The sequence below is a fragment of the Carcharodon carcharias genome, chromosome 9, assembly GCF_017639515.1.
Source record: "Carcharodon carcharias isolate sCarCar2 chromosome 9, sCarCar2.pri, whole genome shotgun sequence".
NCBI lineage: Eukaryota > Metazoa > Chordata > Chondrichthyes > Lamniformes > Lamnidae > Carcharodon > Carcharodon carcharias.
Window position 1 is genome coordinate 70,839,982 of NC_054475.1, and position 72,089 is coordinate 70,912,070.

A 72,089-nucleotide genomic window follows, 5' to 3' on the forward strand; every position below is an offset into this window, starting at 1 on the left:
TTCTAATGTCGGTCTGAATTAATTCATCTATAACCAACAATCTACACGGTTCCAACTGTTGATTGCTCAGCTAGTACTTCTAGTTCCTAGTTTTTTAACTTTGCATCAAATCTGGTTGTCTATATCCAGAAATTTGTCGCTTTCTTGCAATTAATCAAATTCTGCACATTTCCAGCTTCTCTGCATTTGGTATCAGCTTCAATTTCTCTTTATCCATGAATTTAAGTAAACTCTCTATCTAGGAAAGCATCAAGTACTCGTGTATGATAGAATTCTAGTATTTTGTATATCAGCAGATATTTCTGCTATCCAATATTCGTAAAAAACTGTTATTTCCATGAAATTTGTTGCTTATACCATCTGCTCCTTCTCATCAACATTTCCAGTAACCTCGCTATCTCTATTAATTTCTAATCTCAAACTACCTTCATGTCTGTATTTGTATCAATCTCTTCATTTCCAGCTACCCCTCATTCACCTCAAACTACAATTTGTTTAACAGCAAAACTAGTTCTCTGATTCTATGAAATTCTCAATTCCCAGTTATGTGTTAGATTGAGCACATTTGCAGGTTCTCCGCACACATTGGTACTTCAAGTGCTCTGTAGCATCTAATACCAGCTCTAAATATCTATCAAACTTTCAATTGGTAGCAAACGAGCAAACCCACGCATTTTGTCAATCTCTTGACATATCCCATTCTGAATATTTGTAAAATCTACCATTTCCATGACATTTGCTGCTTCTATCATTTGCCTCTTCACAGACTGCAAAATTCTCCATTTGCATTAACTTCTGCTATTTCTACGAATTTCAACAGTGCAACTGAATTCATCTCTCTATTTATCATTATATCCATGTTCCCAACAACTCGTCATTCATCTCAAACTTAAAGTCCTCTTTATCAGCAAATTTATTTCTCTACATCTTTGAAATTATCATTTCTTAGCAGCATATCATACTGAGCAACTTAGCAGCTTCTCGGCATTCAGTACAACTTCTCCTTCTCGGTATTCTTCAATTTCTCAAAAGCTGGCTCCAATCTAGCGAAATTTGTTTTAGAAACAATTGATCAACGACTTGCATTTTGTCTATCTGCAGATATTTCTCTTTACCATATTTGTAAAATCTCCTATTATGATGAAATCCGCTGTTTGTATCATCTGCTCGTTGACGGATTGTACATGATTGAACACTTCAATGAATTTCTCCAACCTACAATAATTTCCACTGTCGGTCTGATTTAATTGATCCATAACCAACAATCTACACGGTTCCAAATGTTCATTGCTCAGCTCGACCTTCTTGTTCCTTTTCTGTACCTTTTGCAACAAATCTGGATCTCTCTCTTTCCAGAAATTACACTTTCTTACAAATAATCAAATCCTGCATATTGCTAGCTTGTCTGCATTTGATATCAGCTTCATTTTCTGTTAATCCTTGAATTTAAGCAAACCTGGCACTCCCTATCTAGGAAACCATCAAATACTCGTGTATGATAAAAATCTAGTATTTTGTATATCTGCAGATATTTCTCCTTCCCAATATTTGTAAAATCTACCATTTCCATGAAATTTGTTGCTTATACCATCTGCTCCTTCTCTGAATGTACAGGCTTCTCCGATTCCAGCAAACTCGCTAATCCCTACTAATTTCTAATCTCTAACGACCTTAATGTCTGTATTTGTATCAATCTCTTCACTTCCAGCTACCCCTCATTCACCTCAAACTCCAATTTCTCAATATCTCCCTTTACCAGCAAATCTAGTTCTCTGATTCTATGAAATTCCCAGTTCTCAGTTATTTGTTTGATTGAGCACATTTGGAGGTTCTCCGCACTCATTGGTACTTCAAGTTCTCTATACCCTATAATACCAGCTCTCACTATCTATCAAAATGTCAACTGGTAGCAACTGGGCAAACCCACGTATTTTCCCAATCTCCAGACATATCCCATTCTGAATATTTGTAAAATCTACCATTTCCATGAAATTTGCGGTTCTATGATCTGCCTCTTCACCGAATGCAAAATTCTCCATTGCCATATACACTTCTGCATATCTACGAATTTCAACTGTGCAACTGAATTCATCTCTCTATTTATCACTCTATCCATGTTCCCAACGACTCCTCATTCAACTCAAACTTAGAGTCCTAAAGTTCTCTCTTTATCAGCAAATGTAGTTCTCTACATCTGTGAAATTATCAATTCTCAGCAGCATGTCAAATTGAGAACTTTAGCAGCGTCTCTGCAAGCAGTAACACTTCTCCTTCAATTTCTCAAAAGCTGGATCCAATCAAGAGAAATTTGTATTTGAAACAATTGCTCAACTAGTTGCATGTTCTCTACCTGCAGATATTACTCTTTCTCGATATTTGTAAAATCTCCTATTATGATGAAATCCGGTGTTTGCATCATCTTCTCGTTGACAGACTGTACATGTTTAGACATTTGAATGAATTTATCCAACCCCAATAATTTCTAATGTCGGTCTGAATTAATTCATCTATAACCAACAATCTACACGGTTCCAACTGTTGATTGCTCAGCTAGTACTTCTAGTTCCTAGTTTTTTAACTTTGCATCAAATCTGGTTGTCTATATCCAGAAATTTGTCGCTTTCTTGCAATTAATCAAATTCTGCACATTTCCAGCTTCTCTGCATTTGGTATCAGCTTCAATTTCTCTTTATCCATGAATTTAAGTAAACTCTCTATCTAGGAAAGCATCAAGTACTCGTGTATGATAGAATTCTAGTATTTTGTATATCAGCAGATATTTCTGCTATCCAATATTCGTAAAAAACTGTTATTTCCATGAAATTTGTTGCTTATACCATCTGCTCCTTCTCATCAACATTTCCAGTAACCTCGCTATCTCTATTAATTTCTAATCTCAAACTACCTTCATGTCTGTATTTGTATCAATCTCTTCATTTCCAGCTACCCCTCATTCACCTCAAACTACAATTTGTTTAACAGCAAAACTAGTTCTCTGATTCTATGAAATTCTCAATTCCCAGTTATGTGTTAGATTGAGCACATTTGCAGGTTCTCCGCACACATTGGTACTTCAAGTGCTCTGTAGCATCTAATACCAGCTCTAAATATCTATCAAACTTTCAATTGGTAGCAAACGAGCAAACCCACGCATTTTGTCAATCTCTTGACATATCCCATTCTGAATATTTGTAAAATCTACCATTTCCATGACATTTGCTGCTTCTATCATTTGCCTCTTCACAGACTGCAAAATTCTCCATTTGCATTAACTTCTGCTATTTCTACGAATTTCAACAGTGCAACTGAATTCATCTCTCTATTTATCATTATATCCATGTTCCCAACAACTCGTCATTCATCTCAAACTTAAAGTCCTCTTTATCAGCAAATTTATTTCTCTACATCTTTGAAATTATCATTTCTTAGCAGCATATCATACTGAGCAACTTAGCAGCTTCTCGGCATTCAGTACAACTTCTCCTTCTCGGTATTCTTCAATTTCTCAAAAGCTGGCTCCAATCTAGCGAAATTTGTTTTAGAAACAATTGATCAACGACTTGCATTTTGTCTATCTGCAGATATTTCTCTTTACCATATTTGTAAAATCTCCTATTATGATGAAATCCGCTGTTTGTATCATCTGCTCGTTGACGGATTGTACATGATTGAACACTTCAATGAATTTCTCCAACCTACAATAATTTCCACTGTCGGTCTGATTTAATTGATCCATAACCAACAATCTACACGGTTCCAAATGTTCATTGCTCAGCTCGACCTTCTTGTTCCTTTTCTGTACCTTTTGCAACAAATCTGGATCTCTCTCTTTCCAGAAATTACACTTTCTTACAAATAATCAAATCCTGCATATTGCTAGCTTGTCTGCATTTGATATCAGCTTCATTTTCTGTTAATCCTTGAATTTAAGCAAACCTGGCACTCCCTATCTAGGAAACCATCAAATACTCGTGTATGATAAAAATCTAGTATTTTGTATATCTGCAGATATTTCTCCTTCCCAATATTTGTAAAATCTACCATTTCCATGAAATTTGTTGCTTATACCATCTGCTCCTTCTCTGAATGTACAGGCTTCTCCGATTCCAGCAAACTCGCTAATCCCTACTAATTTCTAATCTCTAACGACCTTAATGTCTGTATTTGTATCAATCTCTTCACTTCCAGCTACCCCTCATTCACCTCAAACTCCAATTTCTCAATATCTCCCTTTACCAGCAAATCTAGTTCTCTGATTCTATGAAATTCCCAGTTCTCAGTTATTTGTTTGATTGAGCACATTTGGAGGTTCTCCGCACTCATTGGTACTTCAAGTTCTCTATACCCTATAATACCAGCTCTCACTATCTATCAAAATGTCAACTGGTAGCAACTGGGCAAACCCACGTATTTTCCCAATCTCCAGACATATCCCATTCTGAATATTTGTAAAATCTACCATTTCCATGAAATTTGCGGTTCTATGATCTGCCTCTTCACCGAATGCAAAATTCTCCATTGCCATATACACTTCTGCATATCTACGAATTTCAACTGTGCAACTGAATTCATCTCTCTATTTATCACTCTATCCATGTTCCCAACGACTCCTCATTCAACTCAAACTTAGAGTCCTAAAGTTCTCTCTTTATCAGCAAATGTAGTTCTCTACATCTGTGAAATTATCAATTCTCAGCAGCATGTCAAATTGAGAACTTTAGCAGCGTCTCTGCAAGCAGTAACACTTCTCCTTCAATTTCTCAAAAGCTGGATCCAATCAAGAGAAATTTGTATTTGAAACAATTGCTCAACTAGTTGCATGTTCTCTACCTGCAGATATTACTCTTTCTCGATATTTGTAAAATCTCCTATTATGATGAAATCCGGTGTTTGCATCATCTTCTCGTTGACAGACTGTACATGTTTAGACATTTGAATGAATTTATCCAACCCCAATAATTTCTAATGTCGGTCTGAATTAATTCATCTATAACCAACAATCTACACGGTTCCAACTGTTGATTGCTCAGCTAGTACTTCTAGTTCCTAGTTTTTTAACTTTGCATCAAATCTGGTTGTCTATATCCAGAAATTTGTCGCTTTCTTGCAATTAATCAAATTCTGCACATTTCCAGCTTCTCTGCATTTGGTATCAGCTTCAATTTCTCTTTATCCATGAATTTAAGTAAACTCTCTATCTAGGAAAGCATCAAGTACTCGTGTATGATAGAATTCTAGTATTTTGTATATCAGCAGATATTTCTGCTATCCAATATTCGTAAAAAACTGTTATTTCCATGAAATTTGTTGCTTATACCATCTGCTCCTTCTCATCAACATTTCCAGTAACCTCGCTATCTCTATTAATTTCTAATCTCAAACTACCTTAATGTCTGTATTTGTATCAATCTCTTCATTTCCAGCTACCCCTCATTCACCTCAAACTACAATTTGTTTAACAGCAAAACTAGTTCTCTGATTCTATGAAATTCTCAATTCCCAGTTATGTGTTAGATTGAGCACATTTGCAGGTTCTCCGCACACATTGGTACTTCAAGTGCTCTGTAGCATCTAATACCAGCTCTAAATATCTATCAAACTTTCAATTGGTAGCAAACGAGCAAACCCACGCATTTTGTCAATCTCTTGACATATCCCATTCTGAATATTTGTAAAATCTACCATTTCCATGACATTTGCTGCTTCTATCATTTGCCTCTTCACAGACTGCAAAATTCTCCATTTGCATTAACTTCTGCTATTTCTACGAATTTCAACAGTGCAACTGAATTCATCTCTCTATTTATCATTATATCCATGTTCCCAACAACTCGTCATTCATCTCAAACTTAAAGTCCTCTTTATCAGCAAATTTATTTCTCTACATCTTTGAAATTATCATTTCTTAGCAGCATATCATACTGAGCAACTTAGCAGCTTCTCGGCATTCAGTACAACTTCTCCTTCTCGGTATTCTTCAATTTCTCAAAAGCTGGCTCCAATCTAGCGAAATTTGTTTTAGAAACAATTGATCAACGACTTGCATTTTGTCTATCTGCAGATATTTCTCTTTACCATATTTGTAAAATCTCCTATTATGATGAAATCCGCTGTTTGTATCATCTGCTCGTTGACGGATTGTACATGATTGAACACTTCAATGAATTTCTCCAACCTACAATAATTTCCACTGTCGGTCTGATTTAATTGATCCATAACCAACAATCTACACGGTTCCAAATGTTCATTGCTCAGCTCGACCTTCTTGTTCCTTTTCTGTACCTTTTGCAACAAATCTGGATCTCTCTCTTTCCAGAAATTACACTTTCTTACAAATAATCAAATCCTGCATATTGCTAGCTTGTCTGCATTTGATATCAGCTTCATTTTCTGTTAATCCTTGAATTTAAGCAAACCTGGCACTCCCTATCTAGGAAACCATCAAATACTCGTGTATGATAAAAATCTAGTATTTTGTATATCTGCAGATATTTCTCCTTCCCAATATTTGTAAAATCTACCATTTCCATGAAATTTGTTGCTTATACCATCTGCTCCTTCTCTGAATGTACAGGCTTCTCCGATTCCAGCAAACTCGCTAATCCCTACTAATTTCTAATCTCTAACGACCTTAATGTCTGTATTTGTATCAATCTCTTCACTTCCAGCTACCCCTCATTCACCTCAAACTCCAATTTCTCAATATCTCCCTTTACCAGCAAATCTAGTTCTCTGATTCTATGAAATTCCCAGTTCTCAGTTATTTGTTTGATTGAGCACATTTGGAGGTTCTCCGCACTCATTGGTACTTCAAGTTCTCTATACCCTATAATACCAGCTCTCACTATCTATCAAAATGTCAACTGGTAGCAACTGGGCAAACCCACGTATTTTCCCAATCTCCAGACATATCCCATTCTGAATATTTGTAAAATCTACCATTTCCATGAAATTTGCGGTTCTATGATCTTCCTCTTCACCGAATGCAAAATTCTCCATTGCCATATACACTTCTGCATATCTACGAATTTCAACTGTGCAACTGAATTCATCTCTCTATTTATCACTCTATCCATGTTCCCAAAGACTCCTCATTCAACTCAAACTTAGAGTCCTAAAGTTCTCTCTTTATCAGCAAATGTAGTTCTCTACATCTGTGAAATTATCAATTCTCAGCAGCATGTCAAATTGAGAACTTTAGCAGCGTCTCGGCAAGCAGTAACACTTCTCCTTCAATTTCTCAAAAGCTGGATCCAATCAAGAGAAATTTGTATTTGAAACAATTGATCAACTAGTTGCATGTTCTCTACCTGCAGATATTATTCTTTCTCGATATTTGTAAAATCTCCTATTATGATGAAATCCGGTGTTTGCATCATCTTCTCGTTGACGGACTGTACATGTTTAGACATTTGAATGAATTTATCCAACCCCAATAATTTCTAATGTCGGTCTGAATTAATTCATCTATAACCAACAATCTACACGGTTCCAACTGTTGATTGCTCAGCTAGTACTTCTAGTTCCTATTTTTTTAACTTTGCATCAAATCTGGTTGTCTATATCCAGAAATTTGTCGCTTTCTTGCAATTAATCAAATTCTGCACATTTCCAGCTTCTCTGCATTTGGTATCAGCTTCAATTTCTCTTTATCCATGAATTTAAGTAAACTCTCTATCTAGGAAAGCATCAAGTACTCGTGTATGATAAAATTCTAGTATTTTGTATATCAGCAAATATTTCTGCTATCCAATATTCGTAAAAACTGTTATTTCCATGAAATTTGTTGCTTATACCATCTGCTCCTTCTCATCAACATTTCCAGTAACCTCGCTATCTCTAATAATTTCTAATCTCAAACTACCTTAATGTCTGTATTTGTATCAATCTCTTCATTTCCAGCTACCCCTCATTCACCTCAAACTACAATTTGTTTAACAGCAAAACTAGTTCTCTGATTCTATGAAATTCTCAATTCCCAGTTATGTGTTAGATTGAGCACATTTGCAGGTTCTCCGCACTCATTGGTACTTCAAGTGCTCTGTAGCATCTAATACCAGCTCTAAATATCTATCAAACTTTCAATTGGTAGCAAACGAGCAAACCCACGCATTTTGTCAATCTCTTGACATATCCCATTCTGAATATTTGTAAAATCTACCATTTCCATGACATTTGCTGCTTCTATCATTTGCCTCTTCACAGACTGCAAAATTCTCCATTTGCATTAACTTCTGCTATTTCTACGAATTTCAACAGTGCAACTGAATTCATCTCTCTATTTATCATTATATCCATGTTCCCAACAACTCGTCATTCATCTCAAACTTAAAGTCCTCTTTATCAGCAAATTTATTTCTCTACATCTTTGAAATTATCATTTCTTAGCAGCATATCATACTGAGCAACTTAGCAGCTTCTCGGCATTCAGTACAACTTCTCCTTCTCGGTATTCTTCAATTTCTCAAAAGCTGGCTCCAATCTAGCGAAATTTGTTTTAGAAACAATTGATCAACGACTTGCATTTTGTCTATCTGCAGATATTTCTCTTTACCATATTTGTAAAATCTCCTATTATGATGAAATCCGCTGTTTGTATCATCTGCTCGTTGACGGATTGTACATGATTGAACACTTCAATGAATTTCTCCAACCTACAATAATTTCCACTGTCGGTCTGATTTAATTGATCCATAACCAACAATCTACACGGTTCCAAATGTTCATTGCTCAGCTCGACCTTCTTGTTCCTTTTCTGTACCTTTTGCAACAAATCTGGATCTCTCTCTTTCCAGAAATTACACTTTCTTACAAATAATCAAATCCTGCATATTGCTAGCTTGTCTGCATTTGATATCAGCTTCATTTTCTGTTAATCCTTGAATTTAAGCAAACCTGGCACTCCCTATCTAGGAAACCATCAAATACTCGTGTATGATAAAAATCTAGTATTTTGTATATCTGCAGATATTTCTCCTTCCCAATATTTGTAAAATCTACCATTTCCATGAAATTTGTTGCTTATACCATCTGCTCCTTCTCTGAATGTACAGGCTTCTCCGATTCCAGCAAACTCGCTAATCCCTACTAATTTCTAATCTCTAACGACCTTAATGTCTGTATTTGTATCAATCTCTTCACTTCCAGCTACCCCTCATTCACCTCAAACTCCAATTTCTCAATATCTCCCTTTACCAGCAAATCTAGTTCTCTGATTCTATGAAATTCCCAGTTCTCAGTTATTTGTTTGATTGAGCACATTTGGAGGTTCTCCGCACTCATTGGTACTTCAAGTTCTCTATACCCTATAATACCAGCTCTCACTATCTATCAAAATGTCAACTGGTAGCAACTGGGCAAACCCACGTATTTTCCCAATCTCCAGACATATCCCATTCTGAATATTTGTAAAATCTACCATTTCCATGAAATTTGCGGTTCTATGATCTGCCTCTTCACCGAATGCAAAATTCTCCATTGCCATATACACTTCTGCATATCTACGAATTTCAACTGTGCAACTGAATTCATCTCTCTATTTATCACTCTATCCATGTTCCCAACGACTCCTCATTCAACTCAAACTTAGAGTCCTAAAGTTCTCTCTTTATCAGCAAATGTAGTTCTCTACATCTGTGAAATTATCAATTCTCAGCAGCATGTCAAATTGAGAACTTTAGCAGCGTCTCTGCAAGCAGTAACACTTCTCCTTCAATTTCTCAAAAGCTGGATCCAATCAAGAGAAATTTGTATTTGAAACAATTGATCAACTAGTTGCATGTTCTCTACCTGCAGATATTACTCTTTCTCGATATTTGTAAAATCTCCTATTATGATGAAATCCGGTGTTTGCATCATCTTCTCGTTGACAGACTGTACATGTTTAGACATTTGAATGAATTTATCCAACCCCAATAATTTCTAATGTCGGTCTGAATTAATTCATCTATAACCAACAATCTACACGGTTCCAACTGTTGATTGCTCAGCTAGTACTTCTAGTTCCTAGTTTTTTAACTTTGCATCAAATCTGGTTGTCTATATCCAGAAATTTGTCGCTTTCTTGCAATTAATCAAATTCTGCACATTTCCAGCTTCTCTGCATTTGGTATCAGCTTCAATTTCTCTTTATCCATGAATTTAAGTAAACTCTCTATCTAGGAAAGCATCAAGTACTCGTGTATGATAGAATTCTAGTATTTTGTATATCAGCAGATATTTCTGCTATCCAATATTCGTAAAAAACTGTTATTTCCATGAAATTTGTTGCTTATACCATCTGCTCCTTCTCATCAACATTTCCAGTAACCTCGCTATCTCTATTAATTTCTAATCTCAAACTACCTTAATGTCTGTATTTGTATCAATCTCTTCATTTCCAGCTACCCCTCATTCACCTCAAACTACAATTTGTTTAACAGCAAAACTAGTTCTCTGATTCTATGAAATTCTCAATTCCCAGTTATGTGTTAGATTGAGCACATTTGCAGGTTCTCCGCACACATTGGTACTTCAAGTGCTCTGTAGCATCTAATACCAGCTCTAAATATCTATCAAACTTTCAATTGGTAGCAAACGAGCAAACCCACGCATTTTGTCAATCTCTTGACATATCCCATTCTGAATATTTGTAAAATCTACCATTTCCATGACATTTGCTGCTTCTATCATTTGCCTCTTCACAGACTGCAAAATTCTCCATTTGCATTAACTTCTGCTATTTCTACGAATTTCAACAGTGCAACTGAATTCATCTCTCTATTTATCATTATATCCATGTTCCCAACAACTCGTCATTCATCTCAAACTTAAAGTCCTCTTTATCAGCAAATTTATTTCTCTACATCTTTGAAATTATCATTTCTTAGCAGCATATCATACTGAGCAACTTAGCAGCTTCTCGGCATTCAGTACAACTTCTCCTTCTCGGTATTCTTCAATTTCTCAAAAGCTGGCTCCAATCTAGCGAAATTTGTTTTAGAAACAATTGATCAACGACTTGCATTTTGTCTATCTGCAGATATTTCTCTTTACCATATTTGTAAAATCTCCTATTATGATGAAATCCGCTGTTTGTATCATCTGCTCGTTGACGGATTGTACATGATTGAACACTTCAATGAATTTCTCCAACCTACAATAATTTCCACTGTCGGTCTGATTTAATTGATCCATAACCAACAATCTACACGGTTCCAAATGTTCATTGCTCAGCTCGACCTTCTTGTTCCTTTTCTGTACCTTTTGCAACAAATCTGGATCTCTCTCTTTCCAGAAATTACACTTTCTTACAAATAATCAAATCCTGCATATTGCTAGCTTGTCTGCATTTGATATCAGCTTCATTTTCTGTTAATCCTTGAATTTAAGCAAACCTGGCACTCCCTATCTAGGAAACCATCAAATACTCGTGTATGATAAAAATCTAGTATTTTGTATATCTGCAGATATTTCTCCTTCCCAATATTTGTAAAATCTACCATTTCCATGAAATTTGTTGCTTATACCATCTGCTCCTTCTCTGAATGTACAGGCTTCTCCGATTCCAGCAAACTCGCTAATCCCTACTAATTTCTAATCTCTAACGACCTTAATGTCTGTATTTGTATCAATCTCTTCACTTCCAGCTACCCCTCATTCACCTCAAACTCCAATTTCTCAATATCTCCCTTTACCAGCAAATCTAGTTCTCTGATTCTATGAAATTCCCAGTTCTCAGTTATTTGTTTGATTGAGCACATTTGGAGGTTCTCCGCACTCATTGGTACTTCAAGTTCTCTATACCCTATAATACCAGCTCTCACTATCTATCAAAATGTCAACTGGTAGCAACTGGGCAAACCCACGTATTTTCCCAATCTCCAGACATATCCCATTCTGAATATTTGTAAAATCTACCATTTCCATGAAATTTGCGGTTCTATGATCTGCCTCTTCACCGAATGCAAAATTCTCCATTGCCATATACACTTCTGCATATCTACGAATTTCAACTGTGCAACTGAATTCATCTCTCTATTTATCACTCTATCCATGTTCCCAACGACTCCTCATTCAACTCAAACTTAGAGTCCTAAAGTTCTCTCTTTATCAGCAAATGTAGTTCTCTACATCTGTGAAATTATCAATTCTCAGCAGCATGTCAAATTGAGAACTTTAGCAGCGTCTCTGCAAGCAGTAACACTTCTCCTTCAATTTCTCAAAAGCTGGATCCAATCAAGAGAAATTTGTATTTGAAACAATTGATCAACTAGTTGCATGTTCTCTACCTGCAGATATTACTCTTTCTCGATATTTGTAAAATCTCCTATTATGATGAAATCCGGTGTTTGCATCATCTTCTCGTTGACAGGACTGTACATGTTTAGACATTTGAATGAATTTATCCAACCCCAATAATTTCTAATGTCGGTCTGAATTAATTCATCTATAACCAACAATCTACACGGTTCCAACTGTTGATTGCTCAGCTAGTACTTCTAGTTCCTAGTTTTTTAACTTTGCATCAAATCTGGTTGTCTATATCCAGAAATTTGTCGCTTTCTTGCAATTAATCAAATTCTGCACATTTCCAGCTTCTCTGCATTTGGTATCAGCTTCAATTTCTCTTTATCCATGAATTTAAGTAAACTCTCTATCTAGGAAAGCATCAAGTACTCGTGTATGATAGAATTCTAGTATTTTGTATATCAGCAGATATTTCTGCTATCCAATATTCGTAAAAAACTGTTATTTCCATGAAATTTGTTGCTTATACCATCTGCTCCTTCTCATCAACATTTCCAGTAACCTCGCTATCTCTATTAATTTCTAATCTCAAACTACCTTAATGTCTGTATTTGTATCAATCTCTTCATTTCCAGCTACCCCTCATTCACCTCAAACTACAATTTGTTTAACAGCAAAACTAGTTCTCTGATTCTATGAAATTCTCAATTCCCAGTTATGTGTTAGATTGAGCACATTTGCAGGTTCTCCGCACACATTGGTACTTCAAGTGCTCTGTAGCATCTAATACCAGCTCTAAATATCTATCAAACTTTCAATTGGTAGCAAACGAGCAAACCCACGCATTTTGTCAATCTCTTGACATATCCCATTCTGAATATTTGTAAAATCTACCATTTCCATGACATTTGCTGCTTCTATCATTTGCCTCTTCACAGACTGCAAAATTCTCCATTTGCATTAACTTCTGCTATTTCTACGAATTTCAACAGTGCAACTGAATTCATCTCTCTATTTATCATTATATCCATGTTCCCAACAACTCGTCATTCATCTCAAACTTAAAGTCCTCTTTATCAGCAAATTTATTTCTCTACATCTTTGAAATTATCATTTCTTAGCAGCATATCATACTGAGCAACTTAGCAGCTTCTCGGCATTCAGTACAACTTCTCCTTCTCGGTATTCTTCAATTTCTCAAAAGCTGGCTCCAATCTAGCGAAATTTGTTTTAGAAACAATTGATCAACGACTTGCATTTTGTCTATCTGCAGATATTTCTCTTTACCATATTTGTAAAATCTCCTATTATGATGAAATCCGCTGTTTGTATCATCTGCTCGTTGACGGATTGTACATGATTGAACACTTCAATGAATTTCTCCAACCTACAATAATTTCCACTGTCGGTCTGATTTAATTGATCCATAACCAACAATCTACACGGTTCCAAATGTTCATTGCTCAGCTCGACCTTCTTGTTCCTTTTCTGTACCTTTTGCAACAAATCTGGATCTCTCTCTTTCCAGAAATTACACTTTCTTACAAATAATCAAATCCTGCATATTGCTAGCTTGTCTGCATTTGATATCAGCTTCATTTTCTGTTAATCCTTGAATTTAAGCAAACCTGGCACTCCCTATCTAGGAAACCATCAAATACTCGTGTATGATAAAAATCTAGTATTTTGTATATCTGCAGATATTTCTCCTTCCCAATATTTGTAAAATCTACCATTTCCATGAAATTTGTTGCTTATACCATCTGCTCCTTCTCTGAATGTACAGGCTTCTCCGATTCCAGCAAACTCGCTAATCCCTACTAATTTCTAATCTCTAACGACCTTAATGTCTGTATTTGTATCAATCTCTTCACTTCCAGCTACCCCTCATTCACCTCAAACTCCAATTTCTCAATATCTCCCTTTACCAGCAAATCTAGTTCTCTGATTCTATGAAATTCCCAGTTCTCAGTTATTTGTTTGATTGAGCACATTTGGAGGTTCTCCGCACTCATTGGTACTTCAAGTTCTCTATACCCTATAATACCAGCTCTCACTATCTATCAAAATGTCAACTGGTAGCAACTGGGCAAACCCACGTATTTTCCCAATCTCCAGACATATCCCATTCTGAATATTTGTAAAATCTACCATTTCCATGAAATTTGCGGTTCTATGATCTGCCTCTTCACCGAATGCAAAATTCTCCATTGCCATATACACTTCTGCATATCTACGAATTTCAACTGTGCAACTGAATTCATCTCTCTATTTATCACTCTATCCATGTTCCCAACGACTCCTCATTCAACTCAAACTTAGAGTCCTAAAGTTCTCTCTTTATCAGCAAATGTAGTTCTCTACATCTGTGAAATTATCAATTCTCAGCAGCATGTCAAATTGAGAACTTTAGCAGCGTCTCTGCAAGCAGTAACACTTCTCCTTCAATTTCTCAAAAGCTGGATCCAATCAAGAGAAATTTGTATTTGAAACAATTGATCAACTAGTTGCATGTTCTCTACCTGCAGATATTACTCTTTCTCGATATTTGTAAAATCTCCTATTATGATGAAATCCGGTGTTTGCATCATCTTCTCGTTGACAGGACTGTACATGTTTAGACATTTGAATGAATTTATCCAACCCCAATAATTTCTAATGTCGGTCTGAATTAATTCATCTATAACCAACAATCTACACGGTTCCAACTGTTGATTGCTCAGCTAGTACTTCTAGTTCCTAGTTTTTTAACTTTGCATCAAATCTGGTTGTCTATATCCAGAAATTTGTCGCTTTCTTGCAATTAATCAAATTCTGCACATTTCCAGCTTCTCTGCATTTGGTATCAGCTTCAATTTCTCTTTATCCATGAATTTAAGTAAACTCTCTATCTAGGAAAGCATCAAGTACTCGTGTATGATAGAATTCTAGTATTTTGTATATCAGCAGATATTTCTGCTATCCAATATTCGTAAAAAACTGTTATTTCCATGAAATTTGTTGCTTATACCATCTGCTCCTTCTCATCAACATTTCCAGTAACCTCGCTATCTCTATTAATTTCTAATCTCAAACTACCTTAATGTCTGTATTTGTATCAATCTCTTCATTTCCAGCTACCCCTCATTCACCTCAAACTACAATTTGTTTAACAGCAAAACTAGTTCTCTGATTCTATGAAATTCTCAATTCCCAGTTATGTGTTAGATTGAGCACATTTGCAGGTTCTCCGCACACATTGGTACTTCAAGTGCTCTGTAGCATCTAATACCAGCTCTAAATATCTATCAAACTTTCAATTGGTAGCAAACGAGCAAACCCACGCATTTTGTCAATCTCTTGACATATCCCATTCTGAATATTTGTAAAATCTACCATTTCCATGACATTTGCTGCTTCTATCATTTGCCTCTTCACAGACTGCAAAATTCTCCATTTGCATTAACTTCTGCTATTTCTACGAATTTCAACAGTGCAACTGAATTCATCTCTCTATTTATCATTATATCCATGTTCCCAACAACTCGTCATTCATCTCAAACTTAAAGTCCTCTTTATCAGCAAATTTATTTCTCTACATCTTTGAAATTATCATTTCTTAGCAGCATATCATACTGAGCAACTTAGCAGCTTCTCGGCATTCAGTACAACTTCTCCTTCTCGGTATTCTTCAATTTCTCAAAAGCTGGCTCCAATCTAGCGAAATTTGTTTTAGAAACAATTGATCAACGACTTGCATTTTGTCTATCTGCAGATATTTCTCTTTACCATATTTGTAAAATCTCCTATTATGATGAAATCCGCTGTTTGTATCATCTGCTCGTTGACGGATTGTACATGATTGAACACTTCAATGAATTTCTCCAACCTACAATAATTTCCACTGTCGGTCTGATTTAATTGATCCATAACCAACAATCTACACGGTTCCAAATGTTCATTGCTCAGCTCGACCTTCTTGTTCCTTTTCTGTACCTTTTGCAACAAATCTGGATCTCTCTCTTTCCAGAAATTACACTTTCTTACAAATAATCAAATCCTGCATATTGCTAGCTTGTCTGCATTTGATATCAGCTTCATTTTCTGTTAATCCTTGAATTTAAGCAAACCTGGCACTCCCTATCTAGGAAACCATCAAATACTCGTGTATGATAAAAATCTAGTATTTTGTATATCTGCAGATATTTCTCCTTCCCAATATTTGTAAAATCTACCATTTCCATGAAATTTGTTGCTTATACCATCTGCTCCTTCTCTGAATGTACAGGCTTCTCCGATTCCAGCAAACTCGCTAATCCCTACTAATTTCTAATCTCTAACGACCTTAATGTCTGTATTTGTATCAATCTCTTCACTTCCAGCTACCCCTCATTCACCTCAAACTCCAATTTCTCAATATCTCCCTTTACCAGCAAATCTAGTTCTCTGATTCTATGAAATTCCCAGTTCTCAGTTATTTGTTTGATTGAGCACATTTGGAGGTTCTCCGCACTCATTGGTACTTCAAGTTCTCTATACCCTATAATACCAGCTCTCACTATCTATCAAAATGTCAACTGGTAGCAACTGGGCAAACCCACGTATTTTCCCAATCTCCAGACATATCCCATTCTGAATATTTGTAAAATCTACCATTTCCATGAAATTTGCGGTTCTATGATCTGCCTCTTCACCGAATGCAAAATTCTCCATTGCCATATACACTTCTGCATATCTACGAATTTCAACTGTGCAACTGAATTCATCTCTCTATTTATCACTCTATCCATGTTCCCAACGACTCCTCATTCAACTCAAACTTAGAGTCCTAAAGTTCTCTCTTTATCAGCAAATGTAGTTCTCTACATCTGTGAAATTATCAATTCTCAGCAGCATGTCAAATTGAGAACTTTAGCAGCGTCTCTGCAAGCAGTAACACTTCTCCTTCAATTTCTCAAAAGCTGGATCCAATCAAGAGAAATTTGTATTTGAAACAATTGATCAACTAGTTGCATGTTCTCTACCTGCAGATATTACTCTTTCTCGATATTTGTAAAATCTCCTATTATGATGAAATCCGGTGTTTGCATCATCTTCTCGTTGACGGACTGTACATGTTTAGACATTTGAATGAATTTATCCAACCCCAATAATTTCTAATGTCGGTCTGAATTAATTCATCTATAACCAACAATCTACACGGTTCCAACTGTTGATTGCTCAGCTAGTACTTCTAGTTCCTAGTTTTTTAACTTTGCATCAAATCTGGTTGTCTATATCCAGAAATTTGTCGCTTTCTTGCAATTAATCAAATTCTGCACATTTCCAGCTTCTCTGCATTTGGTATCAGCTTCAATTTCTCTTTATCCATGAATTTAAGTAAACTCTCTATCTAGGAAAGCATCAAGTACTCGTGTATGATAGAATTCTAGTATTTTGTATATCAGCAGATATTTCTGCTATCCAATATTCGTAAAAAACTGTTATTTCCATGAAATTTGTTGCTTATACCATCTGCTCCTTCTCATCAACATTTCCAGTAACCTCGCTATCTCTATTAATTTCTAATCTCAAACTACCTTAATGTCTGTATTTGTATCAATCTCTTCATTTCCAGCTACCCCTCATTCACCTCAAACTACAATTTGTTTAACAGCAAAACTAGTTCTCTGATTCTATGAAATTCTCAATTCCCAGTTATGTGTTAGATTGAGCACATTTGCAGGTTCTCCGCACACATTGGTACTTCAAGTGCTCTGTAGCATCTAATACCAGCTCTAAATATCTATCAAACTTTCAATTGGTAGCAAACGAGCAAACCCACGCATTTTGTCAATCTCTTGACATATCCCATTCTGAATATTTGTAAAATCTACCATTTCCATGACATTTGCTGCTTCTATCATTTGCCTCTTCACAGACTGCAAAATTCTCCATTTGCATTAACTTCTGCTATTTCTACGAATTTCAACAGTGCAACTGAATTCATCTCTCTATTTATCATTATATCCATGTTCCCAACAACTCGTCATTCATCTCAAACTTAAAGTCCTCTTTATCAGCAAATTTATTTCTCTACATCTTTGAAATTATCATTTCTTAGCAGCATATCATACTGAGCAACTTAGCAGCTTCTCGGCATTCAGTACAACTTCTCCTTCTCGGTATTCTTCAATTTCTCAAAAGCTGGCTCCAATCTAGCGAAATTTGTTTTAGAAACAATTGATCAACGACTTGCATTTTGTCTATCTGCAGATATTTCTCTTTACCATATTTGTAAAATCTCCTATTATGATGAAATCCGCTGTTTGTATCATCTGCTCGTTGACGGATTGTACATGATTGAACACTTCAATGAATTTCTCCAACCTACAATAATTTCCACTGTCGGTCTGATTTAATTGATCCATAACCAACAATCTACACGGTTCCAAATGTTCATTGCTCAGCTCGACCTTCTTGTTCCTTTTCTGTACCTTTTGCAACAAATCTGGATCTCTCTCTTTCCAGAAATTACACTTTCTTACAAATAATCAAATCCTGCATATTGCTAGCTTGTCTGCATTTGATATCAGCTTCATTTTCTGTTAATCCTTGAATTTAAGCAAACCTGGCACTCCCTATCTAGGAAACCATCAAATACTCGTGTATGATAAAAATCTAGTATTTTGTATATCTGCAGATATTTCTCCTTCCCAATATTTGTAAAATCTACCATTTCCATGAAATTTGTTGCTTATACCATCTGCTCCTTCTCTGAATGTACAGGCTTCTCCGATTCCAGCAAACTCGCTAATCTCTACTAATTTCTAATCTCTAACGACCTTAATGTCTGTATTTGTATCAATCTCTTCACTTCCAGCTACCCCTCATTCACCTCAAACTCCAATTTCTCAATATCTCCCTTTACCAGCAAATCTAGTTCTCTGATTCTATGAAATTCCCAGTTCTCAGTTATTTGTTTGATTGAGCACATTTGGAGGTTCTCCGCACTCATTGGTACTTCAAGTTCTCTATACCCTATAATACCAGCTCTCACTATCTATCAAAATGTCAATTGGTAGCAACTGGGCAAACCCACGTATTTTCCCAATCTCCAGACATATCCCATTCTGAATATTTGTAAAATCTACCATTTCCATGAAATTTGCGGTTCTATGATCTGCCTCTTCACCGAATGCAAAATTCTCCATTGCCATATACACTTCTGCATATCTACGAATTTCAACTGTGCAACTGAATTCATCTCTCTATTTATCACTCTATCCATGTTCCCAACGACTCCTCATTCAACTCAAACTTAGAGTCCTAAAGTTCTCTCTTTATCAGCAAATGTAGTTCTCTACATCTGTGAAATTATCAATTCTCAGCAGCATGTCAAATTGAGAACTTTAGCAGCGTCTCGGCAAGCAGTAACACTTCTCCTTCAATTTCTCAAAAGCTGGATCCAATCAAGAGAAATTTGTATTTGAAACAATTGATCAACTAGTTGCATGTTCTCTACCTGCAGATATTACTCTTTCTCGATATTTGTAAAATCTCCTATTATGATGAAATCCGGTGTTTGCATCATCTTCTCGTTGACAGGACTGTACATGTTTAGACATTTGAATGAATTTATCCAACCCCAATAATTTCTAATGTCGGTCTGAATTAATTCATCTATAACCAACAATCTACACGGTTCCAACTGTTGATTGCTCAGCTAGTACTTCTAGTTCCTAGTTTTTTAACTTTGCATCAAATCTGGTTGTCTATATCCAGAAATTTGTCGCTTTCTTGCAATTAATCAAATTCTGCACATTTCCAGCTTCTCTGCATTTGGTATCAGCTTCAATTTCTCTTTATCCATGAATTTAAGTAAACTCTCTATCTAGGAAAGCATCAAGTACTCGTGTATGATAGAATTCTAGTATTTTGTATATCAGCAGATATTTCTGCTATCCAATATTCGTAAAAAACTGTTATTTCCATGAAATTTGTTGCTTATACCATCTGCTCCTTCTCATCAACATTTCCAGTAACCTCGCTATCTCTATTAATTTCTAATCTCAAACTACCTTAATGTCTGTATTTGTATCAATCTCTTCATTTCCAGCTACCCCTCATTCACCTCAAACTACAATTTGTTTAACAGCAAAACTAGTTCTCTGATTCTATGAAATTCTCAATTCCCAGTTATGTGTTAGATTGAGCACATTTGCAGGTTCTCCGCACACATTGGTACTTCAAGTGCTCTGTAGCATCTAATACCAGCTCTAAATATCTATCAAACTTTCAATTGGTAGCAAACGAGCAAACCCACGCATTTTGTCAATCTCTTGACATATCCCATTCTGAATATTTGTAAAATCTACCATTTCCATGACATTTGCTGCTTCTATCATTTGCCTCTTCACAGACTGCAAAATTCTCCATTTGCATTAACTTCTGCTATTTCTACGAATTTCAACAGTGCAACTGAATTCATCTCTCTATTTATCATTATATCCATGTTCCCAACAACTCGTCATTCATCTCAAACTTAAAGTCCTCTTTATCAGCAAATTTATTTCTCTACATCTTTGAAATTATCATTTCTTAGCAGCATATCATACTGAGCAACTTAGCAGCTTCTCGGCATTCAGTACAACTTCTCCTTCTCGGTATTCTTCAATTTCTCAAAAGCTGGCTCCAATCTAGCGAAATTTGTTTTAGAAACAATTGATCAACGACTTGCATTTTGTCTATCTGCAGATATTTCTCTTTACCATATTTGTAAAATCTCCTATTATGATGAAATCCGCTGTTTGTATCATCTGCTCGTTGACGGATTGTACATGATTGAACACTTCAATGAATTTCTCCAACCTACAATAATTTCCACTGTCGGTCTGATTTAATTGATCCATAACCAACAATCTACACGGTTCCAAATGTTCATTGCTCAGCTCGACCTTCTTGTTCCTTTTCTGTACCTTTTGCAACAAATCTGGATCTCTCTCTTTCCAGAAATTACACTTTCTTACAAATAATCAAATCCTGCATATTGCTAGCTTGTCTGCATTTGATATCAGCTTCATTTTCTGTTAATCCTTGAATTTAAGCAAACCTGGCACTCCCTATCTAGGAAACCATCAAATACTCGTGTATGATAAAAATCTAGTATTTTGTATATCTGCAGATATTTCTCCTTCCCAATATTTGTAAAATCTACCATTTCCATGAAATTTGTTGCTTATACCATCTGCTCCTTCTCTGAATGTACAGGCTTCTCCGATTCCAGCAAACTCGCTAATCTCTACTAATTTCTAATCTCTAACGACCTTAATGTCTGTATTTGTATCAATCTCTTCACTTCCAGCTACCCCTCATTCACCTCAAACTCCAATTTCTCAATATCTCCCTTTACCAGCAAATCTAGTTCTCTGATTCTATGAAATTCCCAGTTCTCAGTTATTTGTTTGATTGAGCACATTTGGAGGTTCTCCGCACTCATTGGTACTTCAAGTTCTCTATACCCTATAATACCAGCTCTCACTATCTATCAAAATGTCAACTGGTAGCAACTGGGCAAACCCACGTATTTTCCCAATCTCCAGACATATCCCATTCTGAATATTTGTAAAATCTACCATTTCCATGAAATTTGCGGTTCTATGATCTGCCTCTTCACCGAATGCAAAATTCTCCATTGCCATATACACTTCTGCATATCTACGAATTTCAACTGTGCAACTGAATTCATCTCTCTATTTATCACTCTATCCATGTTCCCAACGACTCCTCATTCAACTCAAACTTAGAGTCCTAAAGTTCTCTCTTTATCAGCAAATGTAGTTCTCTACATCTGTGAAATTATCAATTCTCAGCAGCATGTCAAATTGAGAACTTTAGCAGCGTCTCGGCAAGCAGTAACACTTCTCCTTCAATTTCTCAAAAGCTGGATCCAATCAAGAGAAATTTGTATTTGAAACAATTGATCAACTAGTTGCATGTTCTCTACCTGCAGATATTACTCTTTCTCGATATTTGTAAAATCTCCTATTATGATGAAATCCGGTGTTTGCATCATCTTCTCGTTGACGGACTGTACATGTTTAGACATTTGAATGAATTTATCCAACCCCAATAATTTCTAATGTCGGTCTGAATTAATTCATCTATAACCAACAATCTACACGGTTCCAACTGTTGATTGCTCAGCTAGTACTTCTAGTTCCTAGTTTTTTAACTTTGCATCAAATCTGGTTGTCTATATCCAGAAATTTGTCGCTTTCTTGCAATTAATCAAATTCTGCACATTTCCAGCTTCTCTGCATTTGGTATCAGCTTCAATTTCTCTTTATCCATGAATTTAAGTAAACTCTCTATCTAGGAAAGCATCAAGTACTCGTGTATGATAGAATTCTAGTATTTTGTATATCAGCAGATATTTCTGCTATCCAATATTCGTAAAAAACTGTTATTTCCATGAAATTTGTTGCTTATACCATCTGCTCCTTCTCATCAACATTTCCAGTAACCTCGCTATCTCTATTAATTTCTAATCTCAAACTACCTTAATGTCTGTATTTGTATCAATCTCTTCATTTCCAGCTACCCCTCATTCACCTCAAACTACAATTTGTTTAACAGCAAAACTAGTTCTCTGATTCTATGAAATTCTCAATTCCCAGTTATGTGTTAGATTGAGCACATTTGCAGGTTCTCCGCACACATTGGTACTTCAAGTGCTCTGTAGCATCTAATACCAGCTCTAAATATCTATCAAACTTTCAATTGGTAGCAAACGAGCAAACCCACGCATTTTGTCAATCTCTTGACATATCCCATTCTGAATATTTGTAAAATCTACCATTTCCATGACATTTGCTGCTTCTATCATTTGCCTCTTCACAGACTGCAAAATTCTCCATTTGCATTAACTTCTGCTATTTCTACGAATTTCAACAGTGCAACTGAATTCATCTCTCTATTTATCATTATATCCATGTTCCCAACAACTCGTCATTCATCTCAAACTTAAAGTCCTCTTTATCAGCAAATTTATTTCTCTACATCTTTGAAATTATCATTTCTTAGCAGCATATCATACTGAGCAACTTAGCAGCTTCTCGGCATTCAGTACAACTTCTCCTTCTCGGTATTCTTCAATTTCTCAAAAGCTGGCTCCAATCTAGCGAAATTTGTTTTAGAAACAATTGATCAACGACTTGCATTTTGTCTATCTGCAGATATTTCTCTTTACCATATTTGTAAAATCTCCTATTATGATGAAATCCGCTGTTTGTATCATCTGCTCGTTGACGGATTGTACATGATTGAACACTTCAATGAATTTCTCCAACCTACAATAATTTCCACTGTCGGTCTGATTTAATTGATCCATAACCAACAATCTACACGGTTCCAAATGTTCATTGCTCAGCTCGACCTTCTTGTTCCTTTTCTGTACCTTTTGCAACAAATCTGGATCTCTCTCTTTCCAGAAATTACACTTTCTTACAAATAATCAAATCCTGCATATTGCTAGCTTGTCTGCATTTGATATCAGCTTCATTTTCTGTTAATCCTTGAATTTAAGCAAACCTGGCACTCCCTATCTAGGAAACCATCAAATACTCGTGTATGATAAAAATCTAGTATTTTGTATATCTGCAGATATTTCTCCTTCCCAATATTTGTAAAATCTACCATTTCCATGAAATTTGTTGCTTATACCATCTGCTCCTTCTCTGAATGTACAGGCTTCTCCGATTCCAGCAAACTCGCTAATCCTACTAATTTCTAATCTCTAACGACCTTAATGTCTGTATTTGTATCAATCTCTTCACTTCCAGCTACCCCTCATTCACCTCAAACTCCAATTTCTCAATATCTCCCTTTACCAGCAAATCTAGTTCTCTGATTCTATGAAATTCCCAGTTCTCAGTTATTTGTTTGATTGAGCACATTTGGAGGTTCTCCGCACTCATTGGTACTTCAAGTTCTCTATACCCTATAATACCAGCTCTCACTATCTATCAAAATGTCAACTGGTAGCAACTGGGCAAACCCACGTATTTTCCCAATCTCCAGACATATCCCATTCTGAATATTTGTAAAATCTACCATTTCCATGAAATTTGCGGTTCTATGATCTGCCTCTTCACCGAATGCAAAATTCTCCATTGCCATATACACTTCTGCATATCTACGAATTTCAACTGTGCAACTGAATTCATCTCTCTATTTATCACTCTATCCATGTTCCCAACGACTCCTCATTCAACTCAAACTTAGAGTCCTAAAGTTCTCTCTTTATCAGCAAATGTAGTTCTCTACATCTGTGAAATTATCAATTCTCAGCAGCATGTCAAATTGAGAACTTTAGCAGCGTCTCGGCAAGCAGTAACACTTCTCCTTCAATTTCTCAAAAGCTGGATCCAATCAAGAGAAATTTGTATTTGAAACAATTGATCAACTAGTTGCATGTTCTCTACCTGCAGATATTACTCTTTCTCGATATTTGTAAAATCTCCTATTATGATGAAATCCGGTGTTTGCATCATCTTCTCGTTGACGGACTGTACATGTTTAGACATTTGAATGAATTTATCCAACCCCAATAATTTCTAATGTCGGTCTGAATTAATTCATCTATAACCAACAATCTACACGGTTCCAACTGTTGATTGCTCAGCTAGTACTTCTAGTTCCTAGTTTTTTAACTTTGCATCAAATCTGGTTGTCTATATCCAGAAATTTGTCGCTTTCTTGCAATTAATCAAATTCTGCACATTTCCAGCTTCTCTGCATTTGGTATCAGCTTCAATTTCTCTTTATCCATGAATTTAAGTAAACTCTCTATCTAGGAAAGCATCAAGTACTCGTGTATGATAGAATTCTAGTATTTTGTATATCAGCAGATATTTCTGCTATCCAATATTCGTAAAAAACTGTTATTTCCATGAAATTTGTTGCTTATACCATCTGCTCCTTCTCATCAACATTTCCAGTAACCTCGCTATCTCTATTAATTTCTAATCTCAAACTACCTTAATGTCTGTATTTGTATCAATCTCTTCATTTCCAGCTACCCCTCATTCACCTCAAACTACAATTTGTTTAACAGCAAAACTAGTTCTCTGATTCTATGAAATTCTCAATTCCCAGTTATGTGTTAGATTGAGCACATTTGCAGGTTCTCCGCACACATTGGTACTTCAAGTGCTCTGTAGCATCTAATACCAGCTCTAAATATCTATCAAACTTTCAATTGGTAGCAAACGAGCAAACCCACGCATTTTGTCAATCTCTTGACATATCCCATTCTGAATATTTGTAAAATCTACCATTTCCATGACATTTGCTGCTTCTATCATTTGCCTCTTCACAGACTGCAAAATTCTCCATTTGCATTAACTTCTGCTATTTCTACGAATTTCAACAGTGCAACTGAATTCATCTCTCTATTTATCATTATATCCATGTTCCCAACAACTCGTCATTCATCTCAAACTTAAAGTCCTCTTTATCAGCAAATTTATTTCTCTACATCTTTGAAATTATCATTTCTTAGCAGCATATCATACTGAGCAACTTAGCAGCTTCTCGGCATTCAGTACAACTTCTCCTTCTCGGTATTCTTCAATTTCTCAAAAGCTGGCTCCAATCTAGCGAAATTTGTTTTAGAAACAATTGATCAACGACTTGCATTTTGTCTATCTGCAGATATTTCTCTTTACCATATTTGTAAAATCTCCTATTATGATGAAATCCGCTGTTTGTATCATCTGCTCGTTGACGGATTGTACATGATTGAACACTTCAATGAATTTCTCCAACCTACAATAATTTCCACTGTCGGTCTGATTTAATTGATCCATAACCAACAATCTACACGGTTCCAAATGTTCATTGCTCAGCTCGACCTTCTTGTTCCTTTTCTGTACCTTTTGCAACAAATCTGGATCTCTCTCTTTCCAGAAATTACACTTTCTTACAAATAATCAAATCCTGCATATTGCTAGCTTGTCTGCATTTGATATCAGCTTCATTTTCTGTTAATCCTTGAATTTAAGCAAACCTGGCACTCCCTATCTAGGAAACCATCAAATACTCGTGTATGATAAAAATCTAGTATTTTGTATATCTGCAGATATTTCTCCTTCCCAATATTTGTAAAATCTACCATTTCCATGAAATTTGTTGCTTATACCATCTGCTCCTTCTCTGAATGTACAGGCTTCTCCGATTCCAGCAAACTCGCTAATCCCTACTAATTTCTAATCTCTAACGACCTTAATGTCTGTATTTGTATCAATCTCTTCACTTCCAGCTACCCCTCATTCACCTCAAACTCCAATTTCTCAATATCTCCCTTTACCAGCAAATCTAGTTCTCTGATTCTATGAAATTCCCAGTTCTCAGTTATTTGTTTGATTGAGCACATTTGGAGGTTCTCCGCACTCATTGGTACTTCAAGTTCTCTATACCCTATAATACCAGCTCTCACTATCTATCAAAATGTCAACTGGTAGCAACTGGGCAAACCCACGTATTTTCCCAATCTCCAGACATATCCCATTCTGAATATTTGTAAAATCTACCATTTCCATGAAATTTGCGGTTCTATGATCTGCCTCTTCACCGAATGCAAAATTCTCCATTGCCATATACACTTCTGCATATCTACGAATTTCAACTGTGCAACTGAATTCATCTCTCTATTTATCACTCTATCCATGTTCCCAACGACTCCTCATTCAACTCAAACTTAGAGTCCTAAAGTTCTCTCTTTATCAGCAAATGTAGTTCTCTACATCTGTGAAATTATCAATTCTCAGCAGCATGTCAAATTGAGAACTTTAGCAGCGTCTCGGCAAGCAGTAACACTTCTCCTTCAATTTCTCAAAAGCTGGATCCAATCAAGAGAAATTTGTATTTGAAACAATTGATCAACTAGTTGCATGTTCTCTACCTGCAGATATTACTCTTTCTCGATATTTGTAAAATCTCCTATTATGATGAAATCCGGTGTTTGCATCATCTTCTCGTTGACGGACTGTACATGTTTAGACATTTGAATGAATTTATCCAACCCCAATAATTTCTAATGTCGGTCTGAATTAATTCATCTATAACCAACAATCTACACGGTTCCAACTGTTGATTGCTCAGCTAGTACTTCTAGTTCCTATTTTTTTAACTTTGCATCAAATCTGGTTGTCTATATCCAGAAATTTGTCGCTTTCTTGCAATTAATCAAATTCTGCACATTTCCAGCTTCTCTGCATTTGGTATCAGCTTCAATTTCTCTTTATCCATGAATTTAAGTAAACTCTCTATCTAGGAAAGCATCAAGTACTCGTGTATGATAAAATTCTAGTATTTTGTATATCAGCAGATATTTCTGCTATCCAATATTCGTAAAATCTGTTATTTCCATGAAATTTGTTGCTTATACCATCTGCTCCTTCTCATCAACATTTCCAGTAACCTCGCAATCTCTAATAATTTCTAATCTCAAACTACCTTCATGTCTGTATTTGTATCAATCTCTTCATTTCCAGCTACCCCTCATTCACCTCAAACTACAATTTGTTTAACAGCAAAACTAGTTCTCTGATTCTATGAAATTCTCAATTCCCAGTTATGTGTTAGATTGAGCACATTTGCAGGTTCTCCGCACTCATTGGTACTTCAAGTGCTCTGTAGCATCTAATACCAGCTCTAAATATCTATCAAACTTTCAATTGGTAGCAAACGAGCAAACCCACGCATTTTGTCAATCTCTTGACATATCCCATTCTGAATATTTGTAAAATCTACCATTTCCATGACATTTGCTGCTTCTATCATTTGCCTCTTCACAGACTGCAAAATTCTCCATTTGCATTAACTTCTGCATATCTACGAATTTCAACAGTGCAACTGAATTCATCTCTCTATTTATCATTATATCCATGTTCCCAACAACTCGTCATTCATCTCAAACTTAAACTCCTCTTTATCAGCAAATTTATTTCTCTACATCTTTGAAATTATCATTTCTTAGCAGCATATCATACTGAGCAACTTAGCAGCTTCTCGGCATTCAGTACAACTTCTCCTTCTCGGTATTCTTCAATTTCTCAAAAGCTGGCTCCAATCTAGCGAAATTTGTTTTAGAAACAATTGATCAACGACTTGCATTTTGTCTATCTGCAGATATTTCTCTTTACCATATTTGTAAAATCTCCTATTATGATGAAATCCGCTGTTTGTATCATCTGCTCGTTGACGGATTGTACATGATTGAACACTTCAATGAATTTCTCCAACCTACAATAATTTCCACTGTCGGTCTGATTTAATTGATCCATAACCAACAATCTACACGGTTCCAAATGTTCATTGCTCAGCTCGACCTTCTTGTTCCTTTTCTGTACCTTTTGCAACAAATCTGGATCTCTCTCTTTCCAGAAATTACACTTTCTTACAAATAATCAAATCCTGCATATTGCTAGCTTGTCTGCATTTGATATCAGCTTCATTTTCTGTTAATCCTTGAATTTAAGCAAACCTGGCACTCCCTATCTAGGAAACCATCAAATACTCGTGTATGATAAAAATCTAGTATTTTGTATATCTGCAGATATTTCTCCTTCCCAATATTTGTAAAATCTACCATTTCCATGAAATTTGTTGCTTATACCATCTGCTCCTTCTCTGAATGTACAGGCTTCTCCGATTCCAGCAAACTCGCTAATCCCTACTAATTTCTAATCTCTAACGACCTTAATGTCTGTATTTGTATCAATCTCTTCACTTCCAGCTACCCCTCATTCACCTCAAACTCCAATTTCTCAATATCTCCCTTTACCAGCAAATCTAGTTCTCTGATTCTATGAAATTCCCAGTTCTCAGTTATTTGTTTGATTGAGCACATTTGGAGGTTCTCCGCACTCATTGGTACTTCAAGTTCTCTATACCCTATAATACCAGCTCTCACTATCTATCAAAATGTCAACTGGTAGCAACTGGGCAAACCCACGTATTTTCCCAATCTCCAGACATATCCCATTCTGAATATTTGTAAAATCTACCATTTCCATGAAATTTGCGGTTCTATGATCTGCCTCTTCACCGAATGCAAAATTCTCCATTGCCATATACACTTCTGCATATCTACGAATTTCAACTGTGCAACTGAATTCATCTCTCTATTTATCACTCTATCCATGTTCCCAACGACTCCTCATTCAACTCAAACTTAGAGTCCTAAAGTTCTCTCTTTATCAGCAAATGTAGTTCTCTACATCTGTGAAATTATCAATTCTCAGCAGCATGTCAAATTGAGAACTTTAGCAGCGTCTCGGCAAGCAGTAACACTTCTCCTTCAATTTCTCAAAAGCTGGATCCAATCAAGAGAAATTTGTATTTGAAACAATTGATCAACTAGTTGCATGTTCTCTACCTGCAGATATTACTCTTTCTCGATATTTGTAAAATCTCCTATTATGATGAAATCCGGTGTTTGCATCATCTTCTCGTTGACAGACTGTACATGTTTAGACATTTGAATGAATTTATCCAACCCCAATAATTTCTAATGTCGGTCTGAATTAATTCATCTATAACCAACAATCTACACGGTTCCAACTGTTGATTGCTCAGCTAGTACTTCTAGTTCCTAGTTTTTTTAACTTTGCATCAAATCTGGTTGTCTATATCCAGAAATTTGTCGCTTTCTTGCAATTAATCAAATTCTGCACATTTCCAGCTTCTCTGCATTTGGTATCAGCTTCAATTTCTCTTTATCCATGAATTTAAGTAAACTCTCTATCTAGGAAAGCATCAAGTACTCGTGTATGATAGAATTCTAGTATTTTGTATATCAGCAGATATTTCTGCTATCCAATATTCGTAAACAACTGTTATTTCCATGAAATTTGTTGCTTATACCATCTGCTCCTTCTCATCAACATTTCCAGTAACCTCGCTATCTCTATTAATTTCTAATCTCAAACTACCTTAATGTCTGTATTTGTATCAATTTCTTCATTTCCAGCTACCCCTCATTCACCTCAAACTACAATTTGTTTAACAGCAAAACTAGTTCTCTGATTCTATGAAATTCTCAATTCCCCAGTTATGTGTTAGATTGAGCACATTTGCAGGTTCTCCGCACACATTGGTACTTCAAGTGCTCTGTAGCATCTAATACCAGCTCTAAATATCTATCAAACTTTCAATTGGTAGCAAACGAGCAAACCCACGCATTTTGTCAATCTCTTGACATATCCCATTCTGAATATTTGTAAAATCTACCATTTCCATGACATTTGCTGCTTCTATCATTTGCCTCTTCACAGACTGCAAAATTCTCCATTTGCATTAACTTCTGCTATTTCTACGAATTTCAACAGTGCAACTGAATTCATCTCTCTATTTATCATTATATCCATGTTCCCAACAACTCGTCATTCATCTCAAACTTAAAGTCCTCTTTATCAGCAAATTTATTTCTCTACATCTTTGAAATTATCATTTCTTAGCAGCATATCATACTGAGCAACTTAGCAGCTTCTCGGCATTCAGTACAACTTCTCCTTCTCGGTATTCTTCAATTTCTCAAAAGCTGGCTCCAATCTAGCGAAATTTGTTTTAGAAACAATTGATCAACGACTTGCATTTTGTCTATCTGCAGATATTTCTCTTTACCATATTTGTAAAATCTCCTATTATGATGAAATCCGCTGTTTGTATCATCTGCTCGTTGACGGATTGTACATGATTGAACACTTCAATGAATTTCTCCAACCTACAATAATTTCCACTGTCGGTCTGATTTAATTGATCCATAACCAACAATCTACACGGTTCCAAATGTTCATTGCTCAGCTCGACCTTCTTGTTCCTTTTCTGTACCTTTTGCAACAAATCTGGATCTCTCTCTTTCCAGAAATTACACTTTCTTACAAATAATCAAATCCTGCATATTGCTAGCTTGTCTGCATTTGATATCAGCTTCATTTTCTGTTAATCCTTGAATTTAAGCAAACCTGGCACTCCCTATCTAGGAAACCATCAAATACTCGTGTATGATAAAAATCTAGTATTTTGTATATCTGCAGATATTTCTCCTTCCCAATATTTGTAAAATCTACCATTTCCATGAAATTTGTTGCTTATACCATCTGCTCCTTCTCTGAATGTACAGGCTTCTCCGATTCCAGCAAACTCGCTAATCCCTACTAATTTCTAATCTCTAACGACCTTAATGTCTGTATTTGTATCAATCTCTTCACTTCCAGCTACCCCTCATTCACCTCAAACTCCAATTTCTCAATATCTCCCTTTACCAGCAAATCTAGTTCTCTGATTCTATGAAATTCCCAGTTCTCAGTTATTTGTTTGATTGAGCACATTTGGAGGTTCTCCGCACTCATTGGTACTTCAAGTTCTCTATACCCTATAATACCAGCTCTCACTATCTATCAAAATGTCAACTGGTAGCAACTGGGCAAACCCACGTATTTTCCCAATCTCCAGACATATCCCATTCTGAATATTTGTAAAATCTACCATTTCCATGAAATTTGCGGTTCTATGATCTGCCTCTTCACCGAATGCAAAATTCTCCATTGCCATATACACTTCTGCATATCTACGAATTTCAACTGTGCAACTGAATTCATCTCTCTATTTATCACTCTATCCATGTTCCCAACGACTCCTCATTCAACTCAAACTTAGAGTCCTAAAGTTCTCTCTTTATCAGCAAATGTAGTTCTCTACATCTGTGAAATTATCAATTCTCAGCAGCATGTCAAATTGAGAACTTTAGCAGCGTCTCTGCAAGCAGTAACACTTCTCCTTCAATTTCTCAAAAGCTGGATCCAATCAAGAGAAATTTGTATTTGAAACAATTGATCAACTAGTTGCATGTTCTCTACCTGCAGATATTACTCTTTCTCGATATTTGTAAAATCTCCTATTATGATGAAATCCGGTGTTTGCATCATCTTCTCGTTGACAGACTGTACATGTTTAGACATTTGAATGAATTTATCCAACCCCAATAATTTCTAATGTCGGTCTGAATTAATTCATCTATAACCAACAATCTACACGGTTCCAACTGTTGATTGCTCAGCTAGTACTTCTAGTTCCTAGTTTTTTAACTTTGCATCAAATCTGGTTGTCTATATCCAGAAATTTGTCGCTTTCTTGCAATTAATCAAATTCTGCACATTTCCAGCTTCTCTGCATTTGGTATCAGCTTCAATTTCTCTTTATCCATGAATTTAAGTAAACTCTCTATCTAGGAAAGCATCAAGTACTCGTGTATGATAGAATTCTAGTATTTTGTATATCAGCAGATATTTCTGCTATCCAATATTCGTAAAAAACTGTTATTTCCATGAAATTTGTTGCTTATACCATCTGCTCCTTCTCATCAACATTTCCAGTAACCTCGCTATCTCTATTAATTTCTAATCTCAAACTACCTTAATGTCTGTATTTGTATCAATCTCTTCATTTCCAGCTACCCCTCATTCACCTCAAACTACAATTTGTTTAACAGCAAAACTAGTTCTCTGATTCTATGAAATTCTCAATTCCCAGTTATGTGTTAGATTGAGCACATTTGCAGGTTCTCCGCACACATTGGTACTTCAAGTGCTCTGTAGCATCTAATACCAGCTCTAAATATCTATCAAACTTTCAATTGGTAGCAAACGAGCAAACCCACGCATTTTGTCAATCTCTTGACATATCCCATTCTGAATATTTGTAAAATCTACCATTTCCATGACATTTGCTGCTTCTATCATTTGCCTCTTCACAGACTGCAAAATTCTCCATTTGCATTAACTTCTGTTTATCTACGAATTTCAACAGTGCAACTGAATTCATCTCTCTATTTATCATTATATCCATGTTCCCAACAACTCGTCATTCATCTCAAACTTAAACTCCTCTTTATCAGCAAATTTATTTCTCTACATCTTTGAAATTATCATTTCTTAGCAGCATATCATACTGAGCAACTTAGCAGCTTCTCGGCATTCAGTACAACTTCTCCTTCTCGGTATTCTTCAATTTCTCAAAAGCTGGCTCCAATCTAGCGAAATTTGTTTTAGAAACAATTGATCAACGACTTGCATTTTGTCTATCTGCAGATATTTCTCTTTACCATATTTGTAAAATCTCCTATTATGATGAAATCCGCTGTTTGTATCATCTGCTCGTTGACGGATTGTACATGATTGCACACTTCAATGAATTTCTCCAACCTACAATAATTTCCACTGTCGGTCTGATTTAATTGATCCATAACCAACAATCTACACGGTTCCAAATGTTCATTGCTCAGCTCGACCTTCTTGTTCCTTTTCTGTACCTTTTGCAACAAATCTGGATCTCTCTCTTTCCAGAAATTACACTTTCTTACAAATAATCAAATCCTGCATATTGCTAGCTTGTCTGCATTTGATATCAGCTTCATTTTCTGTTAATCCTTGAATTTAAGCAAACCTGGCACTCCCTATCTAGGAAACCATCAAATACTCGTGTATGATAAAAATCTAGTATTTTGTATATCTGCAGATATTTCTCCTTCCCAATATTTGTAAAATCTACCATTTCCATGAAATTTGTTGCTTATACCATCTGCTCCTTCTCTGAATGTACAGGCTTCTCCGATTCCAGCAAACTCGCTAATCCCTACTAATTTCTAATCTCTAACGACCTTAATGTCTGTATTTGTATCAATCTCTTCACTTCCAGCTACCCCTCATTCACCTCAAACTCCAATTTCTCAATATCTCCCTTTACCAGCAAATCTAGTTCTCTGATTCTATGAAATTCCCAGTTCTCAGTTATTTGTTTGATTGAGCACATTTGGAGGTTCTCCGCACTCATTGGTACTTCAAGTTCTCTATACCCTATAATACCAGCTCTCACTATCTATCAAAATGTCAACTGGTAGCAACTGGGCAAACCCACGTATTTTCCCAATCTCCAGACATATCCCATTCTGAATATTTGTAAAATCTACCATTTCCATGAAATTTGCGGTTCTATGATCTGCCTCTTCACCGAATGCAAAATTCTCCATTGCCATATACACTTCTGCATATCTACGAATTTCAACTGTGCAACTGAATTCATCTCTCTATTTATCACTCTATCCATGTTCCCAACGACTCCTCATTCAACTCAAACTTAGAGTCCTAAAGTTCTCTCTTTATCAGCAAATGTAGTTCTCTACATCTGTGAAATTATCAATTCTCAGCAGCATGTCAAATTGAGAACTTTAGCAGCGTCTCGGCAAGCAGTAACACTTCTCCTTCAATTTCTCAAAAGCTGGATCCAATCAAGAGAAATTTGTATTTGAAACAATTGATCAACTAGTTGCATGTTCTCTACCTGCAGATATTACTCTTTCTCGATATTTGTAAAATCTCCTATTATGATGAAATCCGGTGTTTGCATCATCTTCTCGTTGACGGACTGTACATGTTTAGACATTTGAATGAATTTATCCAACCCCAATAATTTCTAATGTCGGTCTGAATTAATTCATCTATAACCAACAATCTACACGGTTCCAACTGTTGATTGCTCAGCTAGTACTTCTAGTTCCTAGTTTTTTAACTTTGCATCAAATCTGGTTGTCTATATCCAGAAATTTGTCGCTTTCTTGCAATTAATCAAATTCTGCACATTTCCAGCTTCTCTGCATTTGGTATCAGCTTCAATTTCTCTTTATCCATGAATTTAAGTAAACTCTCTATCTAGGAAAGCATCAAGTACTCGTGTATGATAGAATTCTAGTATTTTGTATATCAGCAGATATTTCTGCTATCCAATATTCGTAAAAAACTGTTATTTCCATGAAATTTGTTGCTTATACCATCTGCTCCTTCTCATCAACATTTCCAGTAACCTCGCTATCTCTATTAATTTCTAATCTCAAACTACCTTAATGTCTGTATTTGTATCAATCTCTTCATTTCCAGCTACCCCTCATTCACCTCAAACTACAATTTGTTTAACAGCAAAACTAGTTCTCTGATTCTATGAAATTCTCAATTCCCAGTTATGTGTTAGATTGAGCACATTTGCAGGTTCTCCGCACACATTGGTACTTCAAGTGCTCTGTAGCATCTAATACCAGCTCTAAATATCTATCAAACTTTCAATTGGTAGCAAACGAGCAAACCCACGCATTTTGTCAATCTCTTGACATATCCCATTCTGAATATTTGTAAAATCTACCATTTCCATGACATTTGCTGCTTCTATCATTTGCCTCTTCACAGACTGCAAAATTCTCCATTTGCATTAACTTCTGCTATTTCTACGAATTTCAACAGTGCAACTGAATTCATCTCTCTATTTATCATTATATCCATGTTCCCAACAACTCGTCATTCATCTCAAACTTAAAGTCCTCTTTATCAGCAAATTTATTTCTCTACATCTTTGAAATTATCATTTCTTAGCAGCATATCATACTGAGCAACTTAGCAGCTTCTCGGCATTCAGTACAACTTCTCCTTCTCGGTATTCTTCAATTTCTCAAAAGCTGGCTCCAATCTAGCGAAATTTGTTTTAGAAACAATTGATCAACGACTTGCATTTTGTCTATCTGCAGATATTTCTCTTTACCATATTTGTAAAATCTCCTATTATGATGAAATCCGCTGTTTGTATCATCTGCTCGTTGACGGATTGTACATGATTGAACACTTCAATGAATTTCTCCAACCTACAATAATTTCCACTGTCGGTCTGATTTAATTGATCCATAACCAACAATCTACACGGTTCCAAATGTTCATTGCTCAGCTCGACCTTCTTGTTCCTTTTCTGTACCTTTTGCAACAAATCTGGATCTCTCTCTTTCCAGAAATTACACTTTCTTACAAATAATCAAATCCTGCATATTGCTAGCTTGTCTGCATTTGATATCAGCTTCATTTTCTGTTAATCCTTGAATTTAAGCAAACCTGGCACTCCCTATCTAGGAAACCATCAAATACTCGTGTATGATAAAAATCTAGTATTTTGTATATCTGCAGATATTTCTCCTTCCCAATATTTGTAAAATCTACCATTTCCATGAAATTTGTTGCTTATACCATCTGCTCCTTCTCTGAATGTACAGGCTTCTCCGATTCCAGCAAACTCGCTAATCCCTACTAATTTCTAATCTCTAACGACCTTAATGTCTGTATTTGTATCAATCTCTTCACTTCCAGCTACCCCTCATTCACCTCAAACTCCAATTTCTCAATATCTCCCTTTACCAGCAAATCTAGTTCTCTGATTCTATGAAATTCCCAGTTCTCAGTTATTTGTTTGATTGAGCACATTTGGAGGTTCTCCGCACTCATTGGTACTTCAAGTTCTCTATACCCTATAATACCAGCTCTCACTATCTATCAAAATGTCAACTGGTAGCAACTGGGCAAACCCACGTATTTTCCCAATCTCCAGACATATCCCATTCTGAATATTTTTAAAATCTACCATTTCCATGAAATTTGCGGTTCTATGATCTGCCTCTTCACCGAATGCAAAATTCTCCATTGCCATATACACTTCTGCATATCTACGAATTTCAACTGTGCAACTGAATTCATCTCTCTATTTATCACTCTATCCATGTTCCCAACGACTCCTCATTCAACTCAAACTTAGAGTCCTAAAGTTCTCTCTTTATCAGCAAATGTAGTTCTCTACATCTGTGAAATTATCAATTCTCAGCAGCATGTCAAATTGAGAACTTTAGCAGCGTCTCTGCAAGCAGTAACACTTCTCCTTCAATTTCTCAAAAGCTGGATCCAATCAAGAGAAATTTGTATTTGAAACAATTGCTCAACTAGTTGCATGTTCTCTACCTGCAGATATTACTCTTTCTCGATATTTGTAAAATCTCCTATTATGATGAAATCCGGTGTTTGCATCATCTTCTCGTTGACGGACTGTACATGTTTAGACATTTGAATGAATTTATCCAACCCCAATAATTTCTAATGTCGGTCTGAATTAATTCATCTATAACCAACAATCTACACGGTTCCAACTGTTGATTGCTCAGCTAGTACTTCTAGTTCCTAGTTTTTTAACTTTGCATCAAATCTGGTTGTCTATATCCAGAAATTTGTCGCTTTCTTGCAATTAATCAAATTCTGCACATTTCCAGCTTCTCTGCATTTGGTATCAGCTTCAATTTCTCTTTATCCATGAATTTAAGTAAACTCTCTATCTAGGAAAGCATCAAGTACTCGTGTATGATAGAATTCTAGTATTTTGTATATCAGCAGATATTTCTGCTATCCAATATTCGTAAACAACTGTTATTTCCATGAAATTTGTTGCTTATACCATCTGCTCCTTCTCATCAACATTTCCAGTAACCTCGCTATCTCTATTAATTTCTAATCTCAAACTACCTTAATGTCTGTATTTGTATCAATTTCTTCATTTCCAGCTACCCCTCATTCACCTCAAACTACAATTTGTTTAACAGCAAAACTAGTTCTCAGATTCTATGAAATTCTCAATTCCCCAGTTATGTGTTAGATTGAGCACATTTGCAGGTTCTCCGCACACATTGGTACTTCAAGTGCTCTGTAGCATCTAATACCAGCTCTAAATATCTATCAAACTTTCAATTGGTAGCAAACGAGCAAACCCACGCATTTTGTCAATCTCTTGACATATCCCATTCTGAATATTTGTAAAATCTACCATTTCCATGACATTTGCTGCTTCTATCATTTGCCTCTTCACAGACTGCAAAATTCTCCATTTGCATTAACTTCTGCTATTTCTACGAATTTCAACAGTGCAACTGACTTCATCTCTCTATTTATCATTATATCCATGTTCCCAACAACTCGTCATTCATCTCAAACTTAAAGTCCTCTTTATCAGCAAATTTATTTCTCTACATCTTTGAAATTATCATTTCTTAGCAGCATATCATACTGAGCAACTTAGCAGCTTCTCGGCATTCAGTACAACTTCTCCTTCTCGGTATTCTTCAATTTCTCAAAAGCTGGCTCCAATCTAGCGAAATTTGTTTTAGAAACAATTGATCAACGACTTGCATTTTGTCTATCTGCAGATATTTCTCTTTACCATATTTGTAAAATCTCCTATTATGATGAAATCCGCTGTTTGTATCATCTGCTCGTTGACGGATTGTACATGATTGAACACTTCAATGAATTTCTCCAACCTACAATAATTTCCACTGTCGGTCTGATTTAATTGATCCATAACCAACAATCTACACGGTTCCAAATGTTCATTGCTCAGCTCGACCTTCTTGTTCCTTTTCTGTACCTTTTGCAACAAATCTGGATCTCTCTCTTTCCAGAAATTACACTTTCTTACAAATAATCAAATCCTGCATATTGCTAGCTTGTCTGCATTTGATATCAGCTTCATTTTCTGTTAATCCTTGAATTTAAGCAAACCTGGCACTCCCTATCTAGGAAACCATCAAATACTCGTGTATGATAAAAATCTAGTATTTTGTATATCTGCAGATATTTCTCCTTCCCAATATTTGTAAAATCTACCATTTCCATGAAATTTGTTGCTTATACCATCTGCTCCTTCTCTGAATGTACAGGCTTCTCCGATTCCAGCAAACTCGCTAATCTCTACTAATTTCTAATCTCTAACGACCTTAATGTCTGTATTTGTATCAATCTCTTCACTTCCAGCTACCCCTCATTCACCTCAAACTCCAATTTCTCAATATCTCCCTTTACCAGCAAATCTAGTTCTCTGATTCTATGAAATTCCCAGTTCTCAGTTATTTGTTTGATTGAGCACATTTGGAGGTTCTCCGCACTCATTGGTACTTCAAGTTCTCTATACCCTATAATACCAGCTCTCACTATCTATCAAAATGTCAATTGGTAGCAACTGGGCAAACCCACGTATTTTCCCAATCTCCAGACATATCCCATTCTGAATATTTGTAAAATCTACCATTTCCATGAAATTTGCGGTTCTATGATCTGCCTCTTCACCGAATGCAAAATTCTCCATTGCCATATACACTTCTGCATATCTACGAATTTCAACTGTGCAACTGAATTCATCTCTCTATTTATCACTCTATCCATGTTCCCAACGACTCCTCATTCAACTCAAACTTAGAGTCCTAAAGTTCTCTCTTTATCAGCAAATGTAGTTCTCTACATCTGTGAAATTATCAATTCTCAGCAGCATGTCAAATTGAGAACTTTAGCAGCTTCTCGGCAAGCAGTAACACTTCTCCTTCAATTTCTCAAAAGCTGGATCCAATCAAGAGAAATTTGTATTTGAAACAATTGATCAACTAGTTGCATGTTCTCTACCTGCAGATATTACTCTTTCTCGATATTTGTAAAATCTCCTATTATGATGAAATCCGGTGTTTGCATCATCTTCTCGTTGACGGACTGTACATGTTTAGACATTTGAATGAATTTATCCAACCCCAATAATTTCTAATGTCGGTCTGAATTAATTCATCTATAACCAACAATCTACACGGTTCCAACTGTTGATTGCTCAGCTAGTACTTCTAGTTCCTATTTTTTTAACTTTGCATCAAATCTGGTTGTCTATATCCAGAAATTTGTCGCTTTCTTGCAATTAATCAAATTCTGCACATTTCCAGCTTCTCTGCATTTGGTATCAGCTTCAATTTCTCTTTATCCATGAATTTAAGTAAACTCTCTATCTAGGAAAGCATCAAGTACTCGTGTATGATAAAATTCTAGTATTTTGTATATCAGCAGATATTTCTGCTATCCAATATTCGTAAAAACTGTTATTTCCATGAAATTTGTTGCTTATACCATCTGCTCCTTCTCATCAACATTTCCAGTAACCTCGCTATCTCTATTAATTTCTAATCTCAAACTACCTTAATGTCTGTATTTGTATCAATCTCTTCATTTCCAGCTACCCCTCATTCACCTCAAACTACAATTTGTTTAACAGCAAAACTAGTTCTCTGATTCTATGAAATTCTCAATTCCCAGTTATGTGTTAGATTGAGCACATTTGCAGGTTCTCCGCACACATTGGTACTTCAAGTGCTCTGTAGCATCTAATACCAGCTCTAAATATCTATCAAACTTTCAATTGGTAGCAAACGAGCAAACCCACGCATTTTGTCAATCTCTTGACATATCCCATTCTGAATATTTGTAAAATCTACCATTTCCATGACATTTGCTGCTTCTATCATTTGCCTCTTCACAGACTGCAAAATTCTCCATTTGCATTAACTTCTGTTTATCTACGAATTTCAACAGTGCAACTGAATTCATCTCTCTATTTATCATTATATCCATGTTCCCAACAACTCGTCATTCATCTCAAACTTAAACTCCTCTTTATCAGCAAATTTATTTCTCTACATCTTTGAAATTATCATTTCTTAGCAGCATATCATACTGAGCAACTTAGCAGCTTCTCGGCATTCAGTACAACTTCTCCTTCTCGGTATTCTTCAATTTCTCAAAAGCTGGCTCCAATCTAGCGAAATTTGTTTTAGAAACAATTGATCAACGACTTGCATTTTGTCTATCTGCAGATATTTCTCTTTACCATATTTGTAAAATCTCCTATTATGATGAAATCCGCTGTTTGTATCATCTGCTCGTTGACGGATTGTACATGATTGAACACTTCAATGAATTTCTCCAACCTACAATAATTTCCACTGTCGGTCTGATTTAATTGATCCATAACCAACAATCTACACGGTTCCAAATGTTCATTGCTCAGCTCGACCTTCTTGTTCCTTTTCTGTACCTTTTGAAACAAATCTGGATCTCTCTCTTTCCAGAAATTACACTTTCTTACAAATAATCAAATCCTGCATATTGCTAGCTTGTCTGCATTTGATATCAGCTTCATTTTCTGTTAATCCTTGAATTTAAGCAAACCTGGCACTCCCTATCTAGGAAACCATCAAATACTCGTGTATGATAAAAATCTAGTATTTTGTATATCTGCAGATATTTCTCCTTCCCAATATTTGTAAAATCTACCATTTCCATGAAATTTGTTGCTTATACCATCTGCTCCTTCTCTGAATGTACAGGCTTCTCCGATTCCAGCAAACTCGCTAATCCCTATTAATTTCTAATCTCTAACGACCTTAATGTCTGTATATGTATCAATCTCTTCACTTCCAGCTACCCCTCATTCACCTCAAACTCCAATTTCTCAATATCTCCCTTTACCAGCAAATCTAGTTCTCTGATTCTATGAAATTCCCAGTTCTCAGTTATTTGTTTGATTGAGCACATTTGGAGGTTCTCCGCACTCATTGGTACTTCAAGTTGTCTATACCCTATAATACCAGCTCTCACTATCTATCAAAATGTCAACTGGTAGCAACTGGGCAAACCCACGTATTTTCCCAATCTCCAGACATATCCCATTCTGAATATTTGTAAAATCTACCATTTCCATGAAATTTGCGGTTCCATGATCTGCCTCTTCACCGAATGCAAAATTCTCCATTGCCATATACACTTCTGCATATCTACGAATTTCAACTGTGCAACTGAATTCATCTCTCTAATTATCACTCTATCCATGTTCCCAACGACTCCTCATTCAACTCAAACTTAGAGTCCTCATGTTCTCTCTTTATCAGCAAATGTAGTTCTCTACATCTGTGAAATAATCAATTCTCAGCAGTATGTCAAATTGAGAACTTTAGCAGCGTCTCTGCAAGCAGTAACACTTCTCCTTCAATTTCTCAAAAGCTGGATCAAATCAAGAGAAATTTGTATTTGAAAAAATTGATCAACTAGTTGCATGTTCTCTACCTGCAGATATTACTCTTTCTCGATATTTGTAAAATCTCCTATTATGATGAAATCCGCTGTTTGCATCATCTTCTCGTTGACGGACTGTACATGTTTAGACATTTGAATGAATTTATCCAACCCCAATAATTTCTAATGTCGGTCTGAATTAATTCATCTATAACCAACAATCTACACGGTTCTAACTGTTGATTGCTCAGCTAGTACTTCTAGTTCCTAGTTTTTTAACTTTGCATCAAATCTGGTTGTCTATATCCAGAAATTTGTCGCTTTCTTGCAATTAATCAAATTCTGCACATTTCCAGCTTCTCTGCTTTTCGTATCAGCCTCAATTTCTCTTTATCCATGAATTTAAGTAAACTCTCTATCTAGGAAAGCATCAAGTACTCGTGTATGATAGAATTCTAGTATTTTGTATATCAGCAGATATTTCTGCTATCCAATATTCGTAAAAAACTGTTATTTCCATGAAATTTGTTGCTTATACCATCTGCTCCTTCTCATCAACATTTCCAGTAACCTCGCTATCTCTATTAATTTCTAATCTCAAACTACCTTAATGTCTGTATTTGTATCAATCTCTTCATTTCCAGCTACCCCTCATTCACCTCAAACTACAATTTGTTTAACAGCAAAACTAGTTCTCTGATTCTATGAAATTCTCAATTCCCAGTTATGTGTTAGATTGAGCACATTTGCAGGTTCTCCGCACACATTGGTACTTCAAGTGCTCTGTAGCATCTAATACCAGCTCTAAATATCTATCAAACTTTCAATTGGTAGCAAACGAGCAAACCCACGCATTTTGTCAATCTCTTGACATATCCCATTCTGAATATTTGTAAAATCTACCATTTCCATGACATTTGCTGCTTCTATCATTTGCCTCTTCACAGACTGCAAAATTCTCCATTTGCATTAACTTCTGCTATTTCTACGAATTTCAACAGTGCAACTGAATTCATCTCTCTATTTATCATTATATCCATGTTCCCAACAACTCGTCATTCATCTCAAACTTAAAGTCCTCTTTATCAGCAAATTTATTTCTCTACATCTTTGAAATTATCATTTCTTAGCAGCATATCATACTGAGCAACTTAGCAGCTTCTCGGCATTCAGTACAACTTCTCCTTCTCGGTATTCTTCAATTTCTCAAAAGCTGGCTCCAATCTAGCGAAATTTGTTTTAGAAACAATTGATCAACGACTTGCATTTTGTCTATCTGCAGATATTTCTCTTTACCATATTTGTAAAATCTCCTATTATGATGAAATCCGCTGTTTGTATCATCTGCTCGTTGACGGATTGTACATGATTGAACACTTCAATGAATTTCTCCAACCTACAATAATTTCCACTGTCGGTCTGATTTAATTGATCCATAACCAACAATCTACACGGTTCCAAATGTTCATTGCTCAGCTCGACCTTCTTGTTCCTTTTCTGTACCTTTTGCAACAAATCTGGATCTCTCTCTTTCCAGAAATTACACTTTCTTACAAATAATCAAATCCTGCATATTGCTAGCTTGTCTGCATTTGATATCAGCTTCATTTTCTGTTAATCCTTGAATTTAAGCAAACCTGGCACTCCCTATCTAGGAAACCATCAAATACTCGTGTATGATAAAAATCTAGTATTTTGTATATCTGCAGATATTTCTCCTTCCCAATATTTGTAAAATCTACCATTTCCATGAAATTTGTTGCTTATACCATCTGCTCCTTCTCTGAATGTACAGGCTTCTCCGATTCCAGCAAACTCGCTAATCCCTACTAATTTCTAATCTCTAACGACCTTAATGTCTGTATTTGTATCAATCTCTTCACTTCCAGCTACCCCTCATTCACCTCAAACTCCAATTTCTCAATATCTCCCTTTACCAGCAAATCTAGTTCTCTGATTCTATGAAATTCCCAGTTCTCAGTTATTTGTTTGATTGAGCACATTTGGAGGTTCTCCGCACTCATTGGTACTTCAAGTTCTCTATACCCTATAATACCAGCTCTCACTATCTATCAAAATGTCAACTGGTAGCAACTGGGCAAACCCACGTATTTTCCCAATCTCCAGACATATCCCATTCTGAATATTTGTAAACTCTACCATTTCCATGAAATTTGCGGTTCTATGATCTTCCTCTTCACCGAATGCAAAATTCTCCATTGCCATATACACTTCTGCATATCTACGAATTTCAACTGTGCAACTGAATTCATCTCTCTATTTATCACTCTATCCATGTTCCCAACGACTCCTCATTCAACTCAAACTTAGAGTCCTAAAGTTCTCTCTTTATCAGCAAATGTAGTTCTCTACATCTGTGAAATTATCAATTCTCAGCAGCATGTCAAATTGAGATCTTTAGCAGCTTCTCGGCAAGCAGTAACACTTCTCCTTCAATTTCTCAAAAGCTGGATCCAATCAAGAGAAATTTGTATTTGAAACAATTGATCAACTAGTTGCATGTTCTCTACCTGCAGATATTACTCTTTCTCGATATTTGTAAAATCTCCTATTATGATGAAATCCGCTGTTTGCATCATCTTCTCGTTGACGGACTGTACATGTTTAGACATTTGAATGAATTTATCCAACCCCAATAATTTCTAATGTCGGTCTGAATTAATTCATCTATAACCAACAATCTACACGGTTCCAACTGTTGATTGCTCAGCTAGTACTTCTAGTTCCTAGTTTTTTAACTTTGCATCAAATCTGGTTGTCTATATCCAGAAATTTGTCGCTTTCTTGCAATTAATCAAATTCTGCACATTTCCAGCTTCTCTGCATTTGGTATCAGCTTCAATTTCTCTTTATCCATGAATTTAAGTAAACTCTCTATCTAGGAAAGCATCAAGTACTCGTGTATGATAGAATTCTAGTATTTTGTATATCAGCAGATATTTCTGCTATCCAATATTCGTAAAAACTGTTATTTCCATGAAATTTGTTGCTTATACCATCTGCTCCTTCTCATCAACATTTCCAGTAACCTCGCTATCTCTATTAATTTCTAATCTCAAACTACCTTAATGTCTGTATTTGTATCAATCTCTTCATTTCCAGCTACCCCTCATTCACCTCAAACTACAATTTGTTTAACAGCAAAACTAGTTCTCTGATTCTATGAAATTCTCAATTCCCAGTTATGTGTTAGATTGAGCACATTTGCAGGTTCTCCGCACACATTGGTACTTCAAGTGCTCTGTAGCATCTAATACCAGCTCTAAATATCTATCAAACTTTCAATTGGTAGCAAACGAGCAAACCCACGCATTTTGTCAATCTCTTGACATATCCCATTCTGAATATTTGTAAAATCTACCATTTCCATGACATTTGCTGCTTCTATCATTTGCCTCTTCACAGACTGCAAAATTCTCCATTTGCATTAACTTCTGCTATTTCTACGAATTTCAACAGTGCAACTGAATTCATCTCTCTATTTATCATTATATCCATGTTCCCAACAACTCGTCATTCATCTCAAACTTAAAGTCCTCTTTATCAGCAAATTTATTTCTCTACATCTTTGAAATTATCATTTCTTAGCAGCATATCATACTGAGCAACTTAGCAGCTTCTCGGCATTCAGTACAACTTCTCCTTCTCGGTATTCTTCAATTTCTCAAAAGCTGGCTCCAATCTAGCGAAATTTGTTTTAGAAACAATTGATCAACGACTTGCATTTTGTCTATCTGCAGATATTTCTCTTTACCATATTTGTAAAATCTCCTATTATGATGAAATCCGCTGTTTGTATCATCTGCTCGTTGACGGATTGTACATGATTGAACACTTCAATGAATTTCTCCAACCTACAATAATTTCCACTGTCGGTCTGATTTAATTGATCCATAACCAACAATCTACACGGTTCCAAATGTTCATTGCTCAGCTCGACCTTCTTGTTCCTTTTCTGTACCTTTTGCAACAAATCTGGATCTCTCTCTTTCCAGAAATTACACTTTCTTACAAATAATCAAATCCTGCATATTGCTAGCTTGTCTGCATTTGATATCAGCTTCATTTTCTGTTAATCCTTGAATTTAAGCAAACCTGGCACTCCCTATCTAGGAAACCATCAAATACTCGTGTATGATAAAAATCTAGTATTTTGTATATCTGCAGATATTTCTCCTTCCCAATATTTGTAAAATCTACCATTTCCATGAAATTTGTTGCTTATACCATCTGCTCCTTCTCTGAATGTACAGGCTTCTCCGATTCCAGCAAACTCGCTAATCTCTATTAATTTCTAATCTCTAACGACCTTAATGTCTGTATTTGTATCAATCTCTTCACTTCCAGCTACCCCTCATTCACCTCAAACTCCAATTTCTCAATATCTCCCTTTACCAGCAAATCTAGTTCTCTGATTCTATGAAATTCCCAGTTCTCAGTTATTTGTTTGATTGAGCACATTTGGAGGTTCTCCGCACTCATTGGTACTTCAAGTTCTCTATACCCTATAATACCAGCTCTCACTATCTATCAAAATGTCAATTGGTAGCAACTGGGCAAACCCACGTATTTTCCCAATCTCCAGACATATCCCATTCTGAATATTTGTAAAATCTACCATTTCCATGAAATTTGCGGTTCTATGATCTGCCTCTTCACCGAATGCAAAATTCTCCATTGCCATATACACTTCTGCATATCTACGAATTTCAACTGTGCAACTGAATTCATCTCTCTATTTATCACTCTATCCATGTTCCCAACGACTCCTCATTCAACTCAAACTTAGAGTCCTAAAGTTCTCTCTTTATCAGCAAATGTAGTTCTCTACATCTGTGAAATTATCAATTCTCAGCAGCATGTCAAATTGAGAACTTTAGCAGCTTCTCGGCAAGCAGTAACACTTCTCCTTCAATTTCTCAAAAGCTGGATCCAATCAAGAGAAATTTGTATTTGAAACAATTGATCAACTAGTTGCATGTTCTCTACCTGCAGATATTACTCTTTCTCGATATTTGTAAAATCTCCTATTATGATGAAATCCGCTGTTTGCATCATCTTCTCGTTGACGGACTGTACATGTTTAGACATTTGAATGAATTTATCCAACCCCAATAATTTCTAATGTCGGTCTGAATTAATTCATCTATAACCAACAATCTACACGGTTCCAACTGTTGATTGCTCAGCTAGTACTTCTAGTTCCTAGTTTTTTAACTTTGCATCAAATCTGGTTGTCTATATCCAGAAATTTGTCGCTTTCTTGCAATTAATCAAATTCTGCACATTTCCAGCTTCTCTGCATTTGGTATCAGCTTCAATTTCTCTTTATCCATGAATTTAAGTAAACTCTCTATCTAGGAAAGCATCAAGTACTCGTGTATGATAGAATTCTAGTATTTTGTATATCAGCAGATATTTCTGCTATCCAATATTCGTAAAAAACTGTTATTTCCATGAAATTTGTTGCTTATACCATCTGCTCCTTCTCATCAACATTTCCAGTAACCTCGCTATCTCTATTAATTTCTAATCTCAAACTACCTTAATGTCTGTATTTGTATCAATCTCTTCATTTCCAGCTACCCCTCATTCACCTCAAACTACAATTTGTTTAACAGCAAAACTAGTTCTCTGATTCTATGAAATTCTCAATTCCCAGTTATGTGTTAGATTGAGCACATTTGCAGGTTCTCCGCACACATTGGTACTTCAAGTGCTCTGTAGCATCTAATACCAGCTCTAAATATCTATCAAACTTTCAATTGGTAGCAAACGAGCAAACCCACGCATTTTGTCAATCTCTTGACATATCCCATTCTGAATATTTGTAAAATCTACCATTTCCATGACATTTGCTGCTTCTATCATTTGCCTCTTCACAGACTGCAAAATTCTCCATTTGCATTAACTTCTGCTATTTCTACGAATTTCAACAGTGCAACTGAATTCATCTCTCTATTTATCATTATATCCATGTTCCCAACAACTCGTCATTCATCTCAAACTTAAAGTCCTCTTTATCAGCAAATTTATTTCTCTACATCTTTGAAATTATCATTTCTTAGCAGCATATCATACTGAGCAACTTAGCAGCTTCTCGGCATTCAGTACAACTTCTCCTTCTCGGTATTCTTCAATTTCTCAAAAGCTGGCTCCAATCTAGCGAAATTTGTTTTAGAAACAATTGATCAACGACTTGCATTTTGTCTATCTGCAGATATTTCTCTTTACCATATTTGTAAAATCTCCTATTATGATGAAATCCGCTGTTTGTATCATCTGCTCGTTGACGGATTGTACATGATTGAACACTTCAATGAATTTCTCCAACCTACAATAATTTCCACTGTCGGTCTGATTTAATTGATCCATAACCAACAATCTACACGGTTCCAAATGTTCATTGCTCAGCTCGACCTTCTTGTTCCTTTTCTGTACCTTTTGCAACAAATCTGGATCTCTCTCTTTCCAGAAATTACACTTTCTTACAAATAATCAAATCCTGCATATTGCTAGCTTGTCTGCATTTGATATCAGCTTCATTTTCTGTTAATCCTTGAATTTAAGCAAACCTGGCACTCCCTATCTAGGAAACCATCAAATACTCGTGTATGATAAAAATCTAGTATTTTGTATATCTGCAGATATTTCTCCTTCCCAATATTTGTAAAATCTACCATTTCCATGAAATTTGTTGCTTATACCATCTGCTCCTTCTCTGAATGTACAGGCTTCTCCGATTCCAGCAAACTCGCTAATCTCTACTAATTTCTAATCTCTAACGACCTTAATGTCTGTATTTGTATCAATCTCTTCACTTCCAGCTACCCCTCATTCACCTCAAACTCCAATTTCTCAATATCTCCCTTTACCAGCAAATCTAGTTCTCTGATTCTATGAAATTCCCAGTTCTCAGTTATTTGTTTGATTGAGCACATTTGGAGGTTCTCCGCACTCATTGGTACTTCAAGTTCTCTATACCCTATAATACCAGCTCTCACTATCTATCAAAATGTCAACTGGTAGCAACTGGGCAAACCCACGTATTTTCCCAATCTCCAGACATATCCCATTCTGAATATTTGTAAAATCTACCATTTCCATGAAATTTGCGGTTCTATGATCTTCCTCTTCACCGAATGCAAAATTCTCCATTGCCATATACACTTCTGCATATCTACGAATTTCAACTGTGCAACTGAATTCATCTCTCTATTTATCACTCTATCCATGTTCCCAACGACTCCTCATTCAACTCAAACTTAGAGTCCTAAAGTTCTCTCTTTATCAGCAAATGTAGTTCTCTACATCTGTGAAATTATCAATTCTCAGCAGCATGTCAAATTGAGAACTTTAGCAGCTTCTCGGCAAGCAGTAACACTTCTCCTTCAATTTCTCAAAAGCTGGATCCAATCAAGAGAAATTTGTATTTGAAACAATTGATCAACTAGTTGCATGTTCTCTACCTGCAGATATTACTCTTTCTCGATATTTGTAAAATCTCCTATTATGATGAAATCCGCTGTTTGCATCATCTTCTCGTTGACGGACTGTACATGTTTAGACATTTGAATGAATTTATCCAACCCCAATAATTTCTAATGTCGGTCTGAATTAATTCATCTATAACCAACAATCTACACGGTTCCAACTGTTGATTGCTCAGCTAGTACTTCTAGTTCCTAGTTTTTTAACTTTGCATCAAATCTGGTTGTCTATATCCAGAAATTTGTCGCTTTCTTGCAATTAATCAAATTCTGCACATTTCCAGCTTCTCTGCATTTGGTATCAGCTTCAATTTCTCTTTATCCATGAATTTAAGTAAACTCTCTATCTAGGAAAGCATCAAGTACTCGTGTATGATAGAATTCTAGTATTTTGTATATCAGCAGATATTTCTGCTATCCAATATTCGTAAAAAACTGTTATTTCCATGAAATTTGTTGCTTATACCATCTGCTCCTTCTCATCAACATTTCCAGTAACCTCGCTATCTCTATTAATTTCTAATCTCAAACTACCTTAATGTCTGTATTTGTATCAATCTCTTCATTTCCAGCTACCCCTCATTCACCTCAAACTACAATTTGTTTAACAGCAAAACTAGTTCTCTGATTCTATGAAATTCTCAATTCCCAGTTATGTGTTAGATTGAGCACATTTGCAGGTTCTCCGCACACATTGGTACTTCAAGTGCTCTGTAGCATCTAATACCAGCTCTAAATATCTATCAAACTTTCAATTGGTAGCAAACGAGCAAACCCACGCATTTTGTCAATCTCTTGACATATCCCATTCTGAATATTTGTAAAATCTACCATTTCCATGACATTTGCTGCTTCTATCATTTGCCTCTTCACAGACTGCAAAATTCTCCATTTGCATTAACTTCTGCTATTTCTACGAATTTCAACAGTGCAACTGAATTCATCTCTCTATTTATCATTATATCCATGTTCCCAACAACTCGTCATTCATCTCAAACTTAAACTCCTCTTTATCAGCAAATTTATTTCTCTACATCTTTGAAATTATCATTTCTTAGCAGCATATCATACTGAGCAACTTAGCAGCTTCTCGGCATTCAGTACAACTTCTCCTTCTCGGTATTCTTCAATTTCTCAAAAGCTGGCTCCAATCTAGCGAAATTTGTTTTAGAAACAATTGATCAACGACTTGCATTTTGTCTATCTGCAGATATTTCTCTTTACCATATTTGTAAAATCTCCTATTATGATGAAATCCGCTGTTTGTATCATCTGCTCGTTGACGGATTGTACATGATTGAACACTTCAATGAATTTCTCCAACCTACAATAATTTCCACTGTCGGTCTGATTTAATTGATCCATAACCAACAATCTACACGGTTCCAAATGTTCATTGCTCAGCTCGACCTTCTTGTTCCTTTTCTGTACCTTTTGCAACAAATCTGGATCTCTCTCTTTCCAGAAATTACACTTTCTTACAAATAATCAAATCCTGCATATTGCTAGCTTGTCTGCATTTGATATCAGCTTCATTTTCTGTTAATCCTTGAATTTAAGCAAACCTGGCACTCCCTATCTAGGAAACCATCAAATACTCGTGTATGATAAAATTCTAGTATTTTGTATATCTGCAGATATTTCTCCTTCCCAATATTTGTAAAATCTACCATTTCCATGAAATTTGTTGCTTATACCATCTGCTCCTTCTCTGAATGTACAGGCTTCTCCGATTCCAGCAAACTCGCTAATCTCTATTAATTTCTAATCTCTAACGACCTTAATGTCTGTATTTGTATCAATCTCTTCACTTCCAGCTACCCCTCATTCACCTCAAACTCCAATTTCTCAATATCTCCCTTTACCAGCAAATCTAGTTCTCTGATTCTATGAAATTCCCAGTTCTCAGTTATTTGTTTGATTGAGCACATTTGGAGGTTCTCCGCACTCATTGGTACTTCAAGTTCTCTATACCCTATAATACCAGCTCTCACTATCTATCAAAATGTCAATTGGTAGCAACTGGGCAAACCCACGTATTTTCCCAATCTCCAGACATATCCCATTCTGAATATTTGTAAAATCTACCATTTCCATGAAATTTGCGGTTCTATGATCTGCCTCTTCACCGAATGCAAAATTCTCCATTGCCATATACACTTCTGCATATCTACGAATTTCAACTGTGCAACTGAATTCATCTCTCTATTTATCACTCTATCCATGTTCCCAACGACTCCTCATTCAACTCAAACTTAGAGTCCTAAAGTTCTCTCTTTATCAGCAAATGTAGTTCTCTACATCTGTGAAATTATCAATTCTCAGCAGCATGTCAAATTGAGAACTTTAGCAGCTTCTCGGCAAGCAGTAACACTTCTCCTTCAATTTCTCAAAAGCTGGATCCAATCAAGAGAAATTTGTATTTGAAACAATTGATCAACTAGTTGCATGTTCTCTACCTGCAGATATTACTCTTTCTCGATATTTGTAAAATCTCCTATTATGATGAAATCCGCTGTTTGCATCATCTTCTCGTTGACGGACTGTACATGTTTAGACATTTGAATGAATTTATCCAACCCCAATAATTTCTAATGTCGGTCTGAATTAATTCATCTATAACCAACAATCTACACGGTTCCAACTGTTGATTGCTCAGCTAGTACTTCTAGTTCCTATTTTTTTAACTTTGCATCAAATCTGGTTCTCTATATCCAGAAATTTGTCGCTTTCTTGCAATTAATCAAATTCTGCACATTTCCAGCTTCTCTGCATTTGGTATCAGCTTCAATTTCTCTTTATCCATGAATTTAAGTAAACTCTCTATCTAGGAAAGCATCAAGTACTCGTGTATGATAAAATTCTAGTATTTTGTATATCAGCAGATATTTCTGCTATCCAATATTCGTAAAAAACTGTTATTTCCATGAAATTTGTTGCTTATACCATCTGCTCCTTCTCATCAACATTTCCAGTAACCTCGCTATCTCTATTAATTTCTAATCTCAAACTACCTTAATGTCTGTATTTGTATCAATCTCTTCACTTTCAGCTACCCCTCATTCACCTCAAACTACAATTTGTTTAACAGCAAAACTAGTTCTCTGATTCTATGAAATTCTCAATTCCCAGTTATGTGTTGGATTGAGCACATTTGCAGGTTCTCCGCACTCATTGGTACTTCAAGTGCTCTGTAGCATCTAATACCAGCTCTAAATATCTATCAAACTTTCAATTGGTAGCAAACGAGTAAACGAGCATTTTGTCAATCTCTTGACATATCCCATTCTGAATATTTGTAAAATCTACCATTTCCATGAAATTTGCTGCTTCTATCATTTGCCTCTTCACAGACTGCAAAATTCTCCATTTGCATTAACTCCTGCATATCTACGAACTTCAACAGTGCAACTGAATTCATCTCTCTATTTATCATTATATCCATGTTCCCAACAACTCGTCATTCATCTCAAACTTAAACTCCTCTTTATCAGCAAATTTATTTCTCTACATCTTTGAAATTATCATTTCTTAGCAGCATATCATATTGAGCAACTTAGCAGCTTCTCGGCGTTCAGTACAACTTCTCCTTCTCGGTATTCTTCAATTTCTCAAAAGCTGGCTCCAATCTAGCTAAATTTGTTTTAGAAACAATTGATCAACGACTTGCATTTTGTCTATCTGCAGATATTTCTCTTTACCATATTTGTAAAATCTCCTATTATGATGAAATCCGCTGTTTGTATCATCTGCTCGTTGACGGATTGTACATGATTGCACATTTCAATGAATTTCTCCAACCTACAATAATTTCCACTGTCGGTCTGATTTAATTGATCCATAACCAACAATCTACACGGTTCCAAATGTTCATTGCTCAGCTCGACCTTCTTGTTCCTTTTCTGTACCTTTTGCAACAAATCTGGATCTCTCTCTTTCCAGAAATTACACTTTCTTACAAATAATCAAATCCTGCATATTGCTAGCTTGTCTGCATTTGATATCAGCTTCATTTTCTGTTAATCCTTGAATTTAAGCAAACCCTGCACTCCCTATCTAGGAAACCATCAAATACTCGTGTATGATAAAATTCTAGTATTTTGTATATCTGCAGATATTTCTCCTTCCCAATATTTGTAAAATCTACCATTTCCATGAAATTTGTTGCTTATACCATCTGCTCCTTCTCTGAATGTACAGGCTTCTCCGATTCCAGCAAACTCGCTAATCTCTATTAATTTCTAATCTCTAACGACCTTAATGTCTGTATTTGTATCAATCTCTTCACTTCCAGCTACCCCTCATTCACCTCAAACTCCAATCTCTCAATATCTCCCTTTACCAGCAAATCTAGTTCTCTGATTCTATGAAATTCCCAGTTCTCAGTTATTTGTTTGATTGAGCACATTTGGAAGTTCTCCGCACTCATTGGTACTTCATGTTCTCTATACCCTATAATACCAGCTCTCACTATCAAAATGTCAATTGGTAGCAACTGGGCAAACCCAAGTATTTTCCCAATCTCCAGACATATCCCATTCTGAATATTTGTAAAATCTACCATTTCCATGAAATTTGCGGTTCTATGATCTGGCTCGTCACCGAATGCTAAATTCTCCATTGCCATATACACTTCTGCATATCTACGAATTTCAACTGTGCAACTGAATTCATCTCTCCATTTATCACTATATCCATGTTCCCAACGACTCCTCATTCAACTCAAACTTAGAGTCCTAAAGTTCTCTCTTTATCAGCAAATGTAGTTCTCTACATCTGTGAAATTATCAATTCTCAGCAGCATGTCAAATTGAGAACTTTAGCAGCTTCTCGGCAAGCAGTAACACTTCTCCTTCAATTTCTCAAAAGCTGGATCCAATCAAGAGAAATTTGTATTTGAAACAATTGATCAACTAGTTGCATGTTCTCTATCTGCAGATATTACTCTTTCTCGATATTTGTAAAATCTCCTATTATGATGAAATCCGCTGTTTGCATCATCTTCTCGTTGACGGACTGTACATGTTTAGACATTTGAATGAATTTATCCAACCCCAATAATTTCTAATGTCGGTCTGAATTAATTCAATAATAACCAAAAATCTACATGGTTCCAACTGTTGATTGCTCAGCTAGAACTTCTAGTTCCTATTTTTTTTAACTTTGCATCAAATCTGCTTCTCTATATCCAGAATTTTGTCGCTTTCTTGCAAATATCAAATTCTGCACATTGCCAGCTTCTCTGCATTTGGTATCAGCTTCAATTTCTCTTTATCCATGAATTTAAGTAAACTCTCTATCTAGGAAAGCATCAAGTACTCGTGTATGATAAAATTCTAGTATTTTGTATATCAGCAGATATTTCTGCTATCCAATATTCGTAAAAACTGTTATTTCCATGAAATTTGTTGCTTATAACATCTGCTCCTACTTATCAACATTTCCAGTAACCTCGCTATCTCTATTAATTTCTAATCTCAAACTACCTTAATGTCTGTATTTGTATCAATCTCTGCACTTCCAGCTACCCCTCATTCACCTCAAACTACAATTTGTTTCCAGCAAAACTAGTTCTCTGATTCTATGAAATTCTCAATTCCCAGTTATGTGTTAGATTGAGCACATTTGCACGTTCTCCGCACTCATTGGTACTTCAAGTGCTCTGTACCATCTAATACCAGCTCTAAATATCTATCAAACTTTCAATTGGTAGCAAACGAGCAAACCCACCCATTTTGTCAATCTCTTGACATATCCCATTCTGAATATTTGTAAAATCTACCATTTCCATGAAATTTGTTGCTTCTATCATTTGCCTCTTCACAGACTGCAAAATTCTCCATTTGCATTAACTTCTGCATATCTACGAATTTCAACAGTGCAACTGAATTCATCTCTCTATTTATCATTATATCCATGTTCCCAACAACTCGTCATTCATCTCAAACTTAAACTCCTCTTTATCAGCAAATTTATTTCTCTACATCTTTGAAATTATCATTTCTTAGCAGCATATCATATTGAGCAACTTAGCAGCTTCTCGGCATTCAGTACAACTTCTCCTTCTCGGTATTCTTCAATTTCTCAAAAGCTGGCTCCAATCTAGCGAAATTTGTTTTAGAAACAATTGATCAACGACTTGCATTTTGTCTATCTGCAGATATTTCTCTTTACCATATTTGTAAAATCTCCTATTATGATGAAATCCGCTGTTTGTATCATCTGCTCGTTGACGGACTGTACATGTTTGCACATTTCAATGAATTTCTCCAACCTACAATAATTTCCACTGTCGGTCTGATTTAATTGATCCATAACCAACAATCTACACGGTTCCAAATGTTCATTGCTCAGCTCGACCTTCTTGTTCCTTTTCTGTACCTTTTGCAACAAATCTGGATCTCTCTCTTTCCAGAAATTACACTTTCTTACAAATAATCAAATCCTGCATATTGCTAGCTTGTCTGCATTTGATATCAGCTTCATTTTCTGTTAATCCTTGAATTTAAGCAAACCTGGCACTCCCTATCTAGGAAACCATCAAATACTCGTGTATGATAAAATTCTAGTATTTTGTATATCTGCAGATATTTCTCCTTCCCAATATTTGTAAAATCTACCATTTCCATGAAATTTGTTGCTTATACCATCTGCTCCTTCTCTGAATGTACAGGCTTCTCCGATTCCAGCAAACTCGCTAATCTCTATTAATTTCTAATCTCTAACGACCTTAATGTCTGTATTTGTATCAATCTCTTCACTTCCAGCTACCCCTCATTCACCTCAAACTCCAATCTCTCAATATCTCCCTTTACCAGCAAATCTAGTTCTCTGATTCTATGAAATTCCCAGTTCTCAGTTATTTGTTTGATTGAGCACATTTGGAGGTTCTCCGCACTCATTGGTACTTCAAGTTGTCTATACCCTATAATACCAGCTCTCACTATCTATCAAAATGTCAATTGGTAGCAACTGGGCAAACCCACGTATTTTCCCAATCTCCAGACATATCCCATTCTGAATATTTGTAAAATCTACCATTTCCATGAAATTTGCGGTTCTATGATCTGCCTCTTTCCGAATGCAAAATTCTCCATTTGCATATACACTTCTGCATATCTACGAATTTCAACTGTGCAACTGAATTCATCTCTCTATTTATCACTATATCCATGTTCCCAACGACTCCTCATTCAACTCAAACTTAGAGTCCTAAAGTTCTCTCTTTATCAGCAAATGTAGTTCTCTACATCTGTGAAATTATCAATTCTCAGCAGCATGTCAAATTGAGAACTTTAGCAGCTTCTCTGCAAGCAGTAACACTTCTCCTTCAATTTCTCAAAAGCTGGATCCAATCAAGAGAAATTTGTATTTGAAACAATTGATCAACTAGTTGCATGTTCTCTATCTGCAGATATTACTCTTTCTCGATATTTGTAAAATCTCCTATTATGATGAAATCCGCTGTTTGTATCATCTGCTCGTTGACGGATTGTACATGATAAGCATTTGAATGAATTTATCCAACCCCAATAATTTCTAATGTCGGTCTGAATTAATTCATCTATAACCAAAAATCTACATGGTTCCAACTGTTGATTGCTCAGCTAGAACTTCTAGTTCCTATTTTTTTAACTTTGCATCAAATCTGCTTCTCTATATCCAGAATTTTGTCGCTTTCTTGCAAATAATCAAATTCTGCACATTGCCAGCTTCTCTGCATTTGGTATCAGCTTCAATTTCTCTTTATCCATGAATTTAAGTAAACTCTCTATCTAGGAAAGCATCAAGTACTCGTGTATAATAAAATTCTAGTATTTTGTATATCAGCAGATATTTCTGCTATCCAATATTCGTAAAAACTGTTATTTCCATGAAATTTGTTGCTTATAACATCTGCTCCTACTTATCAACATTTCCAGTAACCTCGCTATCTCTATTAATTTCTAATCTCAAACTACCTTAATGTCTGTATTTGTATCAATCTCTGCACTTCCAGCTACCCCTCATTCACCTCAAACTACAATTTGTTTACCAGCAAAACTAGTTCTCTGATTCTATGAAATTCTCAATTCCCAGTTATGTGTTAGATTGAGCACACTTGCACGTTGTCCGCACTCATTGGTACTTCAAGTGCTCTGTACCATCTAATACCAGCTCTAAATATCTATCAAACTTTCAATTGGTAGCAAACGAGCAAACCCACCCATTTTGTCAATCTCTTGACATATCCCATTCTGAATATTTGTAAAATCTACCATTTCCATGAAATTTGCTGCTTCTATCATTTGCCTCTTCACAGACTGCAAAATTCTCCATTTGCATTAACTTCTGCATATCTACGAACTTCAACAGTGCAACTGAATTCATCTCTCTATTTATCATTATATCCAAGTTCGCAACAACTCGTCATTCATCTCAAACTTAAACTCCTCTTTATCAGCAAATTTATTTCTCTCCATCTTTGAAATTATCATTTCTTAGCAGCATATCATATTGAGCAACTTAGCAGCTTCTCGGCATTCAGCACAACTTCTCCTTCTCGGTATTCTTCAATTTCTCAAAAGCTGGCTCCAATCTAGCGAAATTTGTTTTAGAAACAATTGATGAATGAATTGCATTTTGTCTATCTGCAGATATTTCTCTTTACCATATTTGTAAAATCTCCTATTATGATGAAATCCGCTGTTTGTATCATCTGCTCGTTGACGGATTGTACATGATTGCACACTTCAATGAATTTCTCCAACCTACAATAATTTCCACTGTCGGTCTAATTTAATTGATCCATAACCAACAATCTACACGGTTCCAAATGTTCATTGCTCAGCTCGACCTTCTTGTTCCTTTTCTGTACCTTTTGCAACAAATCTGGATCTCTCTCTTTCCAGAAATTACACTTTCTTACAAATAATCAAATCCTGCATATTGCTAGCTTGTCTGCATTTGATATCAGCTTCATGTTCTGTTAATCCTTGAATTTAAGCCAACCTGGCACTCCCTATCTAGGAAACCATCAAATACTCGTGTATGATAAAATTCTAATATTTTGTATATCTGCAGATATTTCTCCTTCCCAATATTTGTAAAATCTACCATTTCCATGAAATTTGTTGCTTATACCATCTGCTCCTTCTCTGAATGTACAGGCTTCTCCGATTCCAGCAAACTCGCTAATCTCTATTAATTTCTAATCTCTAACGACCTTAATGTCTGTATTTGTATCAATCTCTTCACTTCCAGCTACCTCTCATTCACCTCAAACTCCAATCTCTCAATATCTCCCTTTACCAGCAAATCTAGTTCTCTGATTCTATGAAATTCCCAGTTCTCAGTTATTTGTTTGATTGAGCACATTTGGAGTTTCTCCGCACTCATTGGTACTTCAAGTTGTCTATACCCTATAATACCAGCTCTCACTATCTATCAAAATGTCAATTGGTAGCAACTGGGCAAACCCACGTATTTTCCCAATCTCCAGACATATCCCATTCTGAATATTTGTAAAATCTACCATTTCCATGAAATTTGCGGTTCTATGATCTGCCTCTTCACCGAATGCAAAATTCTCCATTTGCATATACACTTCTGCATATCTACGAATTTCAACTGTGCAACTGAATTCATCTCTCTATTTATCACTATATCCATGTTCCCAACGACTCCTCATTCAACTCAAACTTAGAGTCCTAAAGTTCTCTCTCTATCAGCAAATGTAGTTCTCTACATCTGTGAAATTATCAATTCTCAGCAGCATGTCAAATTGAGAACTTTAGCAGCTTCTCGGCAAGCAGTAACACTTCTCCTTCAATTTCTCAAAAGCTGGATCCAATCAAGAGAAATTTGTATTTGAAACAATTGATCAACTAGTTGCATGTTCTCTATCTGCAGATATTACTCTTTCTCGATATTTGTAAAATCTCCTATTATGATGAAATCCGCTGTTTGCATCATCTTCTCGTTGACGGACTGTACATGTTTAGACATTTGAATGAATTTATCCAACCCATTAATTTCTAATGTCGTTCTGAATTAATTCATCTGTAACCAACAATCTACACGGTTCCAACTGTTGATTGCTCAGCTAGTACTTCTAGTTCCTATTTTTTTTAACTTTGCATCAAATCTGCTTCTCTATATCCAGAGTTTGTCGCTTCCTTGCAAATAATCAAATTCTGCACATTGCCAGCTTCTCTGCATTTGCTATCAGCTTCAATTTCTCTTTATGCATGAACTTAAGTAAACTCTCTATCTAGGAAAGCATCAAGTACTCATGTATGATAAATTCTAGTATTTTGTATATCAGCAGATATTTCTGCTGTCCAATATTCGTAAAAACTGTTATTTCCATGAAATTTGTTGCTTATACCATCTGCTCCTTCTCATCAACATTTCCAGTAACCTCGCTATCTCTATTAATTTCTAATCTCAAACTACCTTAATTTCTGTATTTGTATCAATCTCTTCATTTCCAGCTACCCCTCATTCACCTCAAACTACAATTTGTTTAACAGCAAAACTAGTTCTCTGATTCTATGAAATTCTCAATTCCCAGTTATGTGTTAGATTGAGCACATTTGCAGGTTCTCCGCACTCAGTGGAACTTCAAGTGCTCTGTACCATCTAATAATAGCTGTAAATATCTATCAAACTTTCAATTGGTAGCAAACGAGCAAACCCACGCATTTTGTCAATCTCTTGACATATCCCATTCTGAATATTTGTAAAATCTACCATTTCCATGACATTTGCTGCTTCTATCATTTGCCTCTTCACAGACTGCAAAATTCTCCATTTGCATTAACTTCTGCATATCTACGAATTTCAACAGTGCAACTGAATTCATCTCCCTATTTATCATTCTATCCATGTTCCCAACAACTCGTCATTCATCTCAAACTTAAACTCCTCTTTATCAGCAAATTTATTTCTCTCCATCTTTGAAATTATCATTTCTTAGCAGCATATCATATTGAGCATCTTAGCAGCTTCTCGGCATTCAGTACAACTTCTCCTTCTCGGTATTCTTCAATTTCTCAAAAGCTGGCTCCAATCTAGCTAAATTTGTTTTAGAAACAATTGATCAACGACTTGCATTTTGTCTATCTGCAGATATTACTCTTAGCATATTTGTAAAATCTCCTATTATGATGAAATCCGCTGTTTGTATCATCTGCAAGTTGACGGACTGTACATGTTTGCACATTTAATTCATCCATAACCAACAATCTACACGGTTCCAAATGTTCATTGCTCAGCTAGACCTTCTTGTTCCTTTTCAGTACCTTTTGCAACAAATCTGGATCTCTCTCTTTCCAGAAATTACACTTTCTTACAAATAATCAAATCCTGCATATTGCTAGCTTGTCTGCATTTGATATCAGCTTCATTTTCTGTTAATCCTTGAATTTAAGCCAACCTGGCACTCCCTCTCTAGGAAACCATCAAATACTCGTGTATGATAAAATTCTAGTATTTTGTATATCTGCAGATATTTCTCCTTCCCAATATTTGTAAAATCTACCATTTCCATGAAATTTGTTGCTTATACCATCTGCTCCTTCTCTGAATGTACAGGATTCTCCGATTCCAGCAAACTCGCTAATCTCTATTAATTTCCAATCTCTAACGACCTTAATGTCTGTATTTGTATCAATCTCTTCACTTCCAGCTACCCCTCATTCAGCTCAAACTCCAATCTCTCAATATCTCCCTTTACCAGCAAATCTAGTTCTCTGATTCTATGAAATTCCCAGTTCTCAGTTATTTGTTTGATTGAGCACATTTGGAGGTTCTCCGCACTCATTGGTACTTCAAGTTGTCTATACCCTATAATACCAGCTCTCACTATCTATCAAAATGTCAATTGGTAGCAACTGGGCAAACCCACGTATTTTCCCAATCTCCAGACATATCCCATTCTGAATATTTGTAAAATCTACCATTTCCATGAAATTTGCGGTCCTAAGATCTGCCTCTTTTTCCGAATGCAAAATTCTCCATTTGCATATACACTTCTGCATATCTACGAATTTCAACTGTGCAACTGAATTCATCTCTCTATTTATCACTATATCCATGTTCCCAACGACTCCTCATTCAACTCAAACTTAGAGTCCTAAAGTTCTCTCTTTATCAGCAAACGTAGTTCTCTACATCTGTGAAATTATCAATTCTCAGCAGCATGTCAAATTGAGAACTTTAGCAGCTTCTCTGCAAGCAGTAACACTTCTCCTTCAATTTCTCAAAAGCTGGATCCAATCAAGAGAAATTTGTATTTGAAACAATTGATCAACTAGTTGCATGTTCTCTATCTGCAGATATTACTCTTTCTCGATATTTGTAAAATCTCCTATTATGATGAAATCCGCTGTTTGCATCATCTTCTCGTTGACGGACTGTACATGTTAAGCATTTGAATGAATTTATCCAACCCCAATAATTTCTAATGTCGGTCTGAATTAATTCAATAATAACCAAAAATCTACATGGTTCCAACTGTTGATTCCTCAGCTAGAACTTCTAGTTCCTTTTTTTTAACTTTGCATCAAATCTGCTTCTCTATATCCAGAATTTTGTCGCTTTCTTGCAAATAATCAAATTCTGCACATTGCCAGCTTCTCTGCATTTGGTATCAGCTTCAATTTCTCTTTATCCATGAATTTAAGTAAACTCTCTATCTAGGAAAGCATCAAGTACTCGTGTATAATAAAATTCTAGTATTTTGTATATCAGCAGATATTTCTGCTATCCAATATTCGTAAAAACTGTTATTTCCATGAAATTTGTTGCTTATAACATCTGCTCCTACTTATCAACATTTCCAGTAACCTCGCTATCTCTATTAATTTCTAATCTCAAACTACCTTAATGTCTGTATTTGTATCAATCTCTGCACTTCCAGCTACCCCTCATTCACCTCAAACTACAATTTGTTTTCCAGCAAAACTAGTTCTCTGATTCTATGAAATTCTCAATTCCCAGTTATGTGTTAGATTGAGCACACTTGCACGTTGTCCGCACTCATTGGTACTTCAAGTGCTCTGTACCATCTAATACCAGCTCTAAATATCTATCAAACTTTCAATTGGTAGCAAACGAGCAAACCCACCCATTTTGTCAATCTCTTGACATATCCCATTCTGAATATTTGTAAAATCTACCATTTCCATGAAATTTGCTGCTTCTATCATTTGCCTCTTCACAGACTGCAAAATTCTCCATTTGCATTAACTTCTGCATATCTACGAACTTCAACAGTGCAACTGAATTCATCTCTCTATTTATCATTATATCCAAATTCGCAACAACTCGTCATTCATCTCAAACTTAAACTCCTCTTTATCAGCAAATTTATTTCTCTCCATCTTTGAAATTATCATTTCTTAGCAGCATATCATATTGAGCAACTTAGCAGCTTCTCGGCATTCAGCACAACTTCTCCTTCTCGGTATTCTTCAATTTCTCAAAAGCTGGCTCCAATCTAGCGAAATTTGTTTTAGAAACAATTGATGAATGAATTGCATTTTGTCTATCTGCAGATATTTCTCTTTACCATATTTGTAAAATCTCCTATTATGATGAAATCCGCTGTTTGTATCATCTGCTCATTGACGGATTGTACATGATTGCACACTTCAATGAATTTCTCCAACCTACAATAATTTCCACTGTCGGTCTAATTTAATTGATCCATAACCAACAATCTACACGGTTCCAAATGTTCATTGCTCAGCTCGACCTTCTTGTTCCTTTTCTGTACCTTTTGCAACAAATCTGGATCTCTCTCTTTCCAGAAATTACACTTTCTTACAAATAATCAAATCCTGCATATTGCTAGCTTTTCTGCATTTGATATCAGCTTCATGTTCTGTTAATCCTTGAATTTAAGCCAACCTGGCACTCCCTTTCTAGGAAACCATCAAATACTCGTGTATGATAAAATTCTAATATTTTGTATGTCTGCAGATATTTCTCCTTCCCAATATTTGTAAAATCTTCTATTTCCATGAAATTTGTTGCTTATACCATCTGCTCCTTCTCTGAATATACAGGCTTCTCCGATTCCAGCAAACTCGCTAATCTCTATTAATTTCTAATCTCTAACGACCTTAATGTCTGTATTTGTATCAATCTCTTCACTTCCAGCTACCTCTCATTCACCTCAAACTCCAATCTCTCAATATCTCCCTTTACCAGCAAATCTAGTTCTCTGATTCTATGAAATTCCCAGTTCTCAGTTATTTGTTTGATTGAGCACTCCGCACTCATTGGTACTTCAAGTTGTCTATACCCTATAATACCAGCTCTCACTATCTATCAAAATGTCAATTGGTAGCAACTGGGCCAACCCACGTATTTTCCCAATCTCCAGACATATCCCATTCTGAATATTCGTAAAATCTACCATTTCCATGAAATTTGCGGTTCTATGATCTGCCTCTTCACCGAATGCAAAATTCTCCATTTGCATATACACTTCTGCATATCTACGAATTTCAACTGTGCAACTGAATTCATCTCTCTATTTATCACTATATCCATGTTCCCAACGACTCCTCATTCAACTCAAACTTAGAGTCCTAATGTTCTCTCTCTATCAGCAAATGTAGTTCTCTACATCTGTGAAATTATCAATTCTCAGCAGCACGTCAAATTGAGAACCTTAGCAGCTTCTCGGCATGCAGTAACACTTCTCCTTCAAATTCTCAAAAGCTGGACCCAATCAAGAGAAACTTGCATTTGAAACAATTGATCAACTCGTTGCATGTTCTCTATCTGCAGATATTACTCTTTCTCGATATTTGTAAAATCTCCTATTATGATGAAATCCGCTGTTTGCATCATCTTCACGTTGACGGACTGTACATGTTTAGACATTTGAATGAATTTATCCAGCCCAATAATTTCTAATGTCGGTCTGAATTAATTCATCTATAACCAACAATCTACACGGTTCCAACTGTTGATTGCTCAGCTCGAACTTCTAGTTCCTATTTTTTTTAACTTTGCATCAAATCTGCTTCTCTATATCCAGAGTTTTGTCGCTTCCTTGCAAATAATCAAATTCTGCACATTGCCAGCTTCTCTGCATTTGCTATCAGCTTCAATTTCTCTTTATGCATGAACTTAAGTAAACTCTCTATCTAGGAAAGCATCAAGTACTCATGTATGATAAATTTCTAGTATTTTGTATATCAGCAGATATTTCTGCTGTCCAATATTCGTAAAAACTGTTATTTCCATGAAATTTGTTGCTTATACCATCTGCTCCTTCTCATCAACATTTCCAGTAACCTCGCTATCTCTATTAATTTCTAATCTCAAACTACCTTAATTTCTGTATTTGTATCAATCTCTTCATTTCCAGCTACCTCTCATTCACCTCAAACTACAATTTGTTTAACAGCAAAACTAGTTCTCTGATTCTATGAAATTCTCAATTCCCAGTTATGTGTTAGATTGAGCACATTTGCAGGTTCTCCGCAATCAAAGGTACTTCAAGTGCTCTGTACCATCTAATACCAGCTCTAAATATCTATCAAACTTTCAATTGGTAGCAAACGAGCAAACCCACGCATTTTGTCAATCTCTTGACATATCCCATTCTGAATATTTGTAAAATCTACCATTTCCATGAAATTTGCTGCTTCTATCATTTGCCTCTTCACAGAATGCAAAATTCTCCATTTGCATTAACTTCTGCATATCTACGAATTTCAACAGTGCAACTGAATTCATCTCCCTATTTATCATTCTATCCATGTTCCCAACAACTCGTCATTCATCTCAAACTTAAACTCCTCTTTATCAGCAAATTTATTTCTCTCCATCTTTGAAATTATCATTTCTTAGCAGCATATCATATTGAGCATCTTAGCAGCTTCTCGGCATTCAGTACAACTTCTCCTTCTCGGTATTCTTCAATTTCTCAAAAGCTGGCTCCAATCTAGCTAAATTTGTTTTAGAAACAATTGATCAACGACTTGCATTTTGTCTATCTGCAGATATTACTCTTAGCATATTTGTAAAATCTCCTATTATGATGAAATCCGCTGTTTGTATCATCTGCAAGTTGACGGACTGTACATGTTTGCACATTTAATTCATCCATAACCAACAATCTACACGGTTCCAAATGTTCATTGCTCAGCTAGACCTTCTTGTTCCTTTTCAGTACCTTTTGCAACAAATCTGGATCTCTCTCTTTCCAGAAATTACACTTTCTTACAAATAATCAAATCCTGCATATTGCTAGCTTGTCTGCATTTGATATCAGCTTCATTTTCTGTTAATCCTTGAATTTAAGCCAACCTGGCACTCCCTCTCTAGGAAACCATCAAATACTCGTGTATGATAAAATTCTAGTATTTTGTATATCTGCAGATATTTCTCCTTCCCAATATTTGTAAAATCTACCATTTCCATGAAATTTGTTGCTTATACCATCTGCTCCTTCTCTGAATGTACAGGCTTCTCCGATTCCAGCAAACTCGCTAATCTCTATTAATTTCTAATCTCTAACGACCTTAATGTCTGTATTGTATCAATCTCTTCACTTCCAGCTACCCCTCATTCAGCTCAAACTCCAATCTCTCAATATCTCCCTTTACCAGCAAATCTAGTTCTCTGATTCTATGAAATTCCCAGTTCTCAGTTATTTGTTTGATTGAGCACATTTGGAGGTTCTCCGCACTCATTGGTACTTCAAGTTGTCTATACCCTATAATACCAGCTCTCACTATCTATCAAAATGTCAATTGGTAGCAACTGGGCAAACCCACGTATTTTCCCAATCTCCAGACATATCCCATTCTGAATATTTGTAAAATCTACCATTTCCATGAAATTTGCGGTCCTAAGATCTGCCTCTTTTCCGAATGCAAAATTCTCCATTTGCATATACACTTCTGCATATCTACGAATTTCAACTGTGCAACTGAATTCATCTCTCTATTTATCACTATATCCATGTTCCCAACGACTCCTCATTCAACTCAAACTTAGAGTCCTAAAGTTCTCTCTTTATCAGCAAACGTAGTTCTCTACATCTGTGAAATTATCAATTCTCAGCAGCATGTCAAATTGAGAACTTTAGCAGCTTCTCTGCAAGCAGTAACACTTCTCCTTCAATTTCTCAAAAGCTGGATCCAATCAAGAGAAATTTGTATTTGAAACAATTGATCAACTAGTTGCATGTTCTCTATCTGCAGATATTACTCTTTCTCGATATTTGTAAAATCTCCTATTATGATGAAATCCGCTGTTTGCATCATCTTCTCGTTGACGGACTGTACATGTTAAGCATTTGAATGAATTTATCCAACCCCAATAATTTCTAATGTCGGTCTGAATTAATTCAATAATAACCAAAAATCTACATGGTTCCAACTGTTGATTCCTCAGCTAGAACTTCTAGTTCCTTTTTTTTAACTTTGCATCAAATCTGCTTCTCTATATCCAGAATTTTGTCGCTTTCTTGCAAATAATCAAATTCTGCACATTGCCAGCTTCTCTGCATTTGGTATCAGCTTCAATTTCTCTTTATCCATGAATTTAAGTAAACTCTCTATCTAGGAAAGCATCAAGTACTCGTGTATAATAAAATTCTAGTATTTTGTATATCAGCAGATATTTCTGCTATCCAATATTCGTAAAAACTGTTATTTCCATGAAATTTGTTGCTTATAACATCTGCTCCTACTTATCAACATTTCCAGTAACCTCGCTATCTCTATTAATTTCTAATCTCAAACTACCTTAATGTCTGTATTTGTATCAATCTCTGCACTTCCAGCTACCCATCATTCACCTCAAACTACAATTTGTTTTCCAGCAAAACTAGTTCTCTGATTCTATGAAATTCTCAATTCCCAGTTATGTGTTAGATTGAGCACACTTGCACGTTGTCCGCACTCATTGGTACTTCAAGTGCTCTGTACCATCTAATACCAGCTCTAAATATCTATCAAACTTTCAATTGGTAGCAAACGAGCAAACCCACCCATTTTGTCAATCTCTTGACATATCCCATTCTGAATATTTGTAAAATCTACCATTTCCATGACATTTGCTGCTTCTATCATTTGCCTCTTCACAGACTGCAAAATTCTCCATTTGCATTAACTCCTGCATATCTACGAACTTCAAAAGTGCAACTGAATTCATCTCTCTATTTATCATTATATCCAAATTCGCAACAACTCGTCATTCATCTCAAACTTAAACTCCTCTTTATCAGCAAATTTATTTCTCTCCATCTTTGAAATTATCATTTCTTAGCAGCATATCATATTGAGCAACTTAGCAGCTTCTCGGCATTCAGCACAACTTCTCCTTCTCGGTATTCTTCAATTTCTCAAAAGCTGGCTCCAATCTAGCGAAATTTGTTTTAGAAACAATTGATGAATGAATTGCATTTTGTCTATCTGCAGATATTTCTCTTTACCATATTTGTAAAATCTCCTATTATGATGAAATCCGCTGTTTGTATCATCTGCTCATTGACGGATTGTACATGATTGCACACTTCAATGAATTTCTCCAACCTACAATAATTTCCACTGTCGGTCTAATTTAATTGATCCATAACCAACAATCTACACGGTTCCAAATGTTCATTGCTCAGCTCGACCTTCTTGTTCCTTTTCTGTACCTTTTGCAACAAATCTGGATCTCTCTCTTTCCAGAAATTACACTTTCTTACAAATAATCAAATCCTGCATATTGCTAGCTTTTCTGCATTTGATATCAGCTTCATGTTCTGTTAATCCTTGAATTTAAGCCAACCTGGCACTCCCTTTCTAGGAAACCATCAAATACTCGTGTATGATAAAATTCTAATATTTTGTATGTCTGCAGATATTTCTCCTTCCCAATATTTGTAAAATCTTCTATTTCCATGAAATTTGTTGCTTATACCATCTGCTCCTTCTCTGAATATACAGGCTTCTCCGATTCCAGCAAACTCGCTAATCTCTATTAATTTCTAATCTCTAACGACCTTAATGTCTGTATTTGTATCAATCTCTTCACTTCCAGCTACCTCTCATTCACCTCAAACTCCAATCTCTCAATATCTCCCTTTACCAGCAAATCTAGTTCTCTGATTCTATGAAATTCCCAGTTCTCAGTTATTTGTTTGATTGAGCACTCCGCACTCATTGGTACTTCAAGTTGTCTATACCCTATAATACCAGCTCTCACTATCTATCAAAATGTCAATTGGTAGCAACTGGGCCAACCCACGTATTTTCCCAATCTCCAGACATATCCCATTCTGAATATTCGTAAAATCTACCATTTCCATGAAATTTGCGGTTCTATGATCTGCCTCTTCACCGAATGCAAAATTCTCCATTTGCATATACACTTCTGCATATCTACGAATTTCAACTGTGCAACTGAATTCATCTCTCTATTTATCACTATATCCATGTTCCCAACGACTCCTCATTCAACTCAAACTTAGAGTCCTAATGTTCTCTCTCTATCAGCAAATGTAGTTCTCTACATCTGTGAAATTATCAATTCTCAGCAGCACGTCAAATTGAGAACCTTAGCAGCTTCTCGGCATGCAGTAACACTTCTCCTTCAAATTCTCAAAAGCTGGACCCAATCAAGAGAAACTTGCATTTGAAACAATTGATCAACTCGTTGCATGTTCTCTATCTGCAGATATTACTCTTTCTCGATATTTGTAAAATCTCCTATTATGATGAAATCCGCTGTTTGCATCATCTTCACGTTGACGGACTGTACATGTTTAGACATTTGAATGAATTTATCCAGCCCAATAATTTCTAATGTCGGTCTGAATTAATTCATCTATAACCAACAATCTACACGGTTCCAACTGTTGATTGCTCAGCTCGAACTTCTAGTTCCTATTTTTTTTAACTTTGCATCAAATCTGCTTCTCTATATCCAGAGTTTTGTCGCTTCCTTGCAAATAATCAAATTCTGCACATTGCCAGCTTCTCTGCATTTGCTATCAGCTTCAATTTCTCTTTATGCATGAACTTAAGTAAACTCTCTATCTAGGAAAGCATCAAGTACTCATGTATGATAAATTTCTAGTATTTTGTATATCAGCAGATATTTCTGCTGTCCAATATTCGTAAAAACTGTTATTTCCATGAAATTTGTTGCTTATACCATCTGCTCCTTCTCATCAACATTTCCAGTAACCTCGCTATCTCTATTAATTTCTAATCTCAAACTACCTTAATTTCTGTATTTGTATCAATCTCTTCATTTCCAGCTACCTCTCATTCACCTCAAACTACAATTTGTTTAACAGCAAAACTAGTTCTCTGATTCTATGAAATTCTCAATTCCCAGTTATGTGTTAGATTGAGCACATTTGCAGGTTCTCCGCAATCAAAGGTACTTCAAGTGCTCTGTACCATCTAATACCAGCTCTAAATATCTATCAAACTTTCAATTGGTAGCAAACGAGCAAACCCACGCATTTTGTCAATCTCTTGACATATCCCATTCTGAATATTTGTAAAATCTACCATTTCCATGAAATTTGCTGCTTCTATCATTTGCCTCTTCACAGAATGCAAAATTCTCCATTTGCATTAACTTCTGCATATCTACGAATTTCAACAGTGCAACTGAATTCATCTCCCTATTTATCATTCTATCCATGTTCCCAACAACTCGTCATTCATCTCAAACTTAAACTCCTCTTTATCAGCAAATTTATTTCTCTCCATCTTTGAAATTATCATTTCTTAGCAGCATATCATATTGAGCATCTTAGCAGCTTCTCGGCATTCAGTACAACTTCTCCTTCTCGGTATTCTTCAATTTCTCAAAAGCTGGCTCCAATCTAGCTAAATTTGTTTTAGAAACAATTGATCAACGACTTGCATTTTGTCTATCTGCAGATATTACTCTTAGCATATTTGTAAAATCTCCTATTATGATGAAATCCGCTGTTTGTATCATCTGCAAGTTGACGGACTGTACATGTTTGCACATTTAATTCATCCATAACCAACAATCTACACGGTTCCAAATGTTCATTGCTCAGCTAGACCTTCTTGTTCCTTTTCAGTACCTTTTGCAACAAATCTGGATCTCTCTCTTTCCAGAAATTACACTTTCTTACAAATAATCAAATCCTGCATATTGCTAGCTTGTCTGCATTTGATATCAGCTTCATTTTCTGTTAATCCTTGAATTTAAGCCAACCTGGCACTCCCTCTCTAGGAAACCATCAAATACTCGTGTATGATAAAATTCTAGTATTTTGTATATCTGCAGATATTTCTCCTTCCCAATATTTGTAAAATCTACCATTTCCATGAAATTTGTTGCTTATACCATCTGCTCCTTCTCTGAATGTACAGGCTTCTCCGATTCCAGCAAACTCGCTAATCTCTATTAATTTCTAATCTCTAACGACCTTAATAATTGTATCAATCTCTTCACTTCCAGCTACCCCTCATTCACCTCAAACTCCAATCTCTCAATATCTCCCTTTACCAGCAAATCTAGTTTTCTGATTCTATGAAATTCCCAGTTCTCAGTGATTTGTTTGATTGAGCACATTTGGAGATTCTCCGCACTCATTGGTACTTCAAGTTGTCAATACCCTATAATACCAGCTCTCACTATCTATCAAAATGTCAATTGGTAGCAACTGAGCAAACCCACGTATTTTCCCAATCTCCAGACATATCCCATTCTGAATATTCGTAAAATCTACCATTTCCATGAAATTTGCGGTTCTATGATATGCCTCTTCACCGAATGCAAAATTCTCCATTTGCATATACACTTCTGCATATTTACGAATTTCAACTGTGCAACTGAATTCATCTCTCTATTTATCACTACATCCATGTTCCCAACGACTCCTCATTCAACTCAAACTTAGAGTCCTAAAGTTCTCTCTTTATCAGCAAATGTACTTCTCTACACCTGTGAAATTATCAATTCTCACCAGCATGTCAAATTGAGAACCTTAGCGGCTTCTCGGTAAGCAGTAACACTTGTCCTTCAATTTCTCAAAAGCTGGATCCAATCAAGAGAAATTTGTATTTGAAGCAATTGATCAACTAGTTGCATGTTCTCTATCTGCAGATATTACTCTTTCTCGATATTTGTAAAATCTCCTATTATGATGAAATCCGCTGTTTGCATCATCTTCTCGTTGATGGACTGTTCATGTTTAGACATTTGAATGAATTTATCCAACCCCAATAATTTCTAATGTCGGTCTGAATTAATTCATCTATAACCAACAATCTACACGGTTCCAGCTGTTGATTGCTCAGCTAGTACTTCTAGTTCCTATTTTTTTTAACTTTGCATCAAATCTGCTTCTCTATATCCAGAAATTTGTCGCTTTCTTGCAAATAATCAAATTCTGCACATTGCCAGCTTCTCTGCATTTGGTATCAGCTTCAATTTCTCTTTATCCATGAATTTAAGTAAACTCTCTGTCTAGGAAAGCATCAAGTACTCGTGTATGTTAAAATTCTAGTATTTTGTATATCAGCAGATATTTCTGCTATCCAATATTCGTAAAAACAGTTAATTCCATGAAATTTGTTTGCTTATACCATCTGCTCCTTCTCAT